The following is a 72,089-nucleotide window of genomic DNA, read 5'->3' on the forward strand; positions in this document are numbered from 1 at the left end:
TGTTGCCCTGCCAGATGTCTCTAGCACAGCTAACTGCCATAACAGAGAACGATGTCAGTGTTGTCGCTGTATCTGCTCCTGATCAAAGCGCAGTCTCACGGTCACCCAGATCAGACGATGCTATTTTTCGAAACATGATTGGATCGGAGCTGTCGCCTCACCAGGCCGACGCCCTCTGCCAAGTTTTGGCCTCATACAGTGTCATTTTCGACACTGACGATCGTCCCTTGGGCCAGACTAAAATTGTCACTCACCGAATCAACACTGGTGACTCTGCACCCATTCACCGTCGGCCTTACCGCGTGTCAGCGTCTGAGCGAAAAGTGATTCAGAAAGAAGTGGCCAAAATGCTTACGAAAAACGTAATCGAACCATCAACGAGCCCTTGGGCATCTCCCGTGGTATTAGTAAAAAAGAAAGACGGCTCATGGCGTTTCTGTGTTGATTATCGCCACCTCAACAAAATTACCAAAAAAGACGTGTACCCTCTACCACGCATTGACGATGCCCTTGATTGCCTCCATGGCGCCACCTTCTTTTCATCTCTCGACCTCCGATCTGGCTACAGGCAAATTGCTGTAGATGAAATGGATCGAGAAAAGACCGCCTTCGTTACCCCTGACGGTCTTTACCAATTCAAGGTCATGCCATTCGGGCTCTGCAACGCTCCAGCGACCTTCGAGAGAATGATGGACACGTTCCTACAAGGATTTAAATGGTCGACATGTTTGTGTTACCTGGACGACGTGATCATTTTCTCACCCACCTTTGCAACCCACCTTGAACGCCTTTCGACCATGCTATTCATAGTTCGACGGGCCGGCCTGCAGCTCAATTCCTCCAAGTGCCAGTTCGGTCTTCGTCAGATTACCGTATTGGGTCACCTTGTTGACGCTGCCGGCGTACGGCCAGACCCGGCGAAAGTACGCGCTGTAACAAACTTCCTAGTCCCACGCTCTGTCCATGATGTTCGCAGTTTTGTGGGCCTCTGCTCCTACTTTCGCCGGTTCGTGAAAAACTTTGCGGCACTCGCCCGGCCACTCACTGACCTTCTCAAACAAGACGTCCCATTTTCTTGGGGCCCTTCTCAAGCTGACGCCTTCTCTCAGCTAATCACTGCTCTAACGACACCTCCTATTCTTGCACATTTCAACCCCGATGCTCACACAGAAGTGCGAACAGACGCGAGTGGTCACGGAATTGGTGCAGTTTTGGCGCAAATTCAGTGGGGCAACGACCGTGTAATCGCGTACGCAAGCCGTCTGCTTTCTAAGTCTGAACGCAATTATTCTATAACAGAACGGGAATGTCTCTCTCTTGTTTGGGCAGTTTCGAAATTCCGTCCTTACTTGTATGGCCGCCCTTTCCGTGTCATCACAGATCATCACGCACTGTGTTGACTTTCTTCTCTGAAGGACCCCACTGGACGACTTGGTCGTTGGGCATTACGCCTACAGGAGTATTCCTACTCAGTTGCTTATAAGTCTGGACGTCTCCATCTGGACGCCGATTGCTTATCCCGCTACCCTGTTGATCAGCCTGACGAACCAGACATCTAGCCTAGCCTCAGCGTCATGTCAATGTCAATGTCCCAGTTTCTTCAGATACGTGATGAACAACGTCGTGATGCTTCTCTGCGACAACTTATTGACCGTCTCGAATCTGCTCCGAACGACACGTCCCTTCGCATGTACGTCCTCCTGAATGGCACGCTGTACCCTCGTAGCCTCCAGCCAGGTGGCCTTGAGCTCCTTCTTGTCGTGCCGAAAAATTTGCGTTCAACCGTGCTTCACGAGCTTCACGATGAACCAACTGCTGGTCATCTGGGTGTATCTCGGACGTACGACCGCGTGCGTCGCCGCTTCTTTTGGCGCGGTCTCGCCCGGTCCGTTCGCCGTTACGTGTCCTCCTGCGATAAATGCCAACGTAGGAAGCGACCTACTGCGCCCCCGGCTGGACTTCTTCAACCGATCTCCATCCCAACCGAACCTTTCTTCCGTGTTGGTATAGATCTTCTCGGTCCTTTTCCCGAGTCGAAATCGGGCAACAAGTGGGTCGCGGTTGCTATAGACTACGCGACTAGGTATGCCATTACTCGAGCGCTCCCCACCAGCACCGCTACTGACGTTGCGGACTCTTTGCTCCACGACGTCATCCTACACCATGGCGCTCCTCGCCAATTACTCACGGATCGTGGCCGCGCATTTTTGTCCTGTGTGATCGACGATCTTCTGCGCTCGTCCTCGACGCACCACAAGCTGACCACTTCCTACCATCCCCAAACAAATGGCCTTACCAAACGGCTAAATCGGACCCTAACGGACATGCTCGCGATGTATGTGTCCTCCGACCACCATGACTGGGACCTGGCGCTACCTCACGTGACCTTCGCGTACAATTCTTCGCGCCACGACACCACTGGTTATTCACCCTTTTATTTGCTTTATGGCCGTGATCCGACGTTACCACTCGACACCTTACTTCCAACCACTACAATGCCGTCAACCGAATATGCACGCGACGCTATTGCTCGTGCCGACCACGCACGTCAGATCGCCCGCTCTAGACTTTCGGCTTCGCAAGCCACCCAGAAAGCCATCTACGACAGCCGGCATGCTGACGTTCACTTCTCACCCGGTTCTCTTGTTCTCCTGTGGTGCCCAGTTCGTCGAGTTGGCTTATCAGAGAAGTTATTGTCTCGTTACATGGATCCTTACCGTATCATCCGCCAGGTAACCGACGTCACCTATGAGATCATTCCTGCATCTGAGACCACAAGCCTGCCTGCAACCACACCCAGGGATGTTGTGCACGTCAGCAGGCTAAAACCTTACCACCTGCCTACTGAAGACCATAGTTAATGTGCACCGAGACGGCGCTTTTACCCCCGGGGGGGGGGGGGTAATGCTACGTAGCTGACGTATCAGCAGTCAGAAGACGACAACAAGGAAGTGGTCTGTTGGTTGTGCGTGCTGCTTCCATCTTAGCCGACGCCATACGCATCAGTTTAAATATAGATTTTAAATAGAGACGCCTCGTGTCATTTTCACGTAACAATATTTTAGACTAAACACTGCATCTTCTCAACCAAGGCTTCCCAGTTGCCGCCTTATCTCCTCCGTGATGTTCTAAATATGCGTCACCCCCTAAATCCACTCTCAAATGAGGCAGCAACACAATATCCGTTCTAGGCCTTTACGGTGTCGTTACCGCATTTTTATGATGTGTGTTCGGTGGAATTAGTGTATAGATATAATTAAATTTTTCACTAAAGCTCCAGCTGTAAAAAGCCCCTAATCACTCACAGCTAGCGGCTTTTACGACTTAAAACACTTCCCGAGAACCGCCGATGCTGCAAGTTCTCCTCCGCCATGACGTCTCAGAAACATGTAACTAATTGACGCATTAGCACGGGTTCCTTTGGCATAGAAAGCACGTCTCTGACTTTTGATCGTTCATTTTAAGTTATAACCTACTCAGTGTAACCTACTTACGGCACTTTGTGAGAGGTGTCAGCACACACTCATCGCAAGAACGTTCCGCTTGGAGAGGATACCTTTTGAGATTTCCCGTTTGGGCGCGTACACGAATCCCGAGAGAACAGGAAAAGAAGCTAGTCAGGATAAACCTTGCGTGTTCGGCTCCATTCGCTAATTACGATAGGGTCGTAAGGTCGAAACTTAGTTCGAAGGAAGCTGCCCAACTACCGACTACACTTTTCACTCTGAACTTTCCCCCTCTAGCTCTTCCAATACTGCGCACGCGCCTGTTAACACCGTTCAATCGTTCACTGCACTGTTGCGATTGTAAACGCACACTAAAATTCGGTGAATTTGTAGTTGTATGCGCACACCAGAATAAAGAAATGGGCGCCTTTTATTAAAAGCAGGTACTGACATATACCAGCATTGATGGAACTGCATACGAGAGTCAGCTTTGTCGATTTTGACGAACCAGCGGTGAATCGCGATAACGGCGCACGAAGGAAAAGCTTCTACAGGCGCAAGGACGCATGCGTGGGCAGCGCGATTGCGATGTATAAAAGAGCGGCCGTTGGCGACCTGTCCTGTAACATTGTCACCGGAGGCGGCATACCACACCTAGATGTGGCAGCTGTATGAAGCCCTTCTCAAGTAAGTGTTTTTAAGCCTTGGGTATGACGCCCTGAGAGTTGCTGCGTACATTTTAATAGGAAATATGTGAAATTAACAGCGCCATATAGTGAATGCAGCAGGTACCATATCCGCCATTTTGATGCTGGTGAATCTTGACCAGTACGCGCGAACGACCCACATGCGAACGTACGCGTTTCAATGCCGTTGACATCTGTTATGCGTCTTCCCAATCCCGTAGGTCAAACATAAACAAAGATCTGCTCGTGGAACTACCCCGTGCGTCAACAAGGAAGCTTCAATAGCTTCGGCAACTGTTTGAGGTGGGCCCCACACACACTTATGCCATGGCACGGCCATTGAATTTCGTTAGCTGCAAAAGTGGTAGTTGTAAACTTGATTGGCCAAATGGGTGCAATTCAATTCGGTACGACGTGCCGTGACCCCATCGGGTCATCGTCATGGCGGAAGCGGACAGGACTGGTTGGGATGTTGTGGCCTAGCTAGCGCTAGATGGGCAACAGCAAAAAGTGGCCTTTTCCGCTTGCGGTAAAGATATTGGCCCGGTCCTCATGTCGTTCCTTCACGACGATGCACTCGCGCTGATGCGCGCCCGGGCGTGAAATGTCGGGGAAGTAAAGGGCATATGGAATGTTAGTTTCACACTTGCAGGTCGGCACTAAAGAATGGACGTTACTTTCGGGCCGCAGCGCGCCCAGCGTGCTGCGGCTACAGTATCTGTGCCATTGTTTTCTTCTGTCCCTATGTCGCTTGTTTCGTGCCACCGCATGTTTTAGTCGCTAGACACGATACCGATCTCGGACCAGATCATGTCTGCGAAAGTGATAATTATGGTGAGTACCCGCTTTCCTCTCCCTTTCGTCTTTGATCAGACAATGCCTTTGTAGTTTCAGGTTTAGGGCTTGCACATTGGCCTCTGGTACATTATGTTCCTGCACCTGGTCATGCCTCAGATCGAGGACGTTCGTCCCTTGTGACCTTTCCTCTCCTTACGTCAGTAACTTTGCGTATCCAACCCTGCATTTCGTTCCCTGCACGTAACTTTACATCGAACTTTTTCGGGCCGTACTGTGAATTTGTTGGCGAACACCGAAACGCTTGTTTATAGTTTTAGTCTGCACGATAGATTTTCGTCCCGCGTGTCAGCGTGTCCCAGAGACGAAATTCGTCAGGTGGTGTCTGCACTCCTGCGAATATGCTCTGGCAATCTGGCTGTGTTTTTCAATGGTTCATCACGATCAAGTGTGCGAAGCCGCGTCAACGTACCCGAAAAAAAGTCAATATTGTCAATTAGGCATTCAAAACTACATAAATTACTCAGCCGTCACAATACCGACATATTCTTTGAAATTCAGTGCTGGCATTTACAGTTCATTCTTTGTGCTCGCTATATGATAAGACAGCTTAAATACATAATTGTCTTGCCGTATTAGTTCATACGCAGTTATATATATCATGTCTTGCAATAAATTAGTTGCTGCTGATGTCCACTTCAGAGACTGATATAAAATAATATTGGTTCATGTTTGTGGTGCGCCTCTTTCATGCTCTTGTTACCAGTGGCGTTCAATATATTGCGTAAGGATACCACTCCGAAGAGTTAGCGGTGGTCATGAAAAAAAAACATTAGCTGAAGTCTTTGGTACACGTGTTGACTTCATTATCACCAGCCTTACTACGATCACTGCAGCAGGGCAAAGGCCAGTGGCATACTCATACACGGGCCTTGTGCTCCCACCCCACCCCGAAAGATTTTTTTTTGGCATAGCATATACAGATTCTAACTTAATTTACACTTGGCCACATCTACCCAGCCAAGCCCCAACATGAGACGAAGTGCCCGCCTCCCCACCCGGTGAGAAGAGGTTGCTACGCACGCATGACGATTATCGAGATGACTTAAGAATAACGCTGTAATTAAGAAGAAACCAAGGAAAAACACGAAGACGACGAAGGAACCGGACAGCACAAGTGCAGAACTTGTCTTTAATTAAATATTTAATCATTAAAGCCCCCGAGCACACGCATATGAACAAGCAGCGCACGCATGCGTAAATGGGCCATCTGAGCAGTGTCCGCAAGGCGCTGGTTATTCCAGATCTTGCACTAAGACCAGTGATAGAGCTGGAACATTCGACGACACAAAATGCTGCCATGCTTCGCCGCTTGTCAGTTGATCGACGGCCGACGCTCTGTTCGCCGCTATCAATGCCCGTGTATATATTGCTCTAATCTGAAGTCCATTTTCCTGGCCACAAGTTCGGCCCAATAAAGTTTCATCTCTACATCGAGTCTCATCTAATAAAGTTTCATCTCAGTCTTTTGTTCACGTCATGACCCCGTGACAGTATCTAATTTCAAGTATACAGTGTTGGAGCAAGCGGAGGTCATAATATTGTAGTACTCTATACTCGAAAAAAACAAAAACAAAAAGCACTTCGGTGGACAAAAAGACTGGGAAAGTCGGCCTTTGAGTTTTTATATTCCAGTTTTGTCTTAGAACATCACGTTTTTTGAGGAAGTGCTAACTCACCTCATAAACCTGATTGTGAAACGTAAGCATGATAGCAAAGCAACTAGCACACAAATGAAACATTTCGGATGAGACCTCGTTGATGGTTTATAGGTCGCGACTGTTGACGAAGTGCTGATTTCATAAATGTGGCTCAGTTTGAAATAGCTGAATCGTTCAGCTCATTTTTTTACTACAGTCTCTTTTTAAGTCCGCGTAATTGTCGGTGACGGCGCCATTTTGATTCCAACTGCTTTAGAATTTAAAGATACTCAGATGTGATTTACACTCCCGTAAAATTTAGCCTAGTCTCTGCATTTGGTTCTCATCAGAAAAAAAAAAAAACGCCACACTTTACCCTGTTTCTGTTCTTTTATTTCAAAGGTTTCACAAGTTTCACTTCAATCTTGTTTCTTCTTTTGCCAATGAGACTGACTGACTTAAAATTAGGAGCGCAGCCACAGCTTTTGTAGTGCAGTGGTACGTAAGAAAGTACCTTGACGTGTGGACATGTCTACAGCGGTTAGACGGGCCGAGGCAGGTTCCATTGACATGCTGTGCAAGCATGGCAATCTACTTCCTACAGGCACTGCATGGTGGAACTTCCCTCTGCGCTGCAAAGGCTCTGCGCCCCTGATTTCTCATCAGTCAGTATCATTGGTAAAGAAGAAATAGGATTGAACTTGAAGTGTCTGGAAGCCTCCAAAATGAAACAAGACAGGGCCAAGTGTGATGTTACTTTAACTTATAAATACCTTTTCCTTGCGTTCCTATCGTGCCATTTTGATGTATGAGCACAAATTGGAGGTTAAGAAGGGCTTTTACATTGGTTTTATAGTGCCTATAAATGCCCATTTTTCAAATCAGCACCTGTATGAGCGCTATTTACGCCCAAATTTTGTTTTCGAGCTCAATTTAAAACCGTTATTTCTGTAAAAAGACAACATTGCTATTTTCAAACACTATGAGGTTCAACAACGTTCTCTATGTCTAACAACGTCGGCAAAAAAAAACAAAAAACAAACAAAAAAAAAACACGCTAACTGCAGTGAAAGGGCACTCGCCGGCCACCTTACGCCACAAAGCTGATATGCTGCGAGTGGTTGGAGGAAGAGCATGAGGAATGCAAAAGACACCATTTCTGCAGCCCTAAGTGGAAGCAAATATCTCGGCGTCTGTAGGGGAATGAGGTTAAAGAGTGGAGGATGGGATAAGGAATAAGAGTGGCGCCTATGGGCGAGGACGTGGCGACCATCTTCTACAGACAGCTGTCCAGTGTTCTGAAGGAACTGAAGAACCACCATAAAAACCTAGGTGTTGCAGTGAGAAAGAAACAGCAGGTTTTTCTGTGCAGCCGCACAGAAAAACCTGCTGGTAGAGGGGGAACGAATGAAAAACCATGGAGGGCCACACATGGAATGCTCATATTGATTCAGTGGTGGTGAAGGCCGCCAAATCGTTATACTATACAGCCGGAGATGGGTGCCAGCATGGGGGGAAGTGACCTTAAATGAAAAGAAGATAAAAGTGAACCTCGTAACTGTCTCTCGGGGGGAGGACACCTCAACAGTAGCTCACGAGGAATGGGGGTAAACGAGGGATTAAAATGATAGGCTTAAAAGGTAAAGAGATAGAGAGAGAGAGAAAGGAAAGAGCGAGGCGCAGGGACAGCGAACGACGGAAGTAAGGAGAAGATAGGGACGGTCGCAGAAGTCCGAGGAAGGTGCCTGCAAGCTTAAAATCATAGGGTGAATGTATTTAGCATACATTCACTCTATTCCTGAATACGCTTGTGCCATATGAGATTCTTTGGTATATATCTGTAGGTGAAAAATATTAAGAAATACAGAACATGCATGGCTGCAAGGTTTGCCCTACGCCATTCCTCAAAAAAATGACAGCTGCACCAATATGAAAAATGAACTTCTATGGAAATTTATCATTGCGTCGAATGAAACAGTTGTTAAAGCTTCTACGTCAAGGGTTTAATGGTAAAACTCACATTCTAAAATGAATGAACCTGAACAGTCCTCTTCATGCAATGGTAATTGTTTTAAGATTTTAGTATGTCGTATCAGATCTAATATTTATATCATTTTGGTTTTTGTTGCATTCATGGCTGAATGAAATGGCTTGTAAAGAAAAGTGTGCTGTATCAATGAAAGCGTGTTTTTTTTTTTACATTGTAACCCACCCGCTGCAGCGCCTTCGGGTAAAAAATGTGATGAGCACACATCTTTTGTTCTGTTTGCAATTTACTTTTTTAAACACTTCTCTTTAGCTGACATAAGAAGTTGTAGTTAGACACTAGAAGTTCTTGCGTGACCAATGAAAAGGGTTCTACCACGGCGATTTTTCACATTGGTTTGCTACGAGCCACTAACTCATGATGCGAAAAGGCAAGCTTGGATCCCGTCCGATCGCCCCGCGTAGCCATCGCGAGTCTAATTTCTTCCCTGCTCTCTTCGGTGTCGGAGCTGGAGGATCACATGATGCATACGCACCAAGAAGATCATGCGTAAGCAAGGTCACGCTCGCATGACGTACGTGCCCTAGCCTACGTGTGCGCGTACGCCATCGATGTTGTGTCGTTTCAGCGTTCTCTGTTGCGTATTGCCCGCTTCTGTGGAATGGATCAGTCAGTGCGCGTACTTTAGGAGAGGCTGGCATGGATCATGTATCGTGACCACGACACACGACGTCGCTCCGCTGAAAGTGCGATCAGAGACGAGGGACCAAACACGAGCTAAGCGTTGTCAGAGTTGGCGAAGACACGATGCAGGAATGGCGAGAAGACGAACGCGAGCGAAATAGGAGAGTAGCAGTCATAGCATATAGTAGCTGTAGTAGCAGTGGTAGTATATGTGGTTTTACGTGAAAAAACGCCATGATTACGAGGAATGCCGTAGTGGAGATCTCCGGGAATTTCGGTCATCTGGTGGCCTTTAACGTGCACTAAGATCGCGCAGTACGCTGGCACCTACTTTTTAGCCTCCATCTAGATGCGACCGCCGCCACCTGAATCGAACCCGTGGCATTCGCGTCAGCAGCGAAGCACCCTAGCGCCGAGGCGAACGTGAAAAGAGGGCCCATTAGTGTATAGCATCTGGCGGCCATTGAAAACAAAAATAAAAGCAACCACAAGCTTACGTTCTGCTTGCGTGTTTTATTTTTCTCAGCTTTCATTCGTGGACTCAATTTGAAAGGGCAGTGCACACACAGAGAAAAAAGACATGGAGACAAAAAGCGCTGTCTTTTTTTTCCCTTTGTCTTTGCGCTTCCCTTTCAAAATGATATGAAGCAGCTAGCCCAAACCAAATTACTCCTCAGTCATGCTACACAACAGAACACACAAAGCACACATGCCAACTAGAATAATGTCACATGTAACTCTCTCTCTTAACCCTTTGTATCCCAGCGTGCATATATGTGGACAAAACATACGAGCAAAGTGAGACTATTCTAGCGAACGCTTCACCATAAAATTAAGTTCAAAAGTTGGCGCTCGTGTGGTGTTTTATAAAAGCGCCACAAGATGGCAATAGCTTTCCAAGGTGCTCCGGCAAACGAGCACATAAACATGGCGTGCTCCACAAGTCGTGCTTCGAGGCAGGTGTACTGTGGCTTCTAGCCACTGTAGTAGGTGTCTGCCCTTTTTTTTTTTTACAAGTTTGGCATAAAGGCCGGGAAATTTGTTTATTATTTGGTGTTATTTTAAAAAGGGAAGAGTGTATTGTGTTGTTATGCAAGTTTTGTTGCAATCCGAGTGCTTCACGTTCACTAACACAAGTCGTTGTGGCGGCGTCCACGTGTGTGGACAGCAGGCCTAGAGAGTTCAGTGAAGTGTCAGGGGAACGCTGCGTGGTAGTAAGGGACGCGTTGCTGCTGTGCGGCTATGCACAAACGTTTCTCTGTAACGTGGTGAAATGAGTATTTTGAAAGTTGTGTTTAGTCTTTATTTTGTTCGTTTCAGAGGTGGACTAAGCGACGATGACATACAGGCCATACGTTTTGAATGGCCCAGTGGAAGCGAATGTTTCAATATGGACAGCTCCGATGATGAGCGCGTTGAGGCAGAGCCATTAAGCAAAGGTCCCATCGACAAGTATGTAGATGACTTATCAGATGAAGACTTAGAAGTGGAAGAATCGTCCACAGTAAAAAAAAAAAAAAACAAGACGAAAAAGATTTGGCATTGGGTGAAAAAAGATGACCCTGTAAATGAAGGCTTTCCTGAGAGCGAATTTGTCCCGCTGGTGGCTCCTGAAGAGGCGAAAACGCTGCTTCACATGTTTTCAAAGCTCGTCGATGAGGAGTTGTTAGAACATCTGACATTCGAAACTAATCGCCTCCGTGTTCAGAACAACAAGGCAAAAGTGAAGCCCGTAAGAATTGATGAGATCAGAAAATTTCTGGGGGTGGTTCTCTACATGTCAGTTGTGTGTCTACCATTCAGGCGCATGTATTGGTCTCGACTATTGCGTCAGCCACACGTTGCAGATTGCATGCCCCGAAACAGATTTGATAAAATTATTACCTCTTCCATGCCACAAACAACAATAATATGAAAAAAAAAAGGTGGGTATGATCGCCTCTACAGAGTGCGCCCAGTTTTGCAACGCCTAAACAAAAAATTTTGGGGTGCCACTGAGATGGAACCATGTCTGGCAGTTGATGAAATGATAATCACTTTCAAAGATAGGCACAGCCTAAAAGTCTACATGATGAAAAAAAACCGAAAAAAAAATGGGGCTATGAAGTGTGGACACTCGCTGGTAGGTCGGGCTACATGTATAATCTTGAGATATACGGTGACAACATTGTTTCGGAGCTGACAGGACTTGAGAATGCAATTGACGAAAGTGGGAAGATAGTTGTTCGTTTTACAGAAGGCTGCTCAGGAAAAGAAGTGTTTTGTGACAACTTTTTTGCATCTGCAGAAATCCTCGCTGAAATGAAGCGGCGTGGGTTAGGCTGCACTTTAGCTCTCAGAAGCGGGAGGACTGGCCGCAGTCCATTGCAAAATGAAAAGGAGCTGAACGCTAAAGGTCGCGTCTCATCTGATTTTCGCCGGGAAAAGTAAAACGACCTGCTGATTTGTCAGTGGTACGACAATCGAACTGTTACAGTTGGGTCAAACAAACATAATGTTAACCTTGTTGGGTCCCGCCGGAGATATGACCGAAAGCAGAAGTCATTTGTGGAAGTGCAAAGACCTATAGCAGTGTGAAAGCGTACAACCAAAGTATTAATATTTCACTTACTTGATCTAGCCGTCGTCAACAGCTGGCTGCTCCATCGTGTTACAAAAGGATCACCAATGCAGCTGGCTCACTACAAGCTTCCAATCGCATTAGGTTTGAGGAAAGCCGAGCAAGCCGTAGAAAATATTGAAGAGCAGAGGGTATTTGGCGGCACTAGACTCTCGAACAGGGCATCGGATATTCCTGGCGCAGTACAGTATGACTCTATCAATAATATGCCCATAAAAATCGCTCAGTCAAAAGCTCGACGCTGCAAAATGCCAGAATGTAAACGGAAGACCCACATACAGTGCAAAAAATGCCAAGTCTACATGTTCATTGAGGAAGATGGTCCCACAAACTGCTTTGAACGGTTTCACCTATTGTAACCAGTGTTCACACAGTCCACATATGTGGACACTCATTTTCTTGCATAATTAAACCTATGATTTCTGAACTTTCTGCGTAATTGCTCTCTGTATGTGCTTTTATTGCATCTATGACAAAAATGTTTACACAATTGTATAGCAAATGGGAAACAAAGAGTTAATGAGGTACTGATTTAAATGCAGAATACAATCATGAAATGGGACATTTTTCATCTGTTTTTCTAGATATTGCTAGCATTTAACCAAGTTCTGATGAAGAGTGTATGGTCAGCGACGTCAAAGCACCAATGTCTACGTAAAAGAGCGATGTAAAAGCAGGACAATTCCTTGATGTACGTCACTCCATCTATCTTGGGACACAGGCCCGTGAGAAGGGCAAGCGGCATTCAGGAGAAATTGAGTTTTTCCGGCACACGTAGCGTTACAAATATTTACAGGCACAATCCTGAGTGCCCAGTCTCTCCATTACGCTTGTCAGTTCGAAATTCCCAAACCTATAGTGAGGGGCCCTCTAAGGTGTTGCGACTCCGGGTCTCGCGGGCCTCAGTTTGGTAACGGGCCCCCGCCCTAGGACCCATCGTCGAACAAGTCAGATGAGGCGCTCGTAAGAACGATAACAATTTATTTACATGGGATAGTAACAGAAAATTCGAAAAGGGGTGATCAAGTGATCGAGTAGAAGTGAAAAACTGTGCAGAAAAACTGTTGAACTGTGAAACTTAAAAAAAAAGTCTTCCGCTTATATAGCGCTGCATTGCCAACCCTGGGTGCATTGTCCACGGCTTCAGCCAACACAGCGCTCGATGGTCTAGGTGCTCCACCCACGAAGGCGGGGAAAGACACCACACAATGCACGTGGAGAGGGCACATTCTACAAGATGCCCAAATATGGTCACAAACGCACTGCACCGACGTTTCGCACACGTCACCAAGATTTCCCGCACGTCCGATGATCTTAGATGACCTTGGTTTCCAAGAAATCTTCTGGCAGTTGGGTGAGGTTCGAAAAACAGGCTCCTGGTACACGTGGCAAACTTGCCTGACTGCGTTCGGGTAGGACAATGTAGTGGTCCTCCAGCTTATTGTCAAACATGCTACTCCATTCAAACGATCCTACAGATAAAGGGGAAAGGAGGAGTGGTCGACTAATCCCTCGTCATCGAGGCGGGCTCCCGCAAGGGCTGCAGCAGATAGTGCCTTTTCCTTTCCTTCAATCCCACATTCCAATCCTGGTTGCTTGCTAGAAGGTGCGGCTTAGATGCGAATTTCCGGGGCTCCGCTTCTCCTTGCAAGGTACAGCCACAACTAGTTTGGTTTTGGCTTTCAGCCAAAACTGCAAATACCACGCTGGTTCCAGTCTTTCCAGATCATCGGTGACCTCGAAAATGGCCCCGCTGCTTCCTTGTTTGCCTCCGAAGCCTTGCGAAGAGTCCAGCTCACAATGGCCTTTCTTGGCTCGCGCGTTTTCTTGTCGCGAACCGGTCCTGAACCCCTCGATCAGGTTTGCTGACAGGAAAATAACCCGCCTTGACGGCACATCCTTGCTTGGAATGCGTCGAAATATTTTCGTCTAGTTCACAAACATCGAAGGACTTCAATAATGATGACGGTCATAACAGTGTTCACCGACAGGGGAGAAATTGATCCTACGCGATTAGGCCGGACGTTTCTCCCATCTGGGGTATCAGTGGTCTGGTTATCTGCTCCTGCGCTACCCTTTCCAGCCACGACGAAAGGAAACAGACCCAGAAGAGTGTTCATTGGACAGTGGCCACTTGAATATAGACAATAAAACGAGAGACAGTAATCTCCGAATCGCGTCGCAAAATGCATGCTGATGTTCAACCGTTAGTGCCTTTGTGCTATTTTAAACAATATTATTTTTTGCTTCTTGTCGTAAATACAAGTGACCAACGTCATTGTTTTGAATTATTTCAATTTTTGTAAAAATCTATTGTGCCAATATTTATGATTTTGAAGGCTTAAATGGTGTTTTACCTGTCGGTCTTTGGCACCAAAAACACACCATTTCAGTGCCTAAAAATCCGGCCTCTATGACCAGATGTATATATAAGTGAGCCGCAGTTTTCCTTACAGATAAAGAATTTGGGTTTCTCTAGACAGCGTGTGCATGTGGCGTCGATATGTGGGGTTTTATGGAAACGTACTGTTTTTACAACCTTGACACGCTTTATGCCTTTGTAGTGTTAGGTGTGTAACTGCGAAACTGCTCGGAGAGCATATTTATGCATGTGCTGCTTCTTCATGTGTGTGTGGGGGTGGGTAAGGGGGTGGGGCTTTCTGAAATAAACGTTTAGTTGGAAGTCCGGCGTTTGTTCTGTCATGACTACTCTTCACTGTTGAAGTTTTTCGCTAGTTTCCTCTTCCGCATATTTTAAACCAAGTCTACCAGTAAGCTATGTTAGTGACAGGGACATAGGCAAAAACTTTTTTTTTTGGGGGGGAGGGGGGTAGGATGAACGCTTTTAAATCATTTTTTGCTCTGTATCCGATGGCGAAACAAAATTCGGAGGGGGGCGGGGGCATGGACCCAGTGGTTAACCCCCTGGATAAGCCACTGGTTAGTGATATTCTGTTTCAAGCTCTTATGAGAAATATGCATCTAGATATAGTTAGTCAAATTTATTCCCAGTTACTACTCGATCTGATTACTAGATTTGACAGTCTGGCGTGGAGCTTCACATGCAGTGCATTACAAAGCCCACACCTTAGGGCACACCCACACTTTAGGGTTTTGCCCACATTCATGCTGATGCGTTGCTTTATACGAACTTTATGGTGATCATCATATCGTGCAATTGTTACTTAATCTGCCAACATATAAGCTAGGTATTGTTTCTGCTTGATAGAGTAATTTGTCGATTGTACTTTTTCCTGTCTTTCTTATATCCCATGCGTGTTAATTTTATATGCGAAGGCTTTACATAGTATGGGATCTTTTCAGCAAAGCACGCACTAGCCAAAATTACGATGAATGTGAGCAGAAGCGCTGCCAGTTTAGCCACCGTCTGGTCTTGGTGTGCTATCCACGAGTGCGTTATAGATCTGACGTGCGGGTGTGGGCCTTAAAGCACACGCAACGGTGACGGCAGGGGAGGACTTGGACACAGCCAAGGTTCTCCATTTCGTAGAAGTTTATGGGCTCTGCAATGCCGGAGTATCATTAAAGGTTCACTAAGGATGAAGAAGGGTAAATGACGACGATTGCTTAGATGCGTATGGTCAAGGATACGAGTAATGATCTTGTTGACTATAATCGCGTCCCATCAAGTATACTAGAGCAGCAAGAACTTCATAAGTCGGTCACGTGTCATACGCAGGAGCTGCATGCATAAAGCATCCCTGCATTGTCACATCATAATAATAGTATCAAAGGTCATCATCCAGCTCGGTCGTCGTGGCAGAATGTAATAGGTTTAACACATGGCACGCACGTGGACGCTACGCACTTGCAACGGACGTCAGGTTTAGTAGTGGTACATCTTCATTGTAGTTTTTAGAAGAAAAAATGTAGAAAAAACTTTATTAGAACATCAGTCAATGCACGTCAGGAAAAGTGTACTTCTTCTGTCACACGTGGATGTCGGCCAAAATTTCTGGAGCTGCGGCAGCAATGAGGACTTGACTGAGAATGCCCTGCTGGATGTTGGGGTTTGTACTTGGAGCAGTGACCTCCAGGCTTGATGAGGATATGTCCGACTGTGTACAAACGTGCCCGTGCTGTAGGTTGTAGGAAAACAACACACCCGCCAAATGTGTTGGACAGAGGGTAGAGAGTGCTTCTGATAAAAAAAAAAGTCAGATGGTTTCAGAAAGATTTAATTAAAAACATTTCCCTAAAGTTTTCTTTTGTCTAGCATACCTTTAGTGAACGGTTTTGCCACAGTGTTCGTTCCTCGCTAAATGATACTTTGTAAAACCCTTGGCTATCGCTCGGTGGTTTTGCGCTTCATGTGTATGCACTAGATGGTGGTCCAGTACCGTAGAAGCATTGTTTTCTTTTATTGACAAAACGTTTGAAATAGATAAGACGAGCAGTGTAGGTGTATAGCTGCCTGGTTCGCGAGAAATCCTGTCATTGCCCAGTCTTCAGTCGGGGCCAGCAGGTGTCCTAGGGGCGCTTAGCCGTAGCTGGGCCTCTTGAAGTCGTAGGTGTCGTCGTCGTCGTCGTCTTGCAGGTCGTTTTTGGCGTATCCTCCCTGGGACCGGGATGGGTAGGCCGGCTCGGGCGCAGATTCAGCGGGCCTGCGCATGTCGTGTGATTGTGGTTTACGGTATACTTAATGGTAGCATTAACGTAGCACGAAGAAGGCGCGTTCAATTTTGTTGGGCAGCATGCTAGAACAGCTTTTGTATGTGCAAATTTGAGTGGTTTTAACCGTTCGAGGGCTTACAGTGCCAAAGCTCTCTTCCCCCTAAACCAATGTATCTTACAATGTCAGATCAGAGCTCAATTACAGTTGACACTGTATCACGTTACTAAAGTAATGTAATCGTTAACCTGGTGGTTTGCTGAGTAGATTCATGGTATTACAGCTGCGGGTGGGTTCACCAGATGCCTCACAATTATCGGTTTTATGCGCCTATTGTCTCTGTATAGCTTTCAAAGTGTTTAGGGCTGCAGATGAGACGTTCTTCGTAGCAGACAAAGAATGGACAATTTCTGCCCATCTTACTGATGTGACTGATTCAATTGAACTACCTGTAATTTGGCCTTCACGGCAGCTCATTCAGCACTACTACAAGCGTCTGTCGGCGCTGCATGAGAATCCTGTTGGTCGAGACAGAAATGCATACACTTGGTAGCATGCCACCAAATTTCAGATGAGACGAATGCAACTAGAGAACAGAGAGACTGCGGCGATTAGACAATGGTCCATGCTGATATGTGTATACAGAGTTGTATACTGGCACACTGTTTCCCTCCGTCATTGGCTCAGAATGCAGCTAAGACACTTTTGTGTGTTATGAAAATATCAGGCTTGTGCGAGTGCCTTTGGCTAATTGGTTCTATCCTTCATACACATGGGGACACATTTGCGACCTCCTCTTTCATATTTGTGCCTTCATGTTGTTAAGGCCCCAGCGCATGCATAGCCAACCAGAGCCCTTTAAGTTTAACATACCCCTGGCTTTTCGCTTTGCTCGGTCCTTCCTCCTCCTTCTCCTTCTCGCCCCGATTCACGAGGCCCAAGAGTGAGTGATGCTGAAGAAGTTCAGTGTCACACAATCGTTCAACATCCCTTGATCAAAATTAATGATTTTTGCTAAACTAAGAAAAAAAGGAAGGGGAGGGGTGCGTTAACGAGCCTTTTGTCATTCTGCACATGAATGTAGATTTCTTAACGGGTACATAAGATAGAAAATCTGCTATCGTTTTCATCTGTCGTAGGTTTCATTGAACGCATCTGCGCATGCACCGCATGTATACATAATGTTTCATTATGACGTTTTGCGATAAACAGTTCCAAGTAGTGCTTGTCCCTTGTGTGTCTTTCTTGTGTGCTGCATTTTTCTTTTGCGCTGCGCAATTCTCATTAGTGCTAAGCGTTGGTCTTGGCCGAACCTGTAATAGTGCGATCCCGAGGGCGGTGTCGACGGCCGCGCATGCCGGTAGTAGGATCCGGGCCGGCTGACCACTTCGTCCTGCCACGGGTAGGGGCCTCCGGGACCCCGGGAAATGCTCATCTTGTACGAGACGCCGATAGGGATGTCACCCTTGGGACGCCACGGCTCGGACGGCTCGTTGTAAGCACGGTACGTCTTGTACGATGGCTGGGTCCATGGTTCGTACCTGCGGGTAAGATAAAACGTTTGGTGAAATATTTTTGCCAGGATTGCGATGGGAAGGCACATCCGTCGGTAAGCAGTGACATAAAAGATATACTTCAGCCTCCTAATATGGAAGTCCTTTAGCACATCAGAAAAATAACTGTTTCCCTCAAAAAACATCGCCGCGCTGTTGCCGAGCAATCAATGACGCCACAACTGCACACCACCTGGCCCAAGAAGATCTAAAAAGAAAAAAAAACAATTCTTTGAGTGCAACTTATGTTTGGAAAGTAAAACTAGGCGGTCTTCATCTTACTTCACGCACGGTAAACAATCGGCGCACAGTGAAGAAACAATAGCGTTTACTTCTAACGCTGTACATGTTTGTTCGTGGCAATTTGCTAATATATCTATAGGTACTGCTCAGTGGGTGTCCTATAAAATGCCACTGGTTTCTGAAAAAAAAAAGCATGAAAGCCTAGCCATTAGGGATCAAGCTGCCAGTGTTCATTTTATACCGTTGTCTGGAACAGCGGTATCTTATGCCGCGTTCACATTTACCATCAAAGGGACCGAAAGCGGCTGAACTCGCTGGACTGCACTCGCTTCGCCGCCCGAGCGGCTGGAAAACCGTGCCGCGAGAACGGAACAAAAAAATATTTTCGAAGACCGATTTTCCCGCCACGCGAAAGCGGATCCGCTTCCCGCTTCACTGGTTTGGCTGCACTAGCTCAAACCACGTGATCTAACTAGCCGGCCGCGGGATTCAGCAACTGCAAAGGCGTCGGCGGTGGCACGCATCGGCTCAAATCGCGAACTACCCGTGCAGCACGACGAATCTTGACGGCCTCAAAGAGGACGTGTTTGTCGAGGGCCTGGATTGGATTACGATCGCCGAAAACACTGGAAGTAGACGGTGCAGCAACCCTAGTGAGTCGGCATACATAAACGTTTCTCGCTTTTGTGTAATCATGCAGCTGAATCCGCCGCCGCTGCTGGTGCGTGCGCGGGTGTCGTTTCTCTCCCGTAACAATGTTTGAAAAGGTGCTAGCTGTTTCTTTTCAGTAGTTTGCGTGAATAACTAGAATTCGCTACAAAATTCATTGCTCAGAAAGCGGGCAAAATCAAATTGATTCTCATGGTAGCGACGCCAGCTGCGGTGGTAGCGCGACAGAACGACTGTGAACAGTTTCGAAGCCGTGGTCGTGATTTTCCAGCCGCTCTGGCGTTTTTGTTTTCGCTTCGCTTCTCAAGTTTGAATGCGCCTTTACTCAGTATCAGGCCATCATTCACGCTTGCAAAAGAAAAGCAATTTATCTCTGATTGGTTATCACGCGAGAAGGCCTATATCTTGAGGCAAACTCCACGTAAATGTTGCCTTCACCTCTGCTGCTAAGCCCTTTTTGAATTCTACCATTTCAGAATTTTTCTTAAACTGAGCTCCTTCCCCTGACCTCGCCTTGCTACACGCCAGCTGGTGTGACGTCACGCCAAGCTGCTCATGTGTCGTAGCAACAGCTGCTGAGGAGTCACAGCCAAGCTATACCGACATGGCCAACTATAATTGGCTTAGCTTCAAATAAGTGTTAGGGACTGTTATTTTAACACATTTGCAGGATACTAAAGTCATAACAAGCATTGTTGTATTGCGATGAAAGTTCGTAAACACAAGGTGACATTAAAACGGACATTTCGAAAAGGCAGCTTGTATTATTCAAGACCAGCTGCATTATTTAGCACGTGTGAGTGCCTCGCTTCGTAAACCGGAACATGTACTCACAAAGCAAACACAAAATATAGCTTACCACCAAAAGGAACTTAAGGCGTGACTAATAATAAGCGGCATTGGCAAAGCCGGTGAAGTCAGAAGCGTGGGGGGTTAACCCACTCCACAAATACTTTCTGTTTTGCATGCATGTATGTTAAGTCTCTTGCTCCCTAAAAACGCAGAGTGGTTCATTTTTACCATTCAACAAATACGCACGACCCAGCAGATGCCATCAGAATTTCTGATGTAAAGGCAAGCTACGCGGGAACTATTGAGGCACCATCACCACCTTCTTTTTCTTTCTGCGTATCGTCTGGCTTATGAAGCGTCCCCTTATGGCCGGAGTGTAATTTGTTGGTTTTATGGAATAACTTACTAATACTAGCAAAGTCATCTTTAGTGTCCTTTAAAAAACAACAATGCGTGCCTTGCGCTACGAATTATTGGACGAGTACCTTGGCGCAACGTAGGGTCCCCTCCTGACCGAATAGCTGACGTCCTGGCGAGTGTTGACGTAGGATGGAGGCTCCGGCCGCGACACGACGCGTGCTGTCACCTTCGGTCCGCAGTATCCCGGGCACGAAGAGCCGCGGTACACGGGTTTAGATGGCACGTACACCTCCTGCACCTGTCGGGGTGGCGTCGGCGGAGTGTCGTAGTAGGTTGGCCGCGCCGGGGGCAGCACTTCTTCCCGAGCCGGCTGGTACGACAGGCGTCGGGTTGGCGGGGGGCGACGACGGGGAGGCTCCGCAACTACGGGCTGCGTGTGCATAGATGTTAGGTTAAGACAAGGCATAAACGTATAAGGGGTGGCACCGAGGGTAAAAAGGCCTTCTTAATATCGCACACTGACCAATGTTGTCGCGAACTGGGCGTCGTCATGGCTCTGTTGAGCCAATATCCCCTAAAATTGCAAGGACGCCCGAATGGGACGAACACATGGGAAGACAAAGTGACCAGTGAAATACGCTTTTACGTCCTGCTAGTTCGTCTATACGCTGTGGGCATAGTGGATCGAGAGTTCAACTATATTGTTCATACAAGGACTCCGTGGTACAGAGGCCACCAGAAGTGGCGATTGTTTCACCATCCGTATCGTTTGCGCACACACATTGAGTGAGGTGCATACCGAGCCTGCATTATGCAGAATTCATTGCCTTGTAATGATTAACCTGCAACGAACATTCGTTCGATGAACCTACTCTGACGGCACTGGTGAACATAATATATGTGCACATCTACGTGCGGCATACAACGTTGCTTGGTAGGCAGTACGGCCAGTTGTTCCTCACTCAACTGAACTGCTCTCGATGTGACATACTGTAATACTGAAACTACATACCTCGGATGGAACGTAGTAGGTTTTTGGTGGGGATGGAGGTGGAACGTAGTACGTCTTGGCTGGCTGTGGTGGGGGGACGTAGTAGGTCTTGGCTGGCTGTGGGGGAGGAACATAATAGGTCTTTGCTGGTTCAGCCGGAGGTTCATAATTGTGGATGGGCTTCTTGACAACAACCTTGCGTACGTAGGTTCGCGCGGGTGGTTGTTGCACGTACGTTGGGGGCGTTACCACGACCTGCTGCACAGGAGGAGGATACACCTGCGGCAGTAGTGGACGGAGAGCAGGAAGGGACGTTACGTTAAGGTGTACATTCTCGCTGGATGGCCACACAAGCAGGTGAAAGACAACCAGGAGGTATGACACTTTCGTTTGATAAAAGCTGCTCAAAGCTTCTGTAATGCTAAATTGCCGTACTGCAGACTCAGGCGAAAGAGACATTAAGTGCAGCAAGGACGTCGCGACGAGCGCATGCCGACTCCGAACATGCCCTCATACACATACAGCGAGCCTGGTGTCCACACCATTTCCCGGAGCTTCTAGCGAAAACAAAGCGGCTTCTACTCGTCCCTGCATTTACACTGCTTTTGCAGGGCGTTCGAAGAAGAGGGAGGAAGAGGAAAATAAAGGAAAAAAAACAAAGGTCAAGCAGGCGCGCGCCCGGTTTGCTATCCTACGCTGGGGGAAAGGAAATAAAGGATCAAAAGACAGGGTTATGAAAAGAGGCCATTTCGACACGGGGTTTTTGAGGACCACTACCAGATAAAGAGGGCGTTCGAAAATGTCTCTCTATCTAGCAGTGGTCATCATAAACACCGTACTTGCATATTCAATACGAGCTACAACACTATGTCACACCTCCGCCTACCCTCTTTCGAAGGCTTGTTCTAAGTTGAAGTCGTCTCCCCGCCTCAATTATGTGATTTATTTATGTCAAGAAATTATGTGCATCATGTGTGCAGAATACTGTCTTTTCTCTGTAATGCCGTAAACTAGAAATATTTCGATTTAAACAAATTCTGCAATAATTCTAATGAGTAAGAGGCATGTTCTATCGCTCACCTTGACAGATGGAGGCGGCACGATGACCTCCTCGTGATGCACAACCGGGGGTGGCACGTAAGCCGGTTTGCGCACTGGTGGTGGTATGACGACGGGCGGTGACGTCACCACGATCTGGGCCTGGGCCGGAGGACCCGCCGGTGGCGGCGGGCTGCCGCAGACACCCTTGATCGGTCCGCGAGGTACTCCCGCCGTGCCGGGTGCCGTGGAGCGGACGCTGACGTCGGCGGGGTCCTGGTTGTCTGTGCCCTGCTCGTTGGTGTCGACCCAGGCCCGGAACCCGTGCTCGTCGGCCACGTAGCAGACGACCCGCTGTGACCCTTCGTCCGTGGCCAGTGTGTAGTGACCCGAGACACGGCCGTTGGCGTCTCGTGTCTCGTGGCGCGAGTGGCTGCCGTCGTGCCCGCCGGCGAAGTACGAGAACTGGTAGGGCATGGACGCCTCCTCGGTCAGGAACTGCCCGGGCTGATGCGGCACACGCACGACGCAGGGGAGAGAGAGAGAGGGAAAAAGACCACGCGCCTGGTGTCGTATGCTCTTTTGATTTGCATTGCTATGATAATTTGAGGGTAGTGGATGGTTAAGGACTGTAGTGGGAAGGTTTGTGGGCTTGTTACAGGTAGCAGGACAATTTAGTGCGGTTGTTGCAGGGCAGTAGTAGTTATAGTATGACGGCTTTTTATTTGCAGGAGACTGAAAATGGGGAAGAGCTTTAGTCCGTAATTTATGTATGAAGGCTTTGGCAATGGCCTGTGTGGACCTGATGAGTGCAAGACGGCCGTTAAATGTGCCGTGTGGAAACAGATCTCCCCTTTCTAAAGTGCGGGAGTGACAGATTAAGCGGGAGAAGGGAGAGGATGGAAGTAACTCCCGCGACGTATGACACTCTCTCAAATATTGATGCAAGTACGCCTCGCCGTGCACAAACGCCGTTATATGGGTGGGTAGTAAAGATTCGGAAATCTATACTCAGATCAGAAAAAAAATTGCATAAGTAACCATTTCGACCAACGGCTTCTTGTGTTGACATTTTTCGGCGGTGACCACACGGAGTGCCACTTTCTCGTATTCAGCGTGCCGACAGTGACATTCAGAGCAAAATGGTGGCATTTGTAGACGTATGTGGCAACATCAATATCTGTGCCTTTAGAATAAAATTCAGCAGTTTTCCGGAATCACGAAGCAGTTATTGCGATAGCGGCACCCTGGAGTAAGTTTAAGAGAAGTAGCTTTTGGGGAGGTGTGCATTCGTTTTGTGACTCTGAACTGCGGTATCATGTCGACAGGACTCCAGCGTGGGGCTGCAGCACGTCGTACGTGCAGCTGCCCGTTGTTCCTACTTGCCGACATGTGTGCTAGCGGGCTTTTTTTTTTCACCGTGACCATGACATTTTGCTTTAGCCTTTGGCTGACGTTTTGACGACACGCGAGATGTGTAGACGTAATGATGTGATCAATGCGCCGATACGCCGGAGACACGTCTGCCCGAACTCATCGGAAGGGAGCGTGCATCGAGGAACCCCATCATCGGTGAGAATTTCGCGCCACCTCACGAGCAATGCGTGAAAATTCTGTGGCACAGACGCAGCTCACCGTCGCTTAAGACCTTGGCTGAGCTTGAAGTTGGGATATACGGAACAACCTAATATGTGTGTTTAGGGAAGTGGTTAACAATTTGGAGTACTTGGTACTTGACTATAATAGAGCATAAAGCCATGTCGTAGACGTCGCCCTTGATGAGGCCGTGTTGAGAAAAATTGCGCTATGATCCCTGTTTTCCCGGCGAAGCTGTGTAAAGGCCCTTTCCTTGGACCATTTTCATTGCAAGTTTTCTGTTTAGAAAAGACGTTTATTTACAATATGTGCAGAGAACAAACATTTCATAACATTTCAGTAAGAAGGACACCTACAATTTGGCACATCTATGTACCAAGACAAACATCACTATGCTGCAATGACGACATGAGTGCCAAGTTTTCTGCCATGACACAAGTTGTCTCTATGCTTGCTTGGCTCAGACGCACGCGTTTAGGCATATCAGAGTACACTCATGCTGAACGCAACTGTGCCTCACGGTAAAGCTGCCCTGCATGATATTCTATCTTGCATCTACATTTTGTGGTAACAGTATGGATGAGTGTCGGTTGTTTATTGTAAACCAGGTCTTGCAGCCTTTACATCAATTTTGATTTATTGTTTGTTTGTTCCTACTGTTTTCATTGATGTAGCAACTTTCGTATTCACTTTCCACATACAGATAGCCGCTGTTATTCTCCACAGCAATGAAAACAGAAATGTATGAACTGCGTTGTGTAATACAGTCCGTCTCTTCCTCTCTCTCTCTCCCTCCCTTCAGCGCCACATCACGCCGAGTTTTTTAATCACAAACACGTTGCACAGGCTTTTACTGCCTACTTGAACTGTAGACTCATCAGAACTAAAGTTTTAATTTATTTCCCCTGGAATTGGGTGCACTGAAGGTTCGCATTTTTCGAGCTCTGGCTGGGTGCTGGCCAGCTGGAAGCTGTGAGGACATGTTTCGCATGGAATATTTATACGTAAGCATGATATGGCCTAAGTGTAAGTATCTAACACCGTGTAAGAGAGCTCTCGTATTAAAGGAATCATGTGATGCTGATTGGTTAGGAGCTTAGTCCTTCGTTGTTAGATACGAAAAATGAAACAATCAGTGCATCCAGAAAAAAAAAAGAATTCATTTATTCGTGGGGATGTCACGTACTGAGGCTAGAATTGTCAGAAAATCTTCTAAGTTAAACTTTCACAACGCCACTTGCTTGCTCAGCGAAGCTGTGTCTAATCACTGATTAAGCTAATTGATGAACTGCAGTGACATATTTCCTACAATAATATCCACGGTATATAATACAAGGTGTGGGAGTGCTCTATAGTCCATGACTACGAGCATACTTATTTATGGATTATTTTATAGAATTCTTGTTTCCTGGAGCACCACTTTCGATTAGCAATTTTGTTTCTGAAGAATGCGGGAAACGTTTCTTTTTTTTTTTACTGCTGGCATTGGATAGTATTGGTAGCAGTTGTGTGTGCCCGCAGTAAAGTTCAGTCAGTAGTCGACACATTTACGTCAAGTTTCTTTCCACCCTTTGCCCGCATCTGTGCTGTGCACACCTTCTCTAGCTCACTTACAGCACACTTTCACTGTCTATGTCTCACTTACAGCACATTTTCACTGACTAGCTCACTTACAGTACGCTTTTTCTTGTGCAATTCGTTTTTTCCCTTTTAATTTTCAAGAGAGCTGCGATAGTAAGCAGCGTAAGTACGATTGCATTGCGGCTAGTTGTAATAACACACAATTCTACTCAAAGAAGAGTGCTGCAAAGTAGAAACACACCGGCACGAAAGGGAATAGAAGAAGCGCGTTCATGTACACTTTAATAGCTTATTACCTGGCGGCCATTCCTTGCATAGCTACTCCCCACTCTTTCCTTACAACAAACGAACAGCGCGTCGTCGGCAACAGAAAACATATCTACCACTTCCCTCTTCTTCCACTACCGACCCACGCTGCCTTCACGCCGTCTGTGCACTGCACAGAGGGCAAGCCTAACCCACATTCTCCTGGCCATCTCCTCCCGGGGGGCCGGTGTCACTCAAAACCTAGGATGACTGGGAGACTTCGCTACGCTCCACAGACCCGGTAAGCAAGACGATTGCATGCCGCCAGTCAGGGTACCAACGCTATGAACTTATTAGACATGAACGTTTGAACACGGCGGGGTCGCGCATTGAACAAGGGGGCCAGGGAGGTCTTGAATTCCCTTGCGATAAAGTTTTGTAGATTCGACTCGACTCACCAGAGTAGTTTGATGGATGCGCTTTCGTCAGTGTGGTTTCGTCTCTTTTTATGCATCTGTTTTGCAGCGCTGCTCTTTAGTATGGCAAGCATGACTTGCTTGCACCCCGCTAATCTCTCAAGGGAAGTGTAGTGAACGTTAAAGCAATTGAACGTCAGAAGCTGGTGCCTGAAGGGTTGTCAGCAGGGCGTGCAGGAAGTGCCGTGGGAAGAGTGTGTCGAAGTAGCAGTGCACTCACCGTGCTTTCATGGTTGTTCAATGCTGTCGCCGGCTCCAGACCGCTTTGCAGCAGCAAGAAAGCGGCCACGAGGATCAGCTGCAAGAGAAACAAGAGAATTCCCATCTTGAATATCTGGCCACCGTGACTTGTAATTGAGTCCGTGTCTCGGAGCTTATCAGTGCAGTACCTTCGCAGCTGACCTAGCACAGAGAACTTTCTGTAATCGTTCACACTTTATACTCGGCGGCAACTTTTCTTGGCATCGGAGTGAAGGCCACAGAGCCAAATCGCGGGCATGGAATGTAGTTTTACAACAGCGCCCACATTTTCACCGTGAAATATAGAAGTGCCCTCTTTATATACTACGTGGAACTAGTTGAGAAAGGACGCAGCTACCACCACTAAGATAGTCGTATTTACTTTGATTTATTCGTCTTCGCGTTTTTAAACATGCGAGATTGTCACCCTTTTCTACGTGCAACTCAAATGCTAAGCGGTGTCTGCGTCTACATGAAACGCTGATGATGCGCCCTAGTCACTTTCCATAGCGTTAGGCGACGCGCGTAAAAACTGACTACTTCGCATAGGGCTACATAATCAGAAACTCCACCCCCGTAGCTTTCTCTGCAGGAAACGTTGTCGCCTAGTATAGACCCTTTCACTAAAATATATTCTAGGCACTGTACTTTCACCAGTTTTCACTGATTACAAACACGGGCCCCTGATGACATCTGGTTTCATCCACCGATGTGCCCCAATGGCACATGTTAGCAAGAAGAGCTTCAGAAAATAACCTGTTCTATTTCTACACTTTCCTTTCTTTGTATGGGAAAATATATTAAGATAGATGTTCCTTTGAGCTATATAAAAACCATAAAACGTTTCTTAGTACTTTGCACACGTTCATCTGAAATGCTAGAAAAAGACTTTCCTTAACCTAAAAAAAAAAATGGCAGGTTCCACGTACAGTGGGAATCACTGATATGCGAAGCAAGAACGAAAAGGTTGATATTTCATTATAAAATCGGCACAACGTTACGAGGTTCAGGTAAATGATGCCGTACATGGCTTCCGTGTCATGATTATCATGTTTGAATGTGCTGTTTACCTTCGTAATCTACTCACGTCATGTGATACCAAATTTAGTATATGTGGAGCTAACCGAACGACTGCGAGCACGCTTCACAGCGTGGTATGTTGTGAGGTTCTTACAGGACATGTGTGTCAGGATTATCATGTTTGCATCAGTTACATATTTTCGTCATTCATTAACGTGACGTAACACTAAATTTGGTATATGTGGAGTTAGCGAAATGGCGGCGAGTGCATCATGAAGGGCCCAATATACTCCGATGTAGCGTCGACGTGCGCACCGTGGGCACAGTGCCGCTACGATAGCAAAACGCGAGCTATCTACAGTCTGACGCCAGGCGCGACCAGCGTCCGTCAACCGGCTGCGCGGCCAGACAGCAACCGGCGCGAAATGCGGCATGCTGCATTTCGCGCCGATGCGTTACACAGACGACACTGCGTCTCCCTCTTTTCGTGACGGAGGGACGCCGGACGCGCTGAAACGCGCATGCGTCAAAGCAACGCCTCCTCTAGAAAGATGCCCGAGGAATGGCTCACGCTCCCAGCGGAGTTGGCCTGCCTTCAGTTTTAAACAAGCCCCGCATGGTGACGCTCGCGACCGACACTATCATCACGGTGGTGGCCGGTACCAGCTAAGCGTTTTCGTCTGCGGCCCATAGGGGCGCGTCAGTCGAGAGTTGTTCGAGACAATTGGTTCGAGACCTGAAACTGAGCACCACTGTTTCGGAGGCTATGCAAAGTGTTGCGTTGTTGCACCGTCCGCCACAGGTGACGCTAGCGACCGAGAACATGTTAAAATGAAGGAGGGAAAGGGTGTGGCAGCTGTTTTTCTTTTCATGCGGCAGGCATCTTTCTAGAGGAGGCGTTGGTCAATGCTTCGCTCGCAGGATTTCAAGCTGGACGGTTGTGCCCTCGCGATCTCCGACTTCAGCGTAGCTCCCGCCGACTGGTTCGCCCTCCGCGGTCTCCTGAAGCCGTGCAGCTCTCGCATTGTGGCGCCCCGCCCTTGGACTGCTTCGACCGGATCCCCACTTTCCTATCTCCTTCTTTTTCTCTCGCTTGGCTGTCTTCTTCTCCGTCTATTTTCCTTCTATTCTTTTTATCCCTCCTTCCCCCCACTCTTATAAGGCACTGCGCCGTGTCGCCTGAAGGCAGACAGAAATTAGGTGCCTTTTTCCTCTTCATTGTAACCACTACCACCACCATCACGCAGCACGGCGCGCACCTGGGAGTACATGGTAGTACCGGCGCCAGGCGTGGCAACACCGACGTGACCCAACGAAATGAACGCCGGCGAGCACGCGCACCGCGTCACGTCCAAATGTATTGGCGCCTTGACTGTGAAATGTCATGTTCTCACATGACACGCATCTCATAATTATGTTTTCACCAGTAACAAACCTTCATCATCCATTGACGTCACGTAATAGCAAATTTGCCATATGTAAAGCTAGCGAAACGGCCGTGAGCGCATCATGAGTGTGGCATGTAGTCATGCTACATGACACGCATGTTGTGATTATCATGTTCGTATGTATATTTACTTATCTTGTCCGTTCGCGTCACGTAATACCGAGTTCGGTACATGTGAAGCTATCGAAACGCCCACGATAGCATCATGAGCTGGGCATGTCATGTTGTTACATCACACGCATGTTATTATATTCATGTTAGGGTCTTTCGCTTTTGTTCGCCGTGCAATCATGTCATACCGTACCAGTTTTGCAACATGCCATGTGAACGAAATTTTATTTTCATTTCATTTGAAATGAAAATGGTCCTGTCGCTCTTGTGGCAGGACCATGAAATGTAAATCATGACATTCATGTCATGATTTTCACGTTATAACCAGTCAAATATGTTATTCATACAGTCATGTTATGCCATGCTAAGTTTGGTATCAATATCATTATCTAAACGGCCACGAGAGCTAAAAGTCGTAGGCGGCTAGATAGATGGATACGCGCAAAGTCGCCGAAGTTCGCTAAGAAATGCTTCGCATTAAAAAAAACAACTTCAACACGTGCTTTCAGTTTTGATGTTAGGAGCTGGTAAATGAGATGACCAGAATTTTTTTTTGTGTGGTAAAACGCTTGTAATTTTGAAACCGTCTATAGCAATAATCACAAGCTCTATCCATTTCATCTGTGCAACAGAGTAAGACTTGGTGGATTTCACTGACCCTTCAAGTACTTTTTGGCTATTAATGCGAATAATGTGCGTACATGAAATAAAGGTTTGCCGTCTCTACCCTAAATATTTCATTTGTTTGAAAAAGGGTGTCAAAATCTTTGCGAAAATTTGGCAGGAAGTTCAAGATTTCAAGTAAGAACCATTAACACCAACACGTGTCTGTATAATTAGGTTGCCTATTCGAAATGTCAAGGAGCGAATTTAGTTTGTAGCAATACGATGCTCATTCTCTTAACTTCGTGAAGAATCTCGGGTTTGCATTTAGTGGTGCTGAGTAAGTGCTAAGGACGTCCCTGATCGTTCTACGTCAGGGGCGTCCGTCAGTACGAGTCATGGTGCCCGTCGCGTCTTGGACGCCTTCGAAGGCGCTTGTCGTCGACGTTGTTGTCCCTACGGGGACTAGTGCCGAGACCGTCGTTGATGCGACGGCCTCAATAGTCGGCCTCTCAGAGGTATACTGCGTGCAGCATCAGGGAGCTCGAAACTTCCAAGTCACCGTTAAGAGCATGGCCTCCATGTCTCTAATCGTCAATGCTGGCTGCCTGGTGATCGGCGGCGAGCGTGTTCAAGTCGTTCCCGTTGGCCCACAAGTGACCAACGTCGCCTGCCTGTTCCTGCCATCGTTCGTCTCAAACGAAGCTCTCGTCCAAGCGTTATCCCCATATGGCAAGGTGCTCACTGTCACCAGTGGTTTGATGAGCGGGCGACGCGGCGTACTCACTGGAACGCGGTATGTTCGAATGGAGATGAACGCCGCTAATCCTGTGCCGAACTACCTGCGCATCTCCGGTCACCGTGCTACGTTTGACTACCGTGGTCTCCAGCGTGTATGTCGAAGATGCGGCTCAGGGGACCATCTACGAGCCCAGTGCACAACACCGTATTGTGGTCGCTGTGGTGTGCACGGTCACGTTAGTGATGGATGTGACCGCCCATGTCGACGCTGCGGGGACGGCCACCCAACTGTGGTTTGCCCTGTCCGCCGCTCTTACTCAGACGCTGCCGCTGGTGCCTTTCCACCACTGACACCGGCAATGGAACCAACTACCGACTCGGGGGACGCAGAGGAGGTCACCGACGCTGTGCTGGCCTCACCCCTACAAGTTCCTTCAAACGAAGCGCACAACGAAAGCGCGATTGTCGATGCGACGCTTGGCGCGTCGGCCTCCCCGCTGGTGCAGGAACCGTGCGCTTCGAAAGACGCAACGCACTGCCCTGAAAACGGCGTCGGCGTCTCTTCTTTGACGCCACTTGATGTTCAGTGCACAAATGACCCCAGTTATCAGGCTGATGCTGTTGGAGTTGGCCCTACGACCCCGGTTATTTTGGAAAACAGTGGCGAAAACACCACAGCCTCTTCTGTTGCGGCCGCTCCGACCATTTCGACATCGCGTCGTACACGTAAAAAATCGCCCACACAAAGGGTGCCTACACCGGACTGCCGAGACGCGGACAGTGCTGCCAGCATCAAGAATGTGGATCCAAGCTTGCCGGTGGCTCAGTCCCTACCTCCTCAGGACACGTCTTCGGAAGACGGCTTCATCCTGGGACTGGATAGTAGCATCGGACTGTCTAGCCTTGCCGATTTTGACGTTGAAATGGGAGCTCCACGTGAAACAAAGCGAGGGCACACTTCCAGCTCTTGCTCCGATGAACGCAGTGATGGCCGTGGTAAATCCCAATGGTCCAAAAAACCTCGACCCTCTTCTGGAGGGTCGAACAGTGCGTTTTAATTTGGTCGAGCAAGTGTCCCCTGGACACTTTCCAGGACACCGTCTAGAACTATGCGTCCAGGTTAGTCTTTACTTTTTATTATGGCTACTACACTGCATATTATTTCATTGAACGTTCAGGGTTTTCGCAGTCCGGCAAAGCAGGCTGAAGTGATAAGTGTCGCCCGCGCTGCAAATTGTGATGTTTTGTGCCTCCAAGAAACAAATTTTTTCTCGCTATCCGACGTGCTTGCTTTTAAACGAAGGTTCAACCTAGATTGTTATTTCTCTTTTGCTACATCTCGTTTTACGGGAGTAGGTATTATTATTTTTAACCGAGCTCTATTAAGGGATCATCATGCTTTTTACGATGGCGTGAGCAGGGTTTTGGCTTTAGACTGTAGCTACTTTTCTTTCAGATTAAGGATACTGTGTGTGTATGGGCCAGCGCAAGCTGGACAGTCTGACTTTTTTAGAGACCTGGATGTGTTTTTTCTTGACGGTCGTGACGTCATTTTGATTGGCGACTTCAACTGCGTTCTAAGTACGCGAACCGATGTACAAGGTCCTGGCTGGGGCCGGTCTGCTTGGAATTCACGCGAGCTTCGCCGCCTTGTCCACCACTTTTCATTACTAGACGCGCACAATGTAGTGCACGGAAATACCTTTGTTTGGACATGGCGACGTGGACGATCCTCCAGCAGGCTCGACCGGGCTTATATCCCACGAGCGTTAGAGGCGTTTGTCTCTGATTTATGCGTTCCGTCCTTCCCACCTTCTCCTGTGTACGTATCTGATCATCGGCCTATTGTCTTGAAGCTCGAAGTTCTATTTTCTTTCTCAGAAACGCCATGGCGTCTTGATGTTCGCGTCCTGCAGGACGCGCGCTCAAGATCAGATTTGTCACGCGCAATACGTGTGTCGCTCACGGCGTCTGGTCCTGAAGATTGGGATGCGCTTAAAACACAGTGGCGCCTGCGCTGCGCAGTAGAGGGGCGTTCGCTTCGTCGACGCGTTTCTGAAGAGCTTGCTGATACCGCGATGAAGTTACGCATTGCTTTGCGCACCGAGACGCCTTCTCCTCTGATGCGAGCGTAGCAGCGTGAACTGCGTGAACGCTTTCAGCGCTTGACTGCTGCTTCGTCCCTGGCGGCAGCAGCATGGCGCTGTAGACACAACCCATGTGCACATCCCGAGGTGCTGCGCTACGCGAGACATTCCTTTTTTGGGCAATCAGAGTCACCTGTCTCTATGACAGCACAAATACCACCTGCGCAGCGGCTTCCTACGCGTGATCGATCTGTTTTCTTGGCGCATTTTGAAGCAATGTCGTGTTCGGCCATGCGGACTAACTGTGATGAAACACCGCCGATGCTTAGAAGTTTGCCCCGTATTCCTCAAGAAGTTGCAGATTGCCTGCACATCCCTCCGTCGGCTGAAGAGGTAAAGGTGGCACTGAAATCTATGAAACGTGGAACGGCCCCAGGGCCAGACGGTTTACCTGTTGAGTTTTACTTGACATTTTGGGATGAGATTGGTGCTACAATTACCGCGGTAATCCAGCGATGCTACGAGGACGGTGTCTTTCCATCAAGTTTTCGAGATGGACGCATTGTGCTTATTCCAAAGGGTGATGCTTCCTCTGTTAATCCTGAAGATTGGAGACCTATCACGCTCCTCAACGTTGACTATAAGATATTCGCGGCGGTAGCCGTTCAACGTTTGAGGGGTCTGTTGAACACCCTAATAGGTCATCACCAGACTTCATCAGTGCTTGGACGAGAAATACACAGCTTGTCATATACGACACGGGATATCATAGCTTATACTTTGTCGCGATCTGCGCGTGGTATCCTTGTGTCTTTGGACCAGGAAAAAGCGTTTGACCGACTAGAGCACGCGTATATCTTTAATGTGCTCACAGCCTTCGGCTTTTCTCATTCGTTTGTGGAAATGATTAAAAATACGTACACTGGTCTGAAAAGCACACTAGTTCTGGATGGTTGGGAAAGTGCTGCCTTTTCCATAACACGTGGGGTCCGTCAGGGTTGTCCATTGTCTCCTGTGCTATTTGTCCTCAGCCTTGAGCCATACTTGCGTGCTCTTGACGCGGATTCACGTGTCCGGGGTCTTGCGCTTCCTGGTAGCGGTGTCGTGAAAGTCACAGCTTTCGTTGATGATATAACCTTGTACCTTTCAGATGAAGATAGCCTTTCACGCAGCCTGCATGTATTTTCCCAGTATGGCGACATTTCAGGTGCAGCGTTGAACATCTCCAAATCCTGGTATTTCTTCATTGGCTCTCCAAACTCCAGGCTTAGCGCCGGTGTTCCCATTCAGCCGGCCGCGTCCCTTCGTATTTTAGGTATTTCATATAACCACTACGGCATTTGCGAATCTGTTTGGTTAAACGCTCTCGAGGAAGTAAGACTGAAAATTCAGGATGCACAGGATTTTGACTTCCCGCTTCTTGAGCGGAGGTACCTTGCGCAGACTGTATTTTGCGGTCGCATTTGGTACCTTTCTCACGTCGTGCAACCATCTTTACGTATCGTGCGATCACTACAGTCTGCTTTGTGTTCCTTTTTTTTGGTCAGGCGGCACTGAGTTGGTCTCTCGCGCGGCACTGGGACAGCAGCGTGCTCAAGGAGGCTTTGCTTTCCCTTCAGTGTCCATACGCTGTCGGCTGCTGGCTCTGCGTTTCCTTTTGCGCCTAGTGCAAGGGGAGGAATCTCCCGCACGAACGCTTGCATACTACTTTCTGGGTACTCACCTTCGCCATTTGATGCCTAATGCGCAACTTAACAGGGGGCCACAGTCAATAACACTTCCTGCGTTTTATGCAACAACTGTTGCATTTTTTCGCCATGTCAAGTCGAGCTGTCCTGGCATAGATGTTTTGAACAACCACATAGTTGAGACAACTGCTGCTTTGTTGCTTCCGTTGGTCCCGCCAGCCCGCCGTGCTCGCTCTAGACGGGTGTCTTGGAGCTCCTTAACGGCTTCTTTTCTGCCTGGACACCTTCGGGACTTCATGTGGCGCCTGGGATGAGATGTACTTCCCACTCTCGACCGCCTCGAAAGGTGGAGAATAGTCCAGTCAGCAACATGTCCGAACTGCTCCCTTCGGGAAACAAATCAGCATTTTCTGAGGCATTGTATCATTGCTCGCGTTTTTTGGAGAGCCGTACATGCTGGATTTCACTGCCTCAGAGTAAATCGCTTCGTTTCTTCTGGGCGTTGTTCGCGAGGCCGCTTCGCTTGTCTTCTCATTGTTGCCGGCGCTTTCTGCCTCTGGCGCAACCGCTGCGAGGCGGTTGCAGCGGGCCGCCGCCGCCGCGCGCTCTACCCGATCCTAGAACGATTGTACTCGGAGCTGCTGTCTGTTTTGTCGGAGGAGCTCTTCTTCCTCGGTGAAGAGGAATTTCTTCGGCACTGGTCTTGCCCTTTTGTGTCGGTCTATGACGGACGAGTGAAACTTGTCTTTCGGCCGGCCTGGTATTGGTAGGCTGATCTGTCGATGTGCCGGCAGAAATGGCATGCCAACATGTAAATATGCAAAATGTACATATTTATGTTTTATTTGTCTCTTGTTTACCTTGAAGTATTTTGTGGTTGTGTTTGAGTGAACCATCGAATGTACATGTTTTTTCAACGTCATCTCATATCCATGTTCATGTAAATGACGTCTGTCTTGTCATCATCGTTAGAGTATGTCTAAGACGGAAATGTTCTGTTGAGTGTTATTGACGTTTGTGGCAATAAATTTTTTCTAAACAAAACACTATGTCAACATGATTGCATTGGGACGGCTTTAAGCTCTCCCATCGTAGAGTACCCTGTGCTCTAAATTGTTACCCCCTTTTTCTAACCCCCCCCCCCCCCCCCAACGTCTGTGCTTCTACTGTGAGGCTCTCCCATAGTCGAGTACTAAGTACTCGAAATCGTTATCCACTTTTTCTAAACACACTTCGTTGCTGGGATTGCCACCGGACAGCTTAAAGCTCTCCCATAGTAGATTAACTAGTACTCGAAATCGTTACCCCCCCCCCCCCTCCTCCTTTTTCTTTCATATACTTTCGCGCCTTGACGACACGGCCTCATGAAGTGTGAGGTCTTTGGGACGGCAGTATTCAGCGAACCGTGGTAGAGTGCGCCGTACTATTATTCGTCGAACATTTTGTTTAAAATGGAATATTTTTTGCTAAACAATTATTCAGTTATGTAAATTACATGCCCCATCCATCTCTTGTACATATTTGCTGAGATTTCCAACAAGTTTCATATATTCTGTATATGCATTATATAAGTACATGGTATAATTATGCAAAGTGTTTGCATGTTAATCCTCAATGGCGCGTGTTAAGGACACCTATGGACTTGGGCATTTTCGTAAAACGGCTTAGTCATTCGTTTTTGTTATCACGCCTGATGTATAGACACTGTTTCCATGTTTTGGTAGCGCGTCACGAGAATGAATTTTTTCGAAAATAAATGTCTTGACTTGTAGCTCGAACTGTAGCTTCATAACCGGGACAGCTTGTGGCTTTCCCAATTCATTCTAAACACCCTACTTAGGTTATCTATGGAAATAATCCATGTGTGGTACACCAACGGCTGAGGGCGGAACGTATCTATATATTGTGAGGTTCTTTGTAATCGACTGTATAGTTGGTAACCACGCTAGTTTTGAATGAGGGCGTAACAATATGAACATAAAAAGCGACTGTGTGTGCTTAAATTTTCAGAATTGTTACACATTTTCGTACACTATGCTCCCATTCTGCACGCGATGGCGCAGCTGGAAGAAATGGCCAGTATACTTCAAGTGAGCGCAACGCACAGAAGTATACATTCGCATTCATTCGGTTTGATACCTCATGCGGTCGTATAGTTTTCGTCGCAAGCTACCAATCCATGTAATATAGGTGGCCGAAGGAGTAAAGTTCATAGCTTAGTAACGCCTTCTTTTGGGCTAATAGGTGCCTATATAGCCAGGAAGCAATTGGTAGGCGCGTACCAGGAAACACGGGTGATAGAAAGGGCATAAACAAGCGCTTCAACATGTCCTTTCTATCGTGTTTCGTGATTCACACCTACGAATCGCTTCTCAAAAAAGTATAATCTATAATGACTGACTAAGCGGTGAGTCACGGCTAGCAATTACAGTGTGATTGTTGCATGCCCCGGCGCAGTGGTCTAGTAGCTAAGGTACTCGGCTGCTGACCCTCAGGTCGCGGGTTCGAATCCCGGCTGCGGCGGCTGCATTTCCGATGGAGGCGGAAATGTTGTAGGCCCGTGTGCTCAGATTTGGGTGCACGTTAAAGAACCCCAGGTGGTCAAAATTTCCGGAGCCCTCCACTACGGCGCCTCTCATAATCCTATGGTCGTTTTGGGACGTTAAACCCCACATATCAATCAATCAATCAATGAATCAATCGATCAATCAATCAATGTGATTGTTGCAGGCAAGGAGGTTTAAGCAAATTCAGTTTTGAGCTCTAGCCCTATCGGGAAAAGGAGGGCATGGCGCGTGCATGCCTGACGCCCAACTTTTTCACTTTAGGAGCGACGCTTCTTAGGGCCGCATGATGTCCATCTGGCTTCAATCCATCCAGGCGCCGCGCACATCCTGGGTGCAAGTGCAAAACAGTCGACAGAGCGCACATAAAAGGTACCCACTATACCCAATGACGATGAGGCTGATGATGATGAAAATGTTAACGATGACGATCTCGGACAACGACTGGTTTGCGCAGTGTGTGACGTCTCGATATGCTCTACGATGCATTTCGTATGACTGGAAACAACACACAACCACGAAGGGAACGTGCACAGGTCTTTGCCAGCTTCAGGCTAAATCCGATGCCACAAAGCAGTAATAATGAAGGCAAAAGTGAATTCACTACTCAGCATATCATTTATGACCAATAAACATCGTATACATGACTGTACACCGTTTGTTACTCATTTACATGCGTGAGTGGTGAATGTCACGGGTGATTTACGGTAACACCGAATGATCCCACTGCTTCTCCCACCCATCATCACTCACTTTGGGATGTTGCCATAATTTTTTTTGTATCTCATAAAACCTCCTTGGTTGTAGTAAACTCGGGATCGCCTCAAATACAGTATACGAGGGCTGCAGTAAATCGTAGGTTTTAGGTGTTTACGATGGGAATTCGTATTATGCTGAGAGTACCGGAGGGCTTCTCGTCGTGATTTTTAAACGCGTGCTCGTTGTCAACTCCGGTAATCACCATGTGCCCGCAACGAGCACAGTTTTGCATGTGTGAATACAAACTGTCATTTCTCGTTCACCATCACGTAGTATATTTATAATACTGTGACTGCGTTACACCCAACCAATTGAATGCAACATACAGATAGGCCAAATACCGCAGCGCATATCGGACATTGTATTTAACTCTTGCGGAATAATTATGACGTAATTTAACCAAATATGATGGTTTAGTGATTATGGAGCTTTACTGCTGACCTCAAGGTCACGGTGATGAACTTCGGCCGGGGCGTCCACGTTTCGGTTGAGACAGAAAGCTTGAGGCCCATGCATTTCGGCTTACGTGCACGTTAAAGAAAAACAGATGGTCACAATGTCCGGAGCCGTCCACTACAGCGTCCCTCGCAATCATATATAGTGAGTTTGGGTCACAAAAACCGGACAGTTATCAATCATGAGGTAACTGAAACGAATTGCATCGGACGAAGTATATCGCCCTTTCCGTTTAGAATAACAGAAAGCGCGGCTGGTTGGTAAGCATTCATTCTGAAGGACAGGGCGTGCAAACACAGCCGCAAGAAGGACGTTAGGTCACTACAAACACCTACCAACAACTGAACAAGCACACAATGGTGAAAATAAAGAAAGAAGACGCGAAATCTTATCGGCGCATGCCCATGTAGTGTGTGAACTTATAAACCTGGCATGCATGATGGTCTACCTGAAAGATAACTGTTGAGACGTTTGATTTATTCTTTATGCATATTAATCGGCGGTCGGCTACAGCGCATGCGCTACCCCTATTATCTCCACGGCATGCCTCAATCATAAAACGCGTTTCCTCATTCTTATGCCGGTACGAAACTGCGCATTCCTTGAATTTCGGTGTGAATTTACACTCTCTAAAATGTAAAGAAACATTAGACAGTGAGCCTCCACTTAGCGATCTCTTGCGTTTCAATATTATCTGGTTAAGGCAGTGTGCAGGTGCCCTACGTAAAAGCGGCCGCAGCTGAAAGTGGCCTGAAAAGGACTTTTGTCAGTGGGATATGAACCTACCACCTTGTAATTCTCAGTCAAGCGAAGCACAGTCCACGGCGTTACTTCCCGACATGCACAAAGATATGCCAACGTGCCGAACACGTGACCCCTTCAACGAACTGGACCGAAGCGATACTATTCTCGCCGTACGAGAGAAGTCTTGAATGAGTAGAAGCCATTAGCGTAGTTGCCCACGGGCAAAAAGAAATCGCGTGGCGTGGGCTTGGGCGTCATTGTCGAAACGTCCTTTTCGGGGTTCCCTCTAATGCCGGCCGCCCTCGTGCTTCACACGAGGTGCGAGTTATTTAAAGCCCTCTCTCATTTTGTTAAGTAGCGGACCTGGGTGCGCCTCTTATACGTCACGATTTTCAAGGACGCAAACTATAGGGTGTCCTTTCCACGCCTCGAATGTGGCACGGCCGTAAGAGTAAACTGCGGCAACGCGAGTGGTGGCCGTGGTGCACGGCGTAGTGTGACCGCCCCCGACTCCGCTTCGCGATCGTGGGCGAAGCCGAACCGCTTTGTGGTTCCGCTGTGCGTGAGCTGGCGTGTGCTTTTGTGCGTACGCGTGTGTGTGTGGGTTCACGAATCGTTAATCTGGGCCGGATGCGAGTGACGTCGTCAAAGGCGACGCTCAGGCGGGCCGCACACGCGTTGACAACGACGCGGTGGTGGAAAAGGCAGCGCAGAAAGATGGATTGAGACGGCAAGCGGGAGTTTCGGGGCATTTATTGCGGAGTTGCGACGACGGAGGATTGTTGCTAGCTGGTGGTTGCAATTGCAAACGTTAGCACGTTGCAAACGCGACTGCAATTCTTTCGCCCACGTTTATGGTAGCGTGGTTTCTACTCCTGTAGCAACGATGACAACTTGGCAGTTCGTGGCTTTTGTCGCGAATCGTTTCAAATCTTACTCGTTCGAAGAATCTAGGCCACGGCGTTCGCGTAACGTAGAGGACACAATCTCGGAAGGCTCGTATATGGGAGGGAATTACTTAATATATAGACCGCAGTGATGGCACGCATAAGGGCGGAACCTAAGAAAAATCTGTCTTCATTCCCTATGCTTACTACGCGCAGTATATATCATTACACTTACACTAAACTTTCAAGAATACATATTTTTAAGAACTGTGAGTGTATGTGTAAGGATATGCAAAAATTTCTGTTCATGGCTGATGGATCACGCTTTTCTTTTTTTCATAATAATAATAATAATAATAATAATAATAATAATAATAATAATAATAATAATAATAATAATAATAATCATAATAATAATAATAATAATAATAATAATAATAATAATAATAATAATAATAATAATAATAATAATATCCCCTTGCCTTGCAATGAGCTTCCTTGACTTCGCAAGCTCAGTATATATAGTGCGAAGTCTGAGGGTGGCGAGAGTAGATTGCTGTAATAGATTAATAACCGGAGCAGCTGCTATGTTTCTCAAGGTGTATGAACAGTGGTGTCAATACGCAAAAGGTCTTGACGCATCGGCAGCACGTTAGAGCTCCTGGCACTCACTCCCGGTACGTAGAGCAAGCTTTACGAACGCGATTCAGCAGAGTGTTTTTGAAAAATTAAAAAAAAGAGAAGCAGTTATCAAAGCTACGGAACCAATTCGTTTGCGGAAGCCATACGGACGTGTTAGACTATGCAACAGTTACTTGTATATTGCCCTCATTTATCGATTCCTATACTGATATCCTTCTATCTTGACTTCGCGTCGTCCACCACATGCAGTGGTGTAGCGGTCAGGGTGCACGCCTGCTGACCCGAGGGTCTCGGTTCGATTCCGGCCGCGGCGGTCGCTTTTAGATGGACACGAAATGGTGAAGGCCCGTGTCCTCTGCGATGTCAGTGCACTCTAAAGATTACCAGTTAGTCGATGTTTCCGGAGCTCAGGCACCACAAAGGCATCCGTCATAATTAACTTAAAATTTTGGGATGTAACAACCACAGACATTGATTGTTATTAAAGGCATGTCTTTGAGCTACGTTTGCCTTTACCCTTGCAGGTCGTAATTCTACTTTTTGTTTTTTTTACAAGCTCCCTTTTCTTTCCCCAGTTCTGTATATATATATATCTGTCTCAACATTGAAAGTCACTTTAGTGATGAGATCTGGTAAGAAGTCAGTCCTGGCCTGATAACGGCATTTTCAAAAGGGAGAAAGTAACAGAGTACTGCAACGGTGACGACATTCTACGGCGCACTTAAAATCGATTTTCGTTGGCCTAGAATTATACTGAACACGAGCGAGACTATTTCGGCGAGGGCTGGCAAAGTTTCTACGCGGCTAGCCTGAAACTCGAAGAGGCGGGCTTTAGTGACAAGAGATGAGCACCTGCCTCCCACTTTGTGTGCCACGACCAGCAGGCGGCCTTGGCATCGCCCCAAGCAAGTGATCAAAGGAACGCGCATCCGCACTCTGCACTTGTCGTGTCTAGTGATATTAGGGCACGCCGAGGCTCCTATTCGTGACCGTCGAATGTGCATTGCGTCGCTGTTTGTGTCACGTAATCGACGGAATCGTGATGCCTGCCACGTAGACTCGTGATCTTAGCGCCATATTCAAGAGCGCGCCAAGGCAACTGAGAAAGTGTCAGCGATTGGATGACGAAATGGACCAAGATTGGTGATGGAATCGGCGAAGGCGGATAATGTGGCAGCATGCTTTGTTTGTATGTAGGAAGGGATGAGACATCCAAGAGAAAGTTTCCGAGGCTTTTTAATGACGTCGTACGTGTTTACCAGAGCCATTAGGAATATTTGGTTATGTTTAGTAACGTATACCATCGTCGCTTGAACCTTTTGTTTGCTTGGTTTGGCTAAGTATAGAGGCGCTGATATATTGCATTGACAAAACGACATGGTCAGAATAGTAAGATGAGTACAAGTTACTACTTGAAGCCGCATCGTAAACACTGCAGGCCCGATACAGATACTGATATTCGTCGGCACGTCATTTCTATGGTCACGTTGGTATGTCATCCATTCGTTGTTGCGGTACTTGCTTTTGGCTAAGTTGCCGCATTTTGCTGTATTTTGGTCATGTGAAAATGCGATGCCCATACGAGCAGTGTTGATGGTAACCTGAAATTATCCTCCGTTATTGTTGGATTGCGTCTGAAAGGGCGAATTTCACAGCTGAATGCCAGACAGCCACAGCTAAAAATTAGTTGACTGGAGGAAATTAGGAAAAACTATAGGCACAGGGAAGAGTTATGACCAAGCGGAATAATTATTAAAGATTAGTAAGAGGGGCCTGCCCGTAGTGGGACGTAAAGGAAGGTGACGGTTAGGCAAGGAAAGCCGTAACAATGGCCGCTCTCTGAAATATTGTTAACCACACACTAAATGATTTACGCATGAAAATGCTACAGATTGTCAGCAGTAAAGCACGGTCTTAGATGTGGCACCCAATTGACGAAACTTTTCTTTCGTAAGTTGGTTAGTCGGTTGGTTAATGATTTGTCCTGCATCGGGATTGGCATTTCTCTTTCCTCAGTGCATAGAAGCAAACCGGATATTTTCTTCTGGTTAACCTCCCTGCCTGTCACTTAACCTTACTTTCTCTACCAATAATAACTTTGTCGAAGTTTCGTGAAAAAGGGCAAGTTACCTTATCGCCACTTTTTTTACATAGTATTTTTATCTATAAATATTTAGTAAATTCATGTGCATGTATATCTAGTGCTGGTCACTCATTTTCCCGAATCGGTGATTTCACCCAAAACGAGAAAATTGTAGCAGCAAGTATTGTAATGTGCACGCTGAAGCCAGTTTGACAGTTCAACTACAAAACAAACTACTCATGAAAATCCACAAAATTCTTCTGGGTAGTCATGTTGCAGGTTGTGTCGTATCTGACTTGCTTCCGATTTTTAAACCATTTCGGTACAGTCCTGGCAGCGGAGCGAATTGTGGGCGTCTAGCTTCGAGTACACTAAACCTCCGGCTCGAACAATATGCCTCCATTTGACTGGTGGCAACACCGGTTACACGTGACCATTTTCAGGAATTACTGGCAAGTTAGTGCGTGTTCTTTTATATGTGTGCGTGTATATATCTACAAACGCATGACAAGAAACGTTCGCGGGGAATGGGCGGTTGTAGAAAGGCTCGATTGATATGTGGGGTTTAACGTCCGAAAACCACCATATGATTATGAGAGACGCCGTAGTGGAGGGCTCCAGAAATTTCTACCACCTGGGGTTCTTTAACGTGCACCCGAATCTGAGCACACGGGTTGTAGAAAGGCTCATTGGTGGTTTTAACCCACTATGCTCTCTGGCTACACACACTGCTATATTATGAAAGTACTACCACGTTTTATAGGATGTAATGGAAGCCGCATACATCAGTCACAGCGAAGGCCTTTTTGTGTGTCGTAATCATTGTATGGACATTGCTCGCACATTTAGGCGGTAATTGAAGTTGAATATTTAATATGAAGGGAGCACATCTTGCTGCGGAGAGAATAAAGATTCTCACGCAGGTAAAAACATAGAGGGATATATGTAAAGTAAATAAAGTCGTTTTCACCCACGTGATAATTTTAGGGACACTAACGAGAGAAACGATCTCTCGTGTATTAGCAAATTACCCTCCCCGTACCTTAATCATTACGTTTACCGCGAAAGGACGCTTGCCAAGTGAGAAAACGTGCTGAATGAAAAGGAGGGTGTCGACCGCACCTTGAAATTCCAGCACAAACTGCCAGGACGTCATCGATTCGACGGCATCTACTAGCGCCTATATATTTTATAATAACTAGATATCAAGCATATTAACTCCTGAGTGCGCGAGAAACTTTACATAACATTTAGGGAAATTTATTCGAACAAATTTCGCAAGACTACTATGAAAGACTGACCTTAGTAACGACTCAGGTGGAGATGCGAAGTTTTGAAATAAAACTTTGATCGTAATCTTCCTTTTAATTATAAGTTTATGATGGTGAAATCAACAATGTCACAGTTTTCAGACAATCTTTTATCAGTCTAAGCGGATTCACTATTTAACTTGGGTGTCTCTTGATGGGGTGTTCTCCGTAGCGACAACAGGACTTTCATTCATTCTGTGAGTGAGAATATTCATTCAATTCAAAACTGGGCAGTCAAATCCTGCCACCTCGACGCTCTTTCGCTTGTATCCGTACTGCCTCGGAATATAGTCGTAGGCACGTTAATGAAGCTGTCTTGAGAGATCGGTTGGTTTGCCATACTAGACCGAAAGTCACGTTATGCATGAGGTTCTCAGCGTCTGCATGATATAGAAAAAGAAAGGGAGTTCCTCAGGAACGAGCAAGTAGCATCCTGATCGGACCACAAAAGATGACTAAGTGTCGTAGCACGAGTGGTACGCGTGTCTGCCGTGGTGGAACAGTGGCTAAGGTGCTCGGCTGCTCACCGGAAGGTCGCGGGTTCAATACCGGTCTCTGCATCTTGGTGGAGGCAAAATGGTTGGAGCCCATGTACAGTGCGATGCTAGTGCACGTTAAAGAACACAAGATGGTCAAAATTTTCGAAGTTCTCCAGTACGCCATCTGCCATAATCTTATACTGGTATCGGGACGCAATATCCGAGATATTATTGAGTGCCGATTCTGTAGAACACCGATGCTCGACAAATGCCCCATAAACTCAGATATTATTGAGTGTAAGTTCTGTCGAACGCTAATGCTAAACAAACGATTTATCAGTATCAAACGATATAACTATGAACGCGTAATTGAATGCAATGACGCGCGTAACCTATTTAAGTTGTTCGCCAAAATGCAGGGGATTTTCACTTCTTGAGCCAAAGTGAAGAAAAAAATCTTCGTGATATTGCAGGTAATTTCAGGATTGGTTAAATTCTCCTACGACGACCGATAATTAGCGGTCACAGCGCGCCTTCATGTGCTGTAATCGGTTATGGCGCATGCACCACGCAAGCATGGCCTTTGAGATTTGTGTCCGATATTCCCGCGGAGAGATTTCTAGTTCACTATTGGTGTTAGACTTGAAGCCCACAATGTGTAGTGTGCTAACAGTATACGAATCAATAAAATCATGCTTTTGTTGTGCGGCAGTGGAGAGGCTATGGTCATGATTTTGAAAGTCGACATTACGCGAGACACGTGTAATTATACTATGTGTGTGCGTGGATGGGAGCGGAAATTATTACTGTTGGGCTGGTAAATATTCAGAGAATTTTGTCAACGTTTGCAGGGAAAGTTTTGTGAAATAGGGAATTTTCATGTCTCTGAATGGGAATTCTTCGGCGTAGTACGGAACATCACTGGTTCACCAGCATGTTTCTGGCTAAGTCAGCGATACGACGGCCGCTTGTCATTTCAGGTCACAAGATCCCCCTCTTAAACTGTGCATATCTAAAACTCGCGCCCTTAGCAATATCTTACGTTCATTGCAGTACCTAGAATAGACCACTCGAGACTTGGGATGAATAGACTATTTTCAAAATTTTAATGTTAGCTTTCCTGCTATGCTGTTTGAACAACTAATGGCGGATAGTAACCTACTGCAAATAGCCTCTTCAAGCGCGGCTTTCTTACGCAATGACGTGGAAAATGTCGGGGCGGCTCTTTCGGTATATAGGCACCCATGATAGACAAGCTTCAGCACGTTAAACTAGGACCACGTCTCCGCTTGAAGCCCGAAAGGTGCTGCCGCAACATGGGTAACTATGCAATGTAGAGAAGCGCACTTGCGATTTATGAAAAGGGTTTATATTTAAAAAAAAACTAAACAAAAATATCATTGTTTGCCTTAGTAGTACAGTGCTTCGTGTGCTCGGCCACTGAACCAAATGTCCCGGTTTCGGTACGAGCCGCGCCGGTCAAATTTCGATGGAGGTGAAACGAGCGGCCCGTGTGCTGCCAGTGGCACGTTAAAAAAAATCAGGTGGTCGAAACTTCCGAAGTCTCATTATTATATATTAATCTCGGCACGTAAAACCCAGCGAATTAATAATAATATTATAATTGTACCTGCCCTATTTTACAACGTGATGCTTTTTACGATAAATACAATGAACCAACCCAGCCCTCCATATATATTCTAATTATCATGAGCCTAATTTTATTCTGAGGTGATGCGAAATTAATTGAAAGAAAGTCGAGGTGGTAGGATTGTACTTCTCTCCCAAAATTAGCATTTACGGCACATTTTCACGCCAAAAAGCAATACCGCGACGTCGTAGTCTTAGCACGTGAAACTCCAGAGTTGGTTACCATTAAGAAAATTGTTCGCGAGTCAATATCGATGAAAATCGAAGCTGGTATGGGTGTAATGGCGTGAAACGAGTCTCGAGAAGTCTTTCCCGTGAGTGCACCAGTAAGGCCGGCGTTTCAGACGGTGAGACTACATTGCCGGTGTCCGGAGTACGCACTCACCCTGTTCTCTCGCATGGTGGCCGTAGTCGTCGCAGCCCGTCGCCTCTTGGTCGATCGAGCGCCGCGCGCTTTCTAAAAAATCCTGCGTGCCGAATCCTCGTCGTGGACTGGAGTGAGGCTCTGAGAAGGAGTGTCTCTTGTCCCGAGGGCCACCCGAGGACGCCTTTGGCCACGCCAACACACGCTCTCTGAGTCGGCGTCGAGAGCGCGGGCGTCCCCCGCTGAGCGCTCCTTATACGAGAGTGGCCTTCGGTAGCGAAAAGGAAAGGGTGACCGCACTGTTGAGTCTCCTACCTGCCTCAGAGCACGCCACCCTCGCTTGGCCCGCAACTCTTTGCCGCCGTGTCATCGCGGTGACGACGATTGTCGGGGACAGAATTCACCCCCGCCTTCGTTCGTGCTTTTCCTAAGTTTTGGGGCGTTTTCCCGCCGCTGCCCTAGGAAAAGCTGGAAGCTCCACGCTTTGTAAATTGATTCGATGGGCACCGCGTCTTGTTTTCTTTACCTTCACTGACTTGATGGATTAATTAGGGCTTTCAGCCGTGCCACAAGAAAAGCGTGGGCAGAACATAGAGGAGGAGTAATCGCCTTACACCTGGCCAGTTACTGGGCATATTAAACGACTGGTTGAGGGATGTGGTCACAATCTCGCAAATAGAGAGAGTAGTACTAGTGAAGAATAGGAGGGAAAAAATATGAAAAAAAAAGAAACGCGGAGAACCGAAGCACCGCGCACCCACAAAACCGCGTAGACGCATACCCACACACTGCTCATTGTTAGTCATTCAGCAATGGTGCATCGCTCGTGTGACTAAACCAACCAGATCCATGTAAGTTCGATATTCAAGACAAGCACCGCCCACGGAACGCCACGTGAACGCATACCCATCCTTCGAGACTTCCAACAAAGTTACTTTGTTCATGTGACATAACCGAGCGAATACTATTAAAAGGACACTAAAGTAAAGCTATGAGTCAGTTTAGACCGATAAATTTTGCTCTCAATACTCTACTGTCGTTCATTTCACTAGCATAGGTCTATCAGTCAAGGTAAAAACGAAGTAAATTATTCATTTTTAAATTTCGCGCTTGGATTTCTGCACGTGACATCGGGTATTCCAAGCAGTTCTTTTATTTTCATTATTTGGGGACATTGCTTCGACAAAACATCCTGAAACTTTGCACGCTGCATCTCTGGTCCTCGCACATGATAATGTTCTGAATATGCATCAATTAGGAGTTGACTAAGCGGTAGTGGACCCCGTTATAAACAGTGACGTCGTGGTGATTGGTGCTGGAACTTCAAGTTGGCGTCACCGCCCTCTTTTTGTTTTTGCGCCTCTGCTCTCTTGCCAAGCGTCTACTCGTGGCAAGCGGGCTGATTGAAGTATTGTGAAATAGAAATTTACAGATGGGAGAAAAACGGTTTATATCTTTAGTGTTCCTTGAAGACAGATATTCTAGACCAATGATCGGCAGCCAGTGGAACTAATTTGGCAGGTTATGATATGACCCCCCGACCCCCAACCCTGCCCTCTTCATGTACTTTCCTGTCTGTTGGCCGAGATGGCAGTTTTTAACCTCTTTTTTTTTAATTAAATGTATGTAAGGAGAGGTTGGTGCCAATGCGTGGCGCCGGCTACTCCTCTTCTCTTGCACAAAAGTCGGCATCGCACATTTTGTAGCAAACACAAGGCTATACATATGTACATAGCACAACACTTACACAATGAGTTCACGTTTTTTAACACTGATTGTCCACACCACACAGAAATGGGTCCACACTACACTGAGTTCTTAAAAAAACACAAGTAATCACGTCAATTTAGGTGTTCACACAAAAACGTGAAAGTTCAATGAAATGTCTAAGGTGATTTTGTCACTTAAATACTGAACTGTTTTCAGGAAGGTTTTCCTAAAAATATCGTAGTGAAACACGAAAATACTGTTTTGAAACATACCGCGGGTAACAGTGAAGTGCATTTGTTTTTTTGTTTAGTACTTATGAGCTATTTCTGATTCCTCCAGAAAGTGAACGACTGCACGCGCTGCAGTGGCTTTTAGCTTTCCTTTTGGCCGTGGACCCAAGATTTTTGCAATTGGTGGAGGTCGCTTATCCAGAGAATTGAGTATTTGAAGAAGGTTCCTTTGAGGTACGTCATGATTTTTACAATGCAGAAGAATGTACTCCACGTCTTCTTGAGCTTCTACACATGAGCAGGTAGGACTGCTAGCTTTCCTTATTCTATACAGGAAAGCCTTCGTGTAGGCTGTACCAAATCGAAGCCCATGGATAAATGTTTCTACCGATCGGCTAACCTTTAACGGAATATTAAATTCTATACCGGGATCAATGTTATACAACAGAGAGTTTTGCGCACCATTTTCGAACCAGGTTTCCTTAGACAGTTGACAGCTCAGCTTATTTATTAGACACCCTGCATCGCTCATCAATAGAGATAGCAGTGATATATTATTCTCTTGATGTGCTGTATGTGAAATGTGATCAGTTATGTCGTTTCCTGTGATTCCACAGTGGCTTGGCACCCTCTGGAACATTATGGTGCGGTTTAAATCTTTTGCTATAGCGTACGTCGTCTGCAATTCATATGCGAGCTCACTAGCTTTGTTGCCCAAGCTTATTCCTTTTAAAGAAACTAATGAGGACTGTGAGTCACTGATAACTACCTATCGAAGTGAACCTGGCTGTAAACATATGAAGCGTAAAGCACAGAGTATTGCATAGAGTTCTGCTGTTGTGGATGTTGTGAAATGGCTGAGTTTAAATGCTTTTCTCGCTTGGTATGCAGGTACAAAGAATGCCGACGTAGAGCTTTGATTCAGACATGATCCGTCGGTGTACACGTGAATATAGTCTTCATAATTGATATAAATGTCTGTTAAAGTTAATTGCTTTATTACAATCATGGGCACATCATTCTTACAATTTATTCCCGGAATCGAAGTTGTAACATCTGGGATAGAGAGTCGCCATGGTGGGTGGGATGCACATGAAGGCCAATAGTCGTGCGTAGGCAGTATACTCTTGAATTCTACTATAGTTTTATGTATTCTTGCAGCTGATCTTTCCTGAATAGCTCGGTATATGGTATGATTAGCGTGTTGAGTTGCCAACCGAAGATAATGCCGGCAAGTTTCCGTAAATCTCATAGCATGGAAAGTCGGTTGACGAGACTCCGCAATTACTAAAGCACTGGCAGGCGCTCGCGGTACACCAAGACATATACGAAGGCTTCTGGCCAACAATCTTTGAATCCTCTCCTCCAAGTTACGTGATATCCCATGTAAAACAGGGGCAGAGTAAGCTATTCTTAGTCGAATTATTGCTGACTGTACACGTAATAAAGAAGAACACGAACTACCCTATCTCACTGCGGTTAGTCGACGTAATATATTGATTAGAGAGTTGACTTTGTCCTCTAATGATTTTATCTGTTGTGCCCAAAACAGACGTCTGTCTAAAATAACCCCTAAAAATTTGTGCTGTCGCCCAAGTTGTAAGCGCTGAGAGTCTATCTGAAGTTTGAATTTCTTAAGGCATTTCCTTGTGAACGGAAGTACAGATGTTTTCTCATGAGAAAGAACCATGCCTCTACTCTTGAAAAAGTCATTGATTATTGTCAGCCCATCTTGAAGTTTTTGCTGAACTGCCTGAATGCTCGTGTCTGATGCCCAAATGCACAGATCGTCTGCATATATAGAATATTTCAAACTAGTAGGTAAGATATGGGATATTTCAGCCATAATGCAATTAAATAAAAATGGGCTTAGTATGCTACCCTGTGGGACTCCTTGACTAACTTCATGCTCTTTATTTTTACCGTCAGCCGTGTCAATGAAGATTTTCCTGTCTCTTAAGAATTCTGCAATCCATCCTAGTGTTCTGCCTACTATTCCCAACTGAATTAAACCGTGTAGTACATGAGCGTGGCTGGTTGTGTCAAATGCTCGCTTTATATCTAGAAATAGTGCAACGACAATTCTTCCACAGCTCTTCTCATGATCTACATAAGTTACAATGTCTGGAAGGGCATCCATGGTGCAGCGGCGTTTACGAAAGCGTGCCATATCTTCTGGAAGCACGTTCGTACATTCCACCCACCACTCTAGCGTCTATCATCTTTTCCACAAGTTTACAAAGACAGCTAGTCAGGCTGACAGGACGGAAAGAATCTATGGATAACCTCTAATGAAGCCTTCTCTGGCAACCTACGTTTTTGATTTGCAGCCTCCCGACGAACATGCAGTGAATAAACGTTATTTTTATTTGGGTATTGTAAATTATCAATTCGCCCAAGCTTTGCTGCTTCCCTCAAAAGCCCCTCCTCCCCCTCTCAAGGTGCTGTCCGACGTCCGTTGGTGTCTGCTTCAGTCTCGTAGCCAAAGAGGGTGGTCTTGATGTCCCCTCCTTCGCCACAAATTGAATCGAGGGTGTGTGTGTTTTACCTAGGATAAATAATAAAAATACAGGCTTTTCGAAGCCTTAAACAAGCCCAACCAAATTCTCAGTGTATCCACGGAGTGAATGATGATGAGTGGGGTCAAGGGTTCGTCTGTCTGTCTGTCTGTCTGTCTGTCTGTCTGTCTGTCTGTCTGTCTGTCTGTCTGTCTGTCTGTCTGTCTGTCTGTCTGTCTGTCTGTCTGTCTGTCTGTCTGTCTGTCTGTCTGTCTGTCAACTATACGAAAATCACTAACGCCATCTAGTGATATTATTTCCAAGGACATATACACAATGCCGTATAGTGAGCAGTTATTAAAACCATCTAGAAGTGGCTGCTACAGCATACTATTAGAGAGGGGGGAAGGATTCACACGCAAAGGAACTTTGCCTCTAAAAATACAGGCTACGAGCCTGGTCTGCGCTGCCAACTTGCGCCGCCTTCTCATAAGTTTGCCGACCCGTGTTCAAGACAATACATCAGCTGCCTTGAGTCATACAAGTTACCTTGGCGAAATCTGGGTTCCGGTGATATATTTCGTTCGACAGCTTGCCAACCTTTCATCCCGAAGCAGTTTAAGGACTCATAAGGACTGGCCTTGGATTGGGTGAGGGACTCGCAATCATTTTGAATGTCTCAATTTTCTAGACCTGCACTCAAGGCATGGTAGATGAGAGTTCTTCAGCCGCCCAAAGTGAAATCGCGCCCGGAGCATGCGAAGAGGTACCACAAAAGAAGCAAGAGGATTAGGAAGCTACACAAAGGGAAAAGCATGGCGATTGTTCGTTCTTTTGCAGGATTCCGCCTTACAAGAGCGCAATAATCTTTACAAGTCTTTCAGTGCGTACGTACAGTTCGAAGCCCAGAGCTTACACAGTGGATCAGTGGCCATGCTAATATGAGCTGTGTAAATTCTTTTCTGTCGGCCCATCAAAGCCTAATGAAGGCTACTAGTTTCATTTTTGTAAGACACCCCCTTCTCCGCCTCGACAACCCGTGCTACGGACAGAGCAGCTGAATCCTAAGTGAGGTCCCTTCGTCAACAATAACCTCGCAGAAAAGAGAAAAAATATGTCTTCTACATTTCTATACGTATATTCTTGCGAAAGTGCCTCCCACCATTTCACTTGGAAGTCCGTCTCTTGATTGGCGATACAGGCACGCTTGAAGTCTATGCAGCGCTGTCTTCGCGTCACAATTAACCATTTGTGGGTTCATAAGTATACTTGACGTGGCGACGGAAACTACAGCTGTGGAATATATTCAATAACTTGCTCATAAATAGTGTAAACTGATCTTTAACCGACATTTTAACCATTAAGCGTCATTGGAAAAGTAGGACAACACCTGCCCCATTGTCTCATGAGGCTATGAGGCTCTATTCACTTAGACATATAGTCCTTGCACAAAAAGACTCGGTGCAAGTCGCAGAGAAGGAGACTTCAAAAACCACGATAAGAAAAAATTGTGGTGGACCTTACTTTTATATATAGGATAGAATGGAATAGTATATTTCGAGCATATTTACAGACAACATGATATATGTCCACGAGGCAAGGCAAAAGGAGACTCGCTCGTACGTCTTCTGACGAGGCCTTCACCCCGGACTCACACGTCGGACAGCCAGGAGCAAAACCAGAGAAAATGAGTCCAATGCTCCAGAAAAATATGTATATAAAACAGTAATGTCACTTTTATAATTTATAGATATCGAGTGTGTAAATAATTATCTATTTATTCTGGCACCAAGCAGCTTCAGTACTCGCATTAACAAATCCACTATTAGTACCGAAATGCATGCACAGTTTGTTTCAAATACGGAACATATCTTAGTCGCACGATGTCACGCTTCGCGCGTCGGCGTTGTCTACACCCCCACTACGCATGCTCGCGTCTCGTGTCAACTGTTTGCTCCCCCCCCCCTCTCTCTCGCCTCGCAAGGCTGACGCAGGCAGCGTCTGCTTGTAAATACCGGCTGCTCGAGCTGCACAATCGTTCACTGGCCACCCCACACATGTAGGCACTGGATCGCACATCAACGTCCCACCACTTCATTGAACAAATAAGTAATAAAGACGAAATAACATTTAAGCATCCCCAAACCATACCAAATTATGCAAAATTCACGCGATACGCCCACCACTCTGCGACGCATTTACCCGAGTCCCCCCCCCCCACCCTCCCCGTGGAAAGATGTGGGTGGCATGTTTTTGTTGTATTTATTTCGAGCAAAGAAAAAAACACTTTTGACGTCGAATGATTGTCGAACATGGTAGTGTATCCCCCTAAGTGATCGTCTGCAGCAATACACAACATAATGCCGGAAGTTAAACTATCCGACCAGTTGTCTACAGGCCTGCACGAATGTGCACATAAGTTTCAAGCCATTTGATGGTACACGCGGTGCGTGACGCGTCATTGAAGGTTGCGTGCACACCGTGAGTGAAAAAGATAAGGATTCTTTTTGGGGCGAAGCTCCTTATAGCGGCACCCGTTCGTCCCTCGTAGTCGTAGTAGTAGTGTGTAATCAGTCTTACATTTTGACCTCAAAGGTGGTGCCGGTGGGAGATTTCTTCTGCGCATTGTTGAACAATAAAAAATTCGCAGCGTGCGCGTTAACCTAAAGCCGAATGCTCCTGTCTCTCATTCCCCTTTAGCAGCCATTAGTATGTACATTGAGCACTATCTGACAAGAAAGGGGTGCCACGTTATACCTGCTGGGCGTAACCTCCTTGGTTTTAGAAAGGTTTAGCGAGCGTTGGGCCGCAGTGCCATGAATACAGTGAACTAGTATATACGATGAACTCGAGGTGGTTAAAGGTGGGAAGTATACCAGAAGCGCAAGCCGTAAGAAAGTGTGCGTGTGCCACCTCTCGTTCCGTCTTTGGAATGTCCGCTGGATGGCGGTGCTTCTATATGAGGAATTTATGATTAAAAGATGCGAGATGGTGGTACTTGGAGTGTTGAATAGGTGGACGAATGGACACACAGACAGATGCATGGACGGACGAACGGATGGCTGCACGGACGCATGGACGCAGGAGCGGATGCATGGACGAACGCAGGGACAGACGCACAGATGGACCTGCAGACGCACGAACAGACGCACGCACGGATGGGCGGATGGACGCACGCACGGATGGACACAGACGCAAGCATGGACGGACAGAAGCAAGAATGAATGGACGGGTGGATGCTTCGCCCCACTGCTTCGCCATATGCTGCCATGTTTTATTTGCATTATTTTGTCGCGCCCGGCACTTGGAACGCCCCCGGAACGTGGAACGTGGGAGAAGAACAAACCAAGCAGCTGTGTTATATTTCGTGCCTTCCCTTCGGACTCTTTCGGATGATGGTTTGGCTGACGCTTGGGTGAATTTGACCTGTTAAAACTAGCTGACATTGATTATTACTTGTTTAGGTGATAGAATCAGTGGTAATGTCTAATTTAACTCCTGGCCAAGGGCACAGACTTTGGTCAGCCTCCTTGCCTAATGATAATTTGCCATTGGAATATTTTTTTCCGCTGTGGTGTTGGCAGCATCCCTGTTGCGCTGGCGCCCTCGTGTGGTAGATTTATTAGGCTCAACAACTCAAAGGCGATCCAGGCGGAGCTGCAGGCCATGACACCACACTTCCAGCTGATAAGTGATGTTCGTCAGTATGAAAGAGGTGGTTTGGTATGCAGATCGTCAGATCCTTCATGCGTTTCTGATATCCTAAAGTGCAAGACATTTGCTCTGGTCCCGGTGAGTGCGTTTATCCCGCCTCATTTAGCGTGCACTAAGGGAATCGTATGAGGAGTTGACTCGAGACTAACGCCCGCTGAGACTCTGGAAAAGCTGTCTGATGCTGGGGTCATAGCTGTGTATCGGTGCAACCGCTTAGTTAACAGTGAGAAAGTCCCCACTGAGTCGGTTATTGCTACCTTTGCCGGCACTTCCTGTCCATCAGAGTTGAAAATATGGCCACTCATTTTCAGAGTCAAACGCCTCCATCTCGTCCTCTCCAGTGTCAAAACTGTTGGCATTTTGGTCTCAGTGTAGGGGGCTGTAAATCAAATTCACGTTGCCGGATCTGTCGCGATGCCCATCCATCGAAGGAGTGCACTGCCGCAATGAAAAAGTTCTGCCTCTGTGCGGGAAATCATGCGGCCGATTAATGAACTGCACCGCAAGATCTAATGAAACCCAACTGCTAGAAATTATCAACAGACGTCGTTGCTCGTGGCGAGAAGCGATAGCAGTTGTGAAGGATTGTGCCTTTAGATATGCCGGAGTCACTTGGAGGCACGAACAACTGAGACGAAGATTTTGAATCTTATTGAAGCAGCAGTAGAAAAGGCAATGTCGAAAGCGCTGGAACATATAGTTACGAGTGTAAGTGAGGGCACCTCTCAGGTGTTTTGCTCACAGATGACACAGCTGCTTTCGGCAGTAGCAGTACCGATAGCCAAGTCGACACCTTGTGCAGTGGAAAAGATGCAGAATTTAGCTCCACAGCGGCAATCTCGAGAAGAGGAAGCCCCTATTTTGTCTGAACCTGCTACGTCGACCCACGCGGAGAATCAGAATGAAATGGACGTATGCCAAGATTTCAGGCGTCTGAAGCACACTGGATATCCTGTAAAATCTTCTTGCCCGGACTCAAAACCTAAAAAGGGCAACAATCACGCCAGTGCACTAATTAAAGAGAGAATTTTAGAAGCCGCCATTGCTGAAGTGTTTCGCTCGTCAACATAGATACCTTGAAAGTAGTACGTGTAATTGTAGGTCTTTGATTTCTGCTTCTGCTGACTTACTTTGCTTAATTAATCAATTATAGCCCGATATAATCTTATTACAAAAAACCTGGCTTAACCCCGCTAAGAATTACCATGCAAACAATTTTAGAGCATTTCGGCTAGAGCGTACATCACTAGAAGGTGGTCTAATTATACTAGTCTCGAAAAAATATTGCCCCACAGTAAGCATAGCTTTTCAGCTTATGTCCTCAGACTGTGAAATTTTGGCAATACACCTCAGTCAGCCAGGGCACCGCTTTTTTTTCACTTATAAACACAGATTTTCTGACGGGTTTGCATAATGTACTCAACAATTAGATGCTGCCTTAGCTAATTGCAAGAATGAATTCCTTCTGACTGGCGATTTCAACTTACATCATGTTTCCTGCATGCACATGTAGATCTGGAAAGTCGTATTCATATTACCCGTGACAAAAAAAACAGTGTGCGGCTTTAGTAACGTTAGACATACGTATGTCTAACGTTCAACAGGCATAATATACTGTAGAGTATCCCATCTTGATTAATCAGTTATGGAGTCATGGGCTTCCATCATATATAATAGGATAAGTGATGGAATTTTTAAGTGGAAAAGAACTATATTGTTATCAAGGCGGTTTCTCTTTCTGTAAGCACAAGCGAAACCGAGGTGTACCCCAAGGGTCAGTACTTTCCCCCGTATTATTCAACATATTACTTAGTACCATCCCCGTTCAGCCAGATGTGAAAACCTATGTTTATGCCGACGGCATTGCTTTTCTTGCCATGACACATGACATTCACTGTCTTTACACTATCGTGCAAGTATATCTAAATGAAACAAAACATTGGCCGGGTGAATTGTTGTTGAACCTGAATACCAATAAATGTGCTATTTTAGTTTTCTTGTCCAAGATCCTGTGCCCATATCTATTAATCACAAGCTCCAAGATATCCTACAAGTACAATCATTGAAGTACTTTGGAATTACGCATAATGAACACCTCAATTGGCGCTCTCACATTGAATTCATCGCGACAAAAGCAGTACGGGCAATGGGCGTATTGCGGTGGTTGAGCAATTGTAGACCAGGTACGAGCAGGAAGGCATTTTTGATTATATATAAAATCTATGTCCGACCGGTGTTAGAGTTTGGCTGCGTTTTTTTTTCTGGTGCGCCAGCCTACAAACTTCGACCGCTTCTTCTATTGGAAAGAGAGGCTTTACGGCTCTGCTTAGGACTTCCAAAGTATGCTGCAAATGCAGTGTTGGAGCATTGGAGCCTGTACACCCAGTGTAGAGGCTCCAATGTAGAGCCTCTACACTGGGTTCCAGCCACAGGGATGTTTTATTCGCCGTTCAGGAATACATCACTGCAACAATACAGTTTTCTTGCTAAATTATGGTTTCACTATGTTTCTTTTCCTTTATTTTTTCTGCCGATTCGCATTTGGCACTTCAAATCAAAATTGAATAACCAAAGTTTTTAGAAATGATGCAATGCTGAAAGTATCGGGCAAATTCACCGTATAATCGGCCAATCCCCTCCTATGGGTACGAGCCATTTGCAGAAGAAAGCAACAACAACAACAACAATTTCCAGCTGCTGAATGCTTCATGTGCGTTATCGGCATGACACCACTTTTTGACAGGAAGTCAGCGAGCGCCAAATTTTTGAGAAAGGAAATAACGCATCGACAGATGGCCATTATTGTAGTCGGAGGAAAAGACGGCCGTTGAATTCACTCAGCCTGCCCTAACGTTGGATCTTTCACAGTCATCAGCAAAGGCACCACGATAAAGGAGCGATTCATGGTCAAACAATGCAATACAACGCAATCAAGGAAAAAGCATGCTGAAAACACTGCAAAGTAATCCCGCTGCAAAAATCGTGCTACTTATTCTTTCCAAAAACAATAAGAGAGTGGAAGAGCTGAAGTGACGAATTGGTTAGTATAACAAACAATGATTTATTTTTTTTTTCGATGCTGTGAAATTCTTCTTGCATTATGTATGTTCTGTGTGTATGAAAATGTATTTGCGATCCATTATTATGTTATGAGAAATTTTACAGTGTTTTTTGTGTGTTTATGTATTTTGCTACAAATTTATTTGTACGGATTGTTTTTTGCCCTCCTCCCCCCACGTAATGTCTATATGGTGATGTAGATACTGTGTGAATAAAGAAATAAACAAATAAATAAATAAATAACACACGTCGTTAACTTGACTCACAAGCTTTCTCCAACTCTCGGTTCGGCCTACATCGCAGAACACATCACGGTACACTGTAGCAGAAAACATATGAGCACGCGTGTAGCACGAACACAAGCGCTAGGCTCGTATCAATGCTGGCTCTCTACTTTCAGTCTTAATATTGTTTTTAAACAATTTTAGAATAACTACATATATGTTTAGAGTCGCCCATCCAAACGTCGCTTACATAAGGTTTGACACAACGGTAAAATGTTCTTCGTCACCGCAAGAACTCGAGAGCACAACACTATTAACTAACAAGAGACCAACTAACGATCTAAACTCTCTGGTCAAATTATCGGACAGTTAGTTGTCTGGCGTTGTGGCAAACGTACTATTTTGTTAAAAGAAATGCATTTAAGCTATAGTGCTTTGTAATGTAACGAGAAACCAAGGCTTACCGAGTGTGTTGACAAGAATAAACAGCAAATTTCTACAAAGATACCCGAGGCCTTTAGTGCGGTGTTGTAGACGGGTGTTTTCTGCTCGAAGTGGCTTCGATGAATAAAAGTGATGGTAATAACTCCGCTGGCCAATGCAGTGGGTTTCGAAGTTTTTCGTAGCCCTGATTGCATCATCTATCACGGGACGGCTTTCAGCCCTCTCATAGCAGAGTACCGAGTACTCCAAATCGTGAAACAGTTTTTCTAAACACACGAGGGTGTCCACTGGACAGCTTTATGCCCTCCCATAGTAGAGTACCAAGTTAAATCGTTAACAACATTTTCTAAACACACATCGTTAACCACTTCTTTTAACCCCCCCCTCCCCCCCTGTTTGTGCACATTAGAATTTTCGTTTACAGGTACAAACAGTTCCTGTTGTACGCTCGCAATGTCTTGCAAAAGAAAAAAGTAACACATGATTGTCTTCTGTGTATGTATGCTTTTTTTCAGAAATAAAATTCTCTTAAACACGTGCTCGCGTTCGAACAGCTTCTGCGAGACTCTCTGGCGACAGGCGGATTTGTCAGTCCCCCTTTCCACCGGGTGAACCTAATGAACAGTAAAAACACACTAAGACGAAAGTATTCAAAGTTTACATTGTTTGGGTTTAACAATTATACAAAGTTATACAAAACTACATAACTTTCACGTTCATTGCAAAAAAATTATATATTTCAATGAGGCATGAACAGTTGCTTTATTTGTTTTTTAAAACATGACATACTTGAGTTTTGATTGGCCAATTCGATTAAAGATGAGTGTGCATTCAACAATAAAATAATCGGATAATCTACAGTTCTAGTACCGTAATTAGTCCTTAGTCTTGATAGTACACAATCCACATCTCTGCCTGTTGTATTGAGTCTAACGGCTTTGTCCGAGATCTCCGCATACACCAACCACTTTAGCTTCTTTCTGCCTCTTCGGTTGGTGTAGATACGAACGAAGACTTCAGTTATGCCTGGTTATATAAAACTGTGGTCATGAGTAACGCAAGCCACATCAACGGGATGTCATTTATTGCATTGAACCCTGCAAGTGCATTTACAAATGCTCCATCAGATTGGTGAGCTCTGTTCAGCCCTGATATATTAGCTTTTCTCATAGACCTTGTATATTCGTGTTTTATTTGGATATTAAAGGCAAAGCATATCCCTGCGCACTGCATGCACTTTTGGAGCCTGCATGCCTGCATATATATATATATATATATATATATATATATATATATATATATATATATATATATATATATATATATATATATATATATCTATATATATATATATATATTGTAGCGAAGCCTCCGAACTCTGAAATGGGTCGAACTCTTGAGTACCTTCTAGTGGGGCTACCCAACAAGAACGCCGCTCGCGCTGAGAGTCCGTGCTTGGCCGTTACTGTCGCCATTGTGTATACTCGCTGTCTGCCCGCTAATAAACGCCATAACAATTTGTTGGAGGTGCTGGGTATCGTCTTTCACGAGAATCTTACTCAGTGTCGAGGGACTGTCTTCCGGCGTCAAATGCGAGAAGGGTGAGAGTTCAATTTCGGCAGCGGCACAATGGATGACGGCGTCGTTGCGGGAGAGAAAATCCCAACCCAGGATGACGTCATGAGAGCATGCAGGAATGATGATGAATTGGCCGACATACAGAACGTCCTGAACGACAACGCGAGCTGTGCACTCTGCTGAAGGATGGATACGATGTGAACCGGCAGTACGAAGGGACAACCCAGAAATTGGCGTCGTCACTTTTCGAAGCAAGCGGCAGAAGTTTTCGTCCATAACGGATACTGCAGCTCCAGTGTCAATAAGAGCAGATGCATGAACACCGTCCACAAGCACGTCTATGACATTAGATGGGCGGCTCTGAGGGCTTTCACATCGCAATAGCATCGCAGTCCTTGCCTCGGGGACTGCGACGACTAGTTTTCCCGCTCATGATTAGCCGAACTTGGCCTCATGGGTGACAGGGAACGACGTCGTGGAGACGGCGACCTTCGAGGAGATGGACCTGGGCGAGACGGCGGTGGCATAGACGGTGGTTCGTCGTGATAGGGACGGCTGAGGTGGCCAGCAATAGGCGAAGAAATTGGAGCCGGCTGTACACGATGGCAATAACGGGCTACGTGACCGGCGTAACCGCAGGCAAAACAGATGGGCCGGTTGTCGGGTGTGCGCCATCGGTTCGCTGGGGTAGGTCTTGTCCATGACGTAAGAGCCGATGGACGGAACTGTGGCTGGAAAGGCTGCAGGGGGTGCTGGAGCTGAGTCTGCGAGGTCACGTCAACATACGTAGCCGGCATAGCCGCTGTAAAGGATGGAGGTCGTGCGGCAGCTTCGGCGTAAGTCAGTGGGGCGGGCGGTTGAACGACTGGAGGCGGCCTGGCGACCACTTGGGCGTAACTTGGGGGCGCAGGGGCCGGAAGCTGTTGTGGTTGGTACGCCGGCATGACCTCTGCTATTTCCTGCTCAATTGCTCGGCGTACCAACCACAACAGCTTCCGGCCCACAGACGAATGGCCTCACCGAACGCTTTAACCGCACCCTCGGCGACATGCTTTCTATGTACGTCGCTGCCGACCACACTAATTGGGATAAAATACTGCCCTTCGTCACCTATGCCTACAACACCGCCCCTCAGAGCACGACTGGTTTTTCACCTTTCTACTTGCTGTACGGAAGGCACCCGTCGCACACCATGGACACAATGCTCCCGTACAGGCCGGATCCATCTGAGTGTACACCTATTTCCGAGACAGCCAGGCTTGCTGAAGAGTGTCGCGAGCTTGCCAAGACTTTTACGACGCAAGAGCAAGAGCGGCAGAAGAGTATTCGTGATGGCTCCACCACTTCTGAGCCCACGTTCCTTCCTGGTGCGCTTGTATGGCTCTCGATCCCGACCTCTGCAGCTGGCCTCTCTTCCAAACTGCGTCCCAAATACGAAGGCCCCTACCGTGTCATCGAGCGCACCTCACCCGTCAACTATCTGATTGAACCCGTTGAACAATCTTCGGACATGCGCCGCCGTGGGCGAGACATCGTCAACGTGGAGCGCCTGAAGGCTTATTATGACCCGCTCATAGTAACAAGCTGTTAGGTCGCCAGGCGGCTCCCTCTTCGACCCCGGGGTAATTGTAGCGAAGCCTCCGAACTCTGAAATGGGTCGAACTCTTGAGTACCTTCTAGTGGGGCTACCCAACAAGAACGCCGCTCGCGCTGAGAGTCCGTGCTTGGCCGTTACTGTCGCCATTGTGTATACTCGCTGTCTGCCCGCTAATAAACGCCATAACAATATATATATATATATATATATATATATATATATATATATATATATATATCCGCCTACGTGTGAGTGCTCTCGTGACTACCCCCTTAACTTTGGGGTAACCAAAATTAACACGGAAGGGTAAGATGGTTTGACGAATATGGTGCGCTGATCGTGACATGGATAATGTCACAGTCATATCGAGTACAACGTCAAACACTTGGCGCCTGACAGTTGCACATAACCGCGGGTGGGTATGTGCCATTGGTATGCACCACAGGTGACTGACATTCTACACGTACCCAGGAATGGCGAAAACAGGCGTTTGTAATTTGAATGCGAGAGCGTTAAAAAAAACTGCCATCGGCAGCGTTGACCCAACGAACATCATGGTCCCAGCAGCAATCGAACCCAAGCATTTTGCGTGGCAATCAATTATTCTACCGCCGAGCCACACCAGGTCTCGTCACTGCTTTAGAAAGAAGCACTGTTCTCTTAAAATGTTGGTTAGATGTCAATGCTGGCCATCCAATTGTATAAACATTAAATATGTACTCCTACGATACAGCCATCTCTTGGGGGTTGACATGAGTTGTAGTTAAGTGCCATATCCTCTAAAGTTATTTTATGTAGCAGTTCCCAGGGCTACCATCCTCGCGAGCACAGGCGTACCGCTTCTCGTGTTGCTAATACTCAAGTGGCAGTTAGCATCGTTGCGCAAGTGTGAACATGAATCATAGCGACTGTTTATCATATCTGTGTGCCTACAACATTTTTACACACATATATATAGCGCCATTTAGTAACGTGTCGCTCAAAAACAAAATTTACAACATGGTCGCATTCCTTCCGGATGATTCACATAACGTTGATTCCCGAGGTAAGCGAGATCTGCCGAATTTCTTTCTCCTTTGGGTTTCAATTAAAAAAATGTCATAGCCACAGCTTTCCATTTTATATACACTCCTGTCATAGTAGTGAAAAGAGAGAAAAAAGAACTTGAGGGCCTTTTTCGTAATAAAGTGCTCATTTGTGATGCAATAACGCCCATTAAACTTCAAAAAAAAAAAACAGCAATGCGTGTTTGTTGTGAAGTTCGGCTAAGTAAGAAATAGCTTTAATTTTCACTCAAGGGCACCTTCAACACGATTACTGAAGTACTGAGCAGCATATGGCTCCAATTTCACAATAAAATTTATTGTTGCATGCTAAAGTTACTTCTCTCATAATCAGGAAAAGGAGAAAAATACCATAAATGTAGAAGTTAAGCTACCTTTCACGCAACGTGGCATAAGTTTTGAAAGAAAAAATAAACAAAAACAAGCTCAACGTATCATAAGCAACACCAGGCTTCGCAAATGTTCCAGCTATATTTTTACTGATTTCGTAAATGTTCCTGATACACCGAAGCAGAAAAGCAGAGTTCAGAGTAACGCGAACCGGCGGAAAAAGCTTTTACTGAAGAAGAAAAAGTGGCGCACATTCGTCTCAAATGGTTAAGAGATATTCCTCGCTGAAAATTTTCTCGTCTCCTTCTCTTCACTCTCATGTTTTTCGTGATATGTTATCGTGGGTGTAAAAACATACCAATTTCTCCAGCGTGTACACAGTAGTCAACCGGGCATGTGTCTGGTTTACCTTTCTGTTTTCTCTTTTTTTTAGCGTTAGCTACACTGGCCTCGCTGAGCCAATTTCACGTGGCACTGGTCTACGCATGCGCAATGATACTCCGCCGCCGCCGCGCGCGGCTCGGCGCCAGTGTGCGCGCAATTCGATGCGCTGCGCAGACGGTCAGTGGTGTCACGCACCGTAGTCGGCACCTCCCTCGCACTCGGCCGCGGCCGCGTGCGACTTGCCGCCGCTGATGTGCGCTTTCTAGAGGAGTGCCATCATAGCCTTGGTAGACATATGGACGCCGACGCGCGCGCCTTCCTTGTGCAGTCGCCATCTGGCACTGTGCTGGAGCCGCTTAATAGCGCCTCTGACTGGCGTTTGCCACTGTGGTATGGCCATGGAGAAGGAGAGTGCAAATGCTGCTAAATGGTGCACTAGAGCGGAGAAGCTTAACTCATCGGATCCTGAAGTAGTTGCCCGGCAAAATAAATATACATGTGCCACATAATACGTATACCATGTGTGTGTCATTGGAACAGCTGTAAGCATGATATCTGGAAAGCTAAGAATAATCAGCTGAACCTTTGCTAACGCTACGTATATCCTGGCATAGCTGAGCTAAGCCACTGCCATTTTGTTCTTACTCCACCTTCCTTGTGCTCTAACCACCGTTGTTGAGCTTTTTTCTGTTGTGGGAAAGCTGGAAAGCTTTCGTGGTTCTCGGGGATGAGTCATAAAAAAGGTCCTCCCCCCCCCCTCCCCCTGATTGCAAAATGTGTCCCACATTTAGATCTAGTAGAGAGGCGGGGGGGGGAGATTAGCCTTGCCCTCCTCGCCTTTTATGGAAACCACTACGCACGCCTGTGTGTTCTAGTGACAAACTAAAGGGTATTGCCAATTGCGCACAGTCATTGCTATCCAGATCTCTACACCGACAAATGTAAACTCTGGTGCAATAAGCGGGCGAACCTCAAACGAATTATCTGGGCTTATCCCAACCTCGCGAAGGAGCCAATTACAAAATATATTGACGCACAGCAGTGGGAGGCCGAGCTGCACCCTGAATGCTGCGTTGTACCCAAGGAGGTTTTAAACCTCCTTGGTTGTGCTGCACTGAAATAAAGACTCCACTTGTTTATTTTCAGAGGCGAAGCTCCCTAAGCCGTGGGTCGTGCGTCCGCGAAGTATGTAGTAGTAGTAGTGCTAGTCATCGGCGTCGTAGTAGTAGGTAGCCACCTCCACAGTAGAAATAGAGGAGCGGCACCTGCGCATTTTTTTTAACTGAGAAGGAAACCCACGCACGTCATGGAGGCGGAAATATTGTAGGCCCGTGAGCTCAGATTTGGGTGCACGTTAAAGAACCCCAGGTGGTCGAAATTTCCGGAGCCCTCCACTACGGCGTCTCTCATAATCATATGGTGGTTTTGGGACGTTAAACTCCACATATCAATCAATCAATCAATCAATCAATCAATCAATCAATCAATCAATCAATCAATCAATCAATCAATCAATCAATCAAGCAATGCATCAATCAAGCCACGCACGTTAATTATAAATAAAATTGGCCACGTATCTGCATTTATACTGCAAATGACATCGAAAGACGATAGTGTTGCGTGTGGAGAGAGAGAACAAAACATTTATTTGATGTTATGCTGAAAAAAATTGATGAATGGTATTCTGGAGGTGCTGCGTTAGAGTGCCTGGAACGTGCAGCGGAGGCGAACGAGCGCATCAAATTACGTCACACGTGAGACATGAGCGCCATCTGGCAGTTTGTTTTTTTAAAAAACAATGCGCGTGCTTCTGAGACGAGTGTGCGCTCCCGCCTCAGAGGTGATAAGGTGTAGAACGCAAGGCGACGGGTAGGTGCCACCACCGTCTCGTTTTAGCAAAGCGTTGGAAACACTCACCTTTCCGTGCAAGCGTTGAATGGTCAGCACAGCGTGATAAGCGCTTCAGTCCTTAAAATTATTTATGTATGCCTTTTCTAGTAAAAGGCGCACATGCAGAATATACATGTTGTTATGGTGCCCCAGGCAGGCGCAATAATTGCACAAGTATGAACGCTGAATCTTGAGCAACATAGGTGAGCGCTGCGGATGGGGTCGGCCATTTGAAATACCCGATGCTTTTAAGAGTGTACAAACAGATAAATGTACAGACAGACAGACAGACAGACAGACAGACAGACAGACAGACAGACAGACAGACAGACAGACAGACAGACAGACAGACCAAAATGTTTGCGTCGAAGGTCCCCCAAAAAGACTATCGTCTTTAAAAAGAAAGTTGTTTCTCATGAACGAACCTACACAGACGAGTATATGTGACTCAATCTCCAATAAAGTTTGCCTTGAACTTGATGCTTACTAAAATAATGGCGCATATTCACGGAGTGAATGATGGAAAGTGGGGCGAAGCATCCGGTCGTTCATTCGTTCTTGCTTTCGTCTATCCATATGTCCGTCTGTGTGACCGTCGGTACGTCCTTCCGCCCGTCCATGCGTGCATCTCTTCGTGCGTCCGCATGTCCATCTGTGCGTCCGTCCCTGCGTTCTTCCATGCATCCACCCCTGTGTCCGTCCATGCGTCCATCCATCCGTGTAGCCATCCGTGCACCTGTCCAGCCCATGCATCTGTCTGTGTGTCCGCTCGTCCATCTAGTCAACCCTCCAAGTACCACCATATCGCATCTTTTCATCATATGTGCGTCCGTCTGTGTGACCGCCCGTACGTCCATCCGCCCGTCCGTGCGTCCATGCATCCGCCCCTGTGTCCGTCCATGTGTCCATCCGTCTATGCAGCCATCCGTGCGTCCGTCCATGCATCTGTCTGAGTGTCCATTCGTCCATCTAGCCAACACTCCAAGTACCACCATCTCGCATCTTTTCATCATATATTCCGCATATAGAAGCACCGCCATCCAGCGGACATTCCAAGGACTGAACAAGAAGTGGCACACGCACACTTTCTTACGGCTTGCGCTTGTTGTCTACTTCCCACCTTTAATCACCTCGAGTTCATGGTATATACTACTTCACTGTATTCTTGGCACTGTGGCCAAACGTTCGCTAAACCTTTCTAAAACGAAGGAGGTCATGCCCAGCGAGTACAACGTAGCAACCCTTTCTTGTCAGATAGTGCTCAATGTACATGCCAATGGCTGCTAATGTGGAATGAGAGACAGGAGAATTGGTCTTTTAGTTAACGCAGACGCAGCGAAATTTATTGTTCAACAACGCACAGAAAAAATCTCCCACCAGCATCACCTTGCAGGTCAAAGCGTAAGACTGGTTACACACTACGATTGTGACGAGGGACGAACGGGTGCCGCTTTAAGGAGCTTCGCCTCTAAAAAAAAAAGAGACAACTTTGCCGCAAAGGCAAAGCAATGAAAGCGATAGTAACAAACTGGAAGATCACGCGCAAAATGGCAAATAGATGCAGGTTTTTCACGCACAAATAATGCACAAAACGCACTCACAGGTACAGATGAACGCGAATAAGCGTCTCATTTGTTACTTCGCTGTGTCTGAAAAGCGCGCTCTTTTCGCAAACGGAGAATGTGCAACGATTGCAGTGACCCTTGTGCACCCGGTAACTACAACAGTATCGTTCCGGTGAAAGCCAAAGGCCAGCCAATGCGTACGTATCTCCCCACCACGAGATAAGGGCACGCGAGGGAGCGTCCAGAGGCTTTATATTCACCCCAACCTTCCTGCGAGTCAGTGTGCGCGAGGGAGATGAACGTCTGCACCGCCGTGTCGGGAAAATATGGCGACGCGTGCCCATAGCGTCATTTTGCTGGTAATGCTGAAAACACAATATTGCCCCCCCCCCCTTCTCCGAAGAAGTCTGTCACCTGCGGTAAGCGGTAGATATAAATGGCTTGCCGCTTGTACGTTGAAGGTTGTGCTGCTCCGCAGCTCAATGGTTTTCGCCTCGCGCTAGCGTTTCAGAGGCCTGAAGTTTGATTCCGTGTGCCAGAGTATTTTTATGACAATTTTTTACTTTCTTGCGTTTTATTATACATAAACACGTATACACATACGGTTAGTGACGGCGACGCCCACGTCGATGCCGACGCCAGCGGCAAGATCCGGCCGAGAGTGTCCATATAATTCCTATCGCAATAAAATCTAGTAACAGAAGGACGCAATTTGAGCACTATCTGACGAGAAAAGGTTGCCACGTTAAACTCGCTCGGCGTAACCTCCTGGGTTTTAGCAAGGTTTAGTGAGGTTGGGTTGCAGTGCCACGAACTAGCGGTGGTGAAAAGGGAGAACTAGACACTGTTACGCCTGGGAGTCCACACCGAACGTCAATAACTCTGTAAAGACAATCTGTGTCAAGGCCAGCAGTAGAGCCCGTCTGACACGATCGGCTTAACGACGTCATAAAGCAGCGGTACCGGTCTGTCACGCAATGCACAACGAGCTCCCTCAGTCCACGAGCCCGTTGAAGCAATAGGCGCATTCCAGTCTGGCGAGTCTTACGCAATGCGTGGGAACGTCACTCGTCCTTGGCTAAAACCAAGTGCAGCGACTCCAGATTTGATGAGCATGACGCGGCCCAGCGGCGGGCCCCATTGGAGGATTCTGACATCGCGGCTAGCGGCGCTTGTGGTTGGACGTTGGCGACTGAAAAGATCCACCCGGTGCCTATAAAAAAGCCCTGCGTCACGTCGCCAGCAGTAGACCTATGTGTCAGAGAGGCCTGTCGTTGCTTCGAGTCGCCACGCTGTCAGCGCACCCGGTGTCCTGGCAGCAGCGAGCTTCGTGACGCCCTTCGTGACCTCGTCGGCAATGCGCCTCGTAGTCGACCTATGCGGCAGGGAGAAGCCGACGGATGCGTGCGAGAGAAGAGACATCTTGGCTCTTCGAGTCTCTAAGCTGTCGGCTTCAGTGCCGAATTGTAACGCCGCTATTTTTATGCTTTACACAAACGTTGCCTTAACTCAGCGTCGTCTCGTCCACTCGTCTATCAGCTCTGCGCAGAAGCAGTCGCGAGCTGAGTAACACACGCTATTAAACTGCTGGTGACCATGTCAGTGGAGTTCGGAGCACTGGCGCCTTAGTGACCATGTTGGCGTCTCGGCTTCGTAACAACACGAAGTGCAGGTCGTAAGGGAGTGCACGCGTGCTGCCACTTCTTGTTTAGTCCTTGGAATGTCCGCTAAATGGCGGTACTTCTATAGGATGGATGCACGACGAAAAGATGCAAGATGGCAGTACTTGGAGTGTTCACTAGATGGACGGACGGATGGGCAAATGCATGGATGGACGGACACACAGACGGACGCATGGATGGATGGACGCACAGACGGACGTATGAATGAACGGACGCATGAATGGACGGGCGGAGGCACAGACGGACGGACGCACGAAAAGTCGCACAGACGGACGCATGGACGTATGGAAGCATGAACGAATCGTCAAACGGAGGTGCGGATGGACTGATGGACGCTTCGCCGCACTCATCATCGTGCACTCTGTGGATATGCTGTGATTTCTTTGGAGGGCGAAGCACCTTAAGCCGTTTATCGTGCGTCCCCGATGTATGTAGTAGTAGTAGTAGTAGTAGTAGTAGTAGTAGTAGTAGTAGTAGTGGCGTAGTAGGTAGCCACCTGTCGTTTAATCCTTGGAATGTCCGCAGGATGGCAGTACTTGCGGGATGGCGGTAAATTGATAACCACTTCTAGGGCGAAGCTTCTTATAGCGGCACCCGTTCGACCCTCGCAGCTGTTGTAGTGTGTAACAAGTATAACATTTTGACCTCCAAGGTGGTGCCGGTGAGAGATTTCTTCTGTGCGTTGTTGAACAATGAAAAATAGTGCTCAATATGCATGCCAATGGCGGCTAATTGGGAATGAGAGACAGGAGCGTTCGGCTTTTAGTTAACGCGCACGCTGCAATCCCCATTAGCAGCCATTGGCATGACATTCAGCACTATCTGACAAGAAAGGTTTGCTACGTTATACTCGCTGGGTGTAACCTCCTTAGTTTTGGAAAGGTTTAGTGAGCGTTGAGCCGCAGTGCCACGAATACAATGAAATAGTATATACCATGAACTCGAGGTGGTTAAAGGTGGGAAGTAGATACGAAGTGCAAGCCGTAAAAAAGTGTGCGTTGCCTCCTCTAGTTTAGTCCTTGGAATGTTCGCTGGATGGCGGTGCTTCTATATGGGGAATATATGATGAAAAGATGTGAGATGGTGGTACTTGGAGTGTTGAATAGATAGACGAACGGACACACAGACAGATGCATGTGTGAGGAGGTTTATTAGCCGTTAAAGACAGCGACGAGACAGGTGAAGAACCGTCCAGCGATCGGCACAGCAACGAACCGAAGCACGAGCCGAGAGAGTCGGGCGTTGGCGATGCTGCTCGCTGCAGGCACATCTTCTTCTTCACAATCGCCCCCGCTGAAAAAGGAGCCATCCTGGCGACTTAAAAAGTTTCAGGCAAAGGCTCATGGTATGGTTTCAGACGGGAAACATGGACGATGTCACGTGCACGCCGGCGCATGTCATCCGATCGGGAAACTGGTTCAATTAGGAAATTAACCGGAGAAGTTTTCTCCAAAACGGTGTAAGGCCCCTCGTACCGGGGGACAAGTTTCGAGGAGTCCCGGTGTTTGGTATGGGATGGGAAGCCACACAAGAGACTCTGGGGCATAGCTGGGATCCGGAAGAGAGGTGCTACGGGTTTCTTTCTGGCGCTGTTGCTCTTCCGATGTGAACGCACGGGCGAGCTGGCGGCACTCTTCGGCTTGTCTAGCAGCATCGGAGATAGGTGCACACTCGGAAGCCTCAGGATGGTAAGGATGTAGGGTATCAATTGTATGGGAAGGCTCACGTCCGTAAAGAAGAAAGAAAGGTGAGAATCCCGTGGTGGTTTGTAATGCGGTGTTATTTGCGAACGTGACGTATGGGAGAACACGGTCCCAGTTGCTATGATCAGATGCCACGTACATTGAGAGCATATCACCTAGCGTGTGGTTGAACCGTTCCGTTAGTCCGTTAGTCGGCGTGTGGTATGCTGTCGTTTTCCGATGAATGACGTGGCATTCCGAAAGCCGAGTTTCGACGACCTCAGAAAGGAAAGCGTGGCCTCTGTCACTAAGGAGCTCTCGAGGTGCACCATGTCGAAGGATAAAGCGTTGCAAAATGAAAGAGGCGACATCCTGAGCTGTAGCGCTCGGCAAAGCAGCTGTTTCGGCGTAGCGTGTCAGGTGGTCAACCGCCACTATAATCCACCGATTATCATCTGGTGTCAATGGAAGGGGACCGTAGAGGTCAACGCCGACGCGATCAAATGGCTTGGCAGGGCATGGAAGTGGCTTCAATGCGCCAGTCGCACGTGGCAGTGTTGATTTACGTCGCTGGCAGTCAGGACAGCACTGCACGAATTTACGCACAAAATTGTACATGCCGCGCCAGTAATAGCGATGACGAAGGCGTTCATATGTTTTGAACACTCCGGCGTGGCCACATTGCGGATCGTCGTGAAGGGAGGCGCATACTTGCGATCGTAAAGTGCGTGGAATGACCAGCAACCACCGGCGGCCATCGGGAGCGCAGTTGCGTCGATGAAGAAGTTGATCGCGGATGGTGAAATGGAAAGCTTGACGTCGGAGGGATCGAGATACTGGAAGGTTGGGCGTGCCAGATAAATATTCGATAAGAGAGGCGATCCACGGGTCACGACGTTGTTCGGTGGCAATCGAGTCGAGATCTAGCGATGACAAGGTCAGGAGGCAAGTGTTTCCTCAGGTCTGATCTGGTGGTAAAGGTGAGCGGGACAGGGCATCAGCGTCAGAGTGTTTGCGTCCGCAGCGGTATACGACGCGAATGTCGTACTCCTGGATGCGGAGTGCCCATCGCGCAAGGTGGCCAGAAGGGTCTCTCAACGTGGAGAGCTAGCAAAGCGCGTGGTGATCAGTTACTAGATCGAACGGGCGGCCATATATGTACGGCCGGAACTTTCCAAGCGCCCACACCAGGGCCAAACACTCTTTTTCTGTCACGCTGTAATTAGTTTCGGCATTCGTCAGAGTGCGGCTAGCGTAGGCTACAACGTATTCTGAATAGCCGGGCTTTTGTTGAGCGAGGACCGCGCCTAGCCCGACGCCACTGGCGTCGGTGTGCACTTCGGTAGGAGCCGTCGGGTCGAAGTGGCGAAGAATAGGTGGGGAAGTGAGCAGACGGCGCAGAGTAGTGAAGGCAACGTCACATGCAGGGGACCAGGAGGTGAGGTTCACGTCACCGCGAAGAAGCTGGGTTAACGGTGACATGATAGATGCAAAATTGCAAACAAAGCGCCGGAAATAGGAGCATAGGCCTACAAAACTGCGAAGTTCTTTCATGGTCGTCGGCTTGGGAAATTCTGCGACTGCTCGAAGTTTTGCTGGGTCTGGTAATACGCCGTGCTTGGACACGATGTGGCCTAGGATGACGAGCTCGCGTGCAGCGAAGCGGCCTTTTTTCAGGTTAAGCTGCAGACCAGCGTTGGTCAGACAACTCAAAACGTGCCTGAGGCGAAGGAGGTGCGTAGGAAAGTCATGGGAGAAAACCACGACATCGTCGAGGTAACAGAGGCACATATTCCATTTGAGGCCACGTAGCGTATTATCCATAAGACGTTCAAACGTGGCAGGTGCGTTACAAAGCCCAAAGGGCATGGCGTTAAATTCATATAGTCCTTCTGGTGTAATAAATGCCGTTTTTTGGCGATCGGCTTCTGCCATTGGGACCTGCCAGTAGCCAGACCGCAAATCTAGCGACGAGAAAAATTCCGCTCCGTGAAGGGTGTCAATGGCGCCATCAATGCGCGGCAAAGGATAGACGTCCTTGCGGGTTATCTTATTCAAACGACAATAGTCCACGCAAAATCGGATAGATCCGTCTTTCTTATGCACCAGGACGACGGGAGACGCCCAGGGACTGTGAGATGGTCGAATGACGTCTCTACGAAGCATATCTTCGACTTGATCGTTGATGACGCGGCGCTCTTCAGCGGAGACACGGTATGGTCTTTGACGCAATGGTTGGTGTAGGCCGGTGTCAACATGATGTTTGACTTGTGATGTGCGGCCCAGTTGAAGTTGCGACACATCGAACGAACTCCTGAACTCATGCAGAAGATCCAGCAGGTCGGCATATTCAGTGGGAGTGAGAGTGTCGGCGATAGCGCTGGAAAACGTATCATTGGACGACTCCCCGAGTGCCGACAGTGCTTTTCGGTGGTCGCAGTAGTCGTCCGGGACATCAAACAAAAA

General features: G+C 47.0%; 1 protein-coding gene across 3 annotated transcripts; it reads right to left on the reverse strand.

The window, feature by feature from the left end:
* Nucleotides 1–16,099: 16,099 nt before the first annotated feature.
* On the reverse strand, nucleotides 16,100–46,160 carry LOC119174273 (uncharacterized). Of its 3 annotated transcripts, XM_075895871.1 has the most exons (8): nucleotides 45,993–46,160; nucleotides 26,317–26,394; nucleotides 22,240–22,704; nucleotides 21,266–21,438; nucleotides 21,181–21,232; nucleotides 20,294–20,598; nucleotides 17,865–18,092; nucleotides 16,100–16,543 (listed from the first exon to the last, which is right to left on the reverse strand). In XM_075895871.1, exons 1-8 carry the CDS (start codon nucleotides 46,005–46,007, stop codon nucleotides 16,420–16,422), a joined length of 1,440 nt encoding a protein of 479 aa, XP_075751986.1. In that variant the 5' UTR covers nucleotides 46,008–46,160; the 3' UTR covers nucleotides 16,100–16,419. The 3 variants fall into 3 exon arrangements, with proteins under 3 accessions (XP_075751986.1, XP_037281012.2, XP_037281011.2); XM_037425115.2 differs by having other exon boundaries at nucleotides 21,181–21,438; nucleotides 22,240–22,662; nucleotides 45,993–46,159; XM_037425114.2 differs by having other exon boundaries at nucleotides 21,181–21,438; nucleotides 45,993–46,158.
* Nucleotides 46,161–72,089: the final 25,929 nt, after the last annotated feature.

This window comes from Rhipicephalus microplus, chromosome 5 (assembly GCF_043290135.1).
Source record: "Rhipicephalus microplus isolate Deutch F79 chromosome 5, USDA_Rmic, whole genome shotgun sequence".
Taxonomy (NCBI): domain Eukaryota; kingdom Metazoa; phylum Arthropoda; class Arachnida; order Ixodida; family Ixodidae; genus Rhipicephalus; species Rhipicephalus microplus.

What these genes read in the sequence shown, in the direction of transcription:
- LOC119174273 (XM_037425114.2), bottom strand. An exon ending in TGCCGCCTCCATCTGTCAAG is followed by an intron (nt 21,439 to 22,239) that starts GTGAGCGATAGA and finishes CTACTGCCGCAG; the next exon opens with GTGTATCCTCCTCCTGTGCA. An exon ending in GGACCCTACGTTGCGCCAAG is followed by an intron (nt 18,093 to 20,293) that starts GTACTCGTCCAA and finishes TCTTACCCGCAG; the next exon opens with GTACGAACCATGGACCCAGC.